Source organism: Leptopilina boulardi, unplaced genomic scaffold, assembly GCF_019393585.1.
Source record: "Leptopilina boulardi isolate dan_hultmark-lab unplaced genomic scaffold, ZJU_Lbou_2.1 LbouV2_341, whole genome shotgun sequence".
Classification (NCBI taxonomy): domain Eukaryota; kingdom Metazoa; phylum Arthropoda; class Insecta; order Hymenoptera; family Figitidae; genus Leptopilina; species Leptopilina boulardi.
The window spans coordinates 3360743-3432831 of NW_026137909.1; the positions used below are offsets into that span (position 1 = coordinate 3360743).

A 72089-nucleotide genomic window follows, 5' to 3' on the forward strand; every position below is an offset into this window, starting at 1 on the left:
CTCACTCACACTCGTGCGTTGCCATGGTAACCTGCAGGCAGGCAGGCAGCCAAAAAAGGTGTGAGTGCGCCATAATTCTTTGTAAAAGTAAATGTAATAAAAATGTTTTTAATCATATTTAAGTAAAATTCAATAATTTAAAACATTTTAAAAACTTTTCAAATTGTCATAAATCACACCAATTTACAGTGAAATTGCCAATCGTACGAAACATTTTTTTTTATTAATAGGTGTTTTTTAAGTAAGAAAAACATATTTTTGGATATTTTTTTCCTTCGTGCAATTTTGCTGAATCTAAAAAAACACATTTTCGAGGTGTGACGTTACTTAAATTCACCTATAGGAAAATTAGCTTGTCCAAAAAAATAATATACCATTGGAAAGGTATAATTAAACTACCTTTCGAACTTTCGTCGTACTGTAAAAACAAGAATTGATTGTTAAAGAATGTGTATTAAAAAGAAGTTTAAAGTTAGTGAATTTTTTAACTTCAGCTCCACATGTACATTTCTAATCTAGAGATATGTTTCGCCCTTCTATTAAGATTTTACATTCCCCATGCTTTTAATTAAAAGTTCGATTTTTCGAGAGTTTTCGATATATCCATTCGACCTTTTTATGTCATGTATTTTTTTAGAAAGGAATAAATTTGAAATCACTTATATTAAATTTACTCAGATCTTAATCACTTGAAATGCTTGTTGGCTTGAAGTAACAATAAAATGCGTGCATTATTAATCAAATTTGTTATGCATGTGAGCCAGTTACATGTGTATATTCCAAGATTTGTCAATAAATTTGTATTAGTATAAAGGTTAGGAGTGTTTGTTTACAAAGTAAATTTTTTATTTTAAATGCATAATAAAACGATATTTTGTACATATTATATTTAAAATATGTGAAGAACATATTTTAAATGGAAATCAACGCAAATCGTATAAAATAACAAGTATATGTAAACAAATATTCCTAACCTCACTAAAATGTATTTAATAGAAAATCCTGCAAATATTGCGATGCAACTGCATCAAATGTGTAACACATTTAATTAGTAGACTACATTAGACTATTTTTTCAAGCCAATAAGCATTTTAAGTGACTAAGATTTGAGTAAATTCAATAATAGTGACATCAAATTTATTTCTCCATAAGATTACAATGTGTCGTCTGCTTTCTTGTCCCTCCAGGCCAACGAAGTCTCACCTCGAAACGCTCTGACGTCACAAGTGACAGAGCCTAATTAGGGCCGTTTCCGAATTGGGATTTTTGTCGCATTTTTGATTTTGTTTTGTTTACAAAACAAAATCAAAAATCGCAATTCGGAAACGGCCTAGGTTTTGAAAATGAAAATGCAAAAATAACACACTGCTGCAGCAGTAGTTTGATTTGTGAAACATTTGGGACGTTCCATTTTAATGTTAATTTTTCAAATATAATGTGAACGCACCATAATGTAAACTTGTGATTTTATCCTTAAAGTGAGATCTACAAAGTTCACTGTGTCACTACCTAAACCTAATTTTAACCAAGAGAAAATCTTTTGAATGTTTGTTGATTTTTTAATCGTTATTTTTTTGTGTATACTGTTTTTTGTATAAAGTTATTTGAGAAGTTAAATAATTATTAGTTATTTGTAAATTGTAATTACATTCTCTTATGATAATTCACTATGTCACAACACGGTGCCGCTTTACAAACTTATAATCAAGAATTAGTCAAATGTAAGTAAAATTCTAACCTTCTTTTATATATTCGAAGTGACTATTTCGCCGACTAGCTGGCGAAATAAGAAGAATAGTTTATTTCGCCAGTTAGTAAAAATACATGGAAGGAAAAAAACTGGCGAAATAAAAGTAATAGTTTATTTCGCCAGCCAGAGAAGAATATGGTTTTAAAAAAACCGGCGAAATAAAAAAAACTGAATTATTTCGCCCGCTAGAGAAATAATACACTGTTATAACGAAACTGTCGAATTAAGAAAACTAAATTATTTCGCCAGTCAAATTAAAAAAGCATATTATAAGAAAAAGCAGGTAATAAATAAGTGAGTATTTTTTTTTCTTAATAAAAATTATTGAAATCCTTTATTTTTACAAAGATGGGGATATATGTAACCTAAACTTTATGATAATATACATATATATTATGTATATGTGAAAAGAGAATTTTCCAAAAATTCGTCGTCTGCTTGTGTTACAGCCTCTATAAATTAGGCGGGAATTTTTAAATTAATTATCTAAGTTTATAATTAATTTTTTTTTTAAATTGAAGAATAATATATATCATAGTGTTTTTACAATTATTCTAATTTTATTTGTTCGTAAAATATTTCATTTTTTATTAATTTTTATTAATTAATTAATATCTCAAAAACAAAAAATAAGGTATTCGCCAAATTTGGCACATGTCTTTGGCTCATATTAAGGAAGGTTCATGAATTTTTTCAATTTAAACGGAGGGAGTTCTTTATGTTTATTTTATAAACAATTTGCTTCCTCGTGGAGGAAGCTATGAATTTCTCTAATTCAATTAATTGATTTAAAACATTTCGAGTTAAAAACTGATTTAAATTCATTAAATTTTTTGAAAAATTAAGAAAATTGTAATTCATTTTGCGTGTATCATATACTTTATATATACGAATCGATTTGTTTCAATGCAAGGAATTAAATTATTTTATGTATTAAAAAAAAAATGCCACCTTTTTTTTGCCCCAAATTTTCAGGATTTATTGGTACACATATGTACTACATACCATAAAAATTTCACTTGGTACTTATTTTTTTGTTTCTTAGGAGAAAAAAAATATTTTCATTTTTTTGATTAAAAACTCTAAAAATCATCAAATTTAAAAGGTTTCTAACTGCTCCTTGATTCATTTTTTTACTTTTCAACATTATTTTCGAAAATTGCGCAAAAAAATAAAGAATGTTAATAATTTGCAAGAAAAATAACTTTGTTTTAAAAAAAAACGAAAAAAAAGATTTCAAAAAAATTTTTTTTTGCTCTATAAAACTACTTTTTATATTTCCTTTTAAAACGATTTGACAAACAAAAATGTACGTATAAAAAAAATATTTTTGAAACCTATTTGTTTCGTTTTTTTTCTCTAAAAAAATTAGATATTTTTAAAAATTATTAACATTCTTTATTTTTTACGCAATTTTCGAAAATAATTCGATCGATTGATTGGATTGTTGAAATTGTTTTTTTTTCTAAATATTGCTTTTAGAATTGATCAATACATAAAAAATCTAAAAAGCAATTTTGAAAAAAAAAATTTTTTTGAAATCTTTTTTTTCGTTTTTTTTTAAAACAAAGTTATTTTTCTTGCAAATTATTAACATTCTTTATTTTTTGCGCAATTTTCGAAAATAATGTTGAAAAGTAAAAAAAATGAATCAAGGAGCAGTTAGAAACCTTTTAAATTTGATGATTTTTAGAGTTTTTAATCAAAAAAATGAAAATATTTTTTTCTCCTAAGAAACAAAAAAATACCAAGTGAAATTTTTATGGTATGTAGTACATATGTGTACCAATAAATCCTGAAAATTTGGGGCAAAAAAAAGGTGGCATTTTTGAGAAAAAATTTTTTTTTGTTTTTTCGAAAAATTCCATTTTTATCCTTGTTTTTTAATATTTTTCATTCGGAGCAACATTTTTTAAAAGAGTAAAAAAAAAAATGAAAAAAATAAGCCCAGGAGCAACAAAAAAGGTTAAAAATTACGAAAGTTATGCTTTTTTTAAGCGAAAAATGCAAAAAAATTAATTTTCTTGAAAAAATCTTTAAAAAGTCGTAAAAACTACTCACAAAATCGAATCAAAATATAAAAAAACACGTATTTCTTTATTTTTCAAGTAAAATAACATACTTCATTCTGAAATTAATTCGCAATATATCATCGGACTGCCTGCATAATTTGACATGGATTCGGTTATAAATGAGCCTACTTAATTTTACCCAAATCCATTAAAACCTGTTAAGGACGTTCATCCACGGAAATGCAGACCTCTTGAAAAAAATAATTAATTAACATTTAAATAATTAAAATAATATTATTAATTGTACTTTCTGAAAGATGAGATATTAATTTTCAAGAAAAAAATTTAAAACTTGCAAAATTTATTTATTTATACAATTTGCATAGGATAACATTTTTTTGTTGTATCGCTTCTACAGAATTTTTTAAAAATGATTCGATTTCAATGAAATATGGCTTATTTTCTTCGGAAAATGATTCTCTACAACTTCACCGTGGGATTTTTTAAACAAGCAAGCCGTTTGGAAAATATGGCTATTTGTTTAAAAGAAAAATTTGAATTTTTTAAACAAATTTGTTTAAAAGAAAAATTTGAATTTTTTAAACAAATAGCCATATATTCCAAACGGCTTGCTTGTTTAAAAAATCTCACGGTGAAGTTGTAGAGAATAATTTTCCGAAGAAAATAAGCCATATTTCATTGAAATCGAATCATTTTTAAAAAATTCTGTAGAAGCGATACAACAAAAAAATGTTATCCTATGCAAATTGTATAAATAAATAAATTTTGCAGGTTTAAAATTTTTTTTCTTGAAAATTAATATCTCATCTTTCCGAAAGTACAATTAATAATATTATTTTAATTATTGAAATGTTAATTAATTATTTTTTTCTAGAGGTCTACATTTCCGTGGATGAACGTCCTTAAAGATATTGTGTTCACAAAAACGATCCACACATATATACATCCGGACAATTGATCAGGATCTCATATAACATGTTTTTATATAGAAGAAAATTTGTTTTTACCATTTTTAAAAATTTTATAAACGAAAAGATTACAAAGCTTCCTCCACGAGGAAGCAAAATTAAAAATAAAAAATTTTTTTTTCTAATAAATAAATTAAAAAATTTTAATTTTTCAAAATAAATTTTTTTTTAAACTTGAGTATTTTTTGAGCAAAAAACTTAATTTTACATGGAATTGCTGAAATAATAAAAATGCAAGGAATTTTTTTATATTTTTCTTTATTTATATTTTTGCAAACTGCAAAACCAGTTTTTGCAGTCTTTGGCTTTTTTTTTTAAATTCACACACACTTGGTGATACCATTCTAAGCATGCATGACACCGAATGCTTTTATTATCACAGGTGAGGCGCATGATTAAATCCCGAATTTGTTTTTTCGAATTTTTATTTTCTCGAAAATCGTTTTATCTAAAAGGAATTGAGTATAATTTTTTGAATTCGAATCGTCAGATTATATAATAAAAATACTTGCGAATTATTATTTGACAGAATTTTTTAACTTCGAAAGAACATTTTTCATAATTTTCAATTTACCAAATAATCATTTCTCATAATTATTATTGTAGCGAATAAGTATTTTTCATAATTTTTATTTTTCCCAAAAACCTGTTTATACTATTTTTGGTTTTACATAATTACCATTTTTTATAATTTTTTTTCCTTCCAATTACCATTTTGTATAATAAATATTTTTTCGAACAATTATTTGTTCTAAAATGTAATTTACCAAATTTATACTTTTTCTATTTTTAAAAGTAACGATTAGCTATTTTATATAATTTTCAATTTACCGATTTGCCATTTCACATAATTTCTAAATTTTCAAATTATTATTTTTCCGAATTTCAATTTTAACGAATTATTAATATTAGAATTATTTCTTTAGCAAATTACCATTTAACATAATTTTAATTTCCCCTAATATTTATTTATTCTAATCATTATTTTCTCGAATCGTTATATGCCATAATCAGAATTTTACCGAATCTTCATTTGCCCTAACATACTTCCGGTCAATTTCAGTACTGTAGTTTCCCATCTACATTAATTTCTGGAATTTATGGCCAGGCCATCGCTTGTCGGTATGGTAGGTTGCGTCACAAAAAGTGGCGCAAAAATTCCAGAAATTAATGTAGATGGGAAACTACAGTACTGAAATTGACCGGAAGTATGTTAGGGCAAATGAAGATTCGGTAAAATTCTGATTATGGCATATAACGATTCGAGAAAATAATGATTAGAATAAATAAATATTAGGGGAAATTAAAATTATGTTAAATGGTAATTTGCTAAAGAAATAATTCTAATATTAATAATTCGTTAAAATTGAAATTCGGAAAAATAATAATTTGAAAATTTAGAAATTATGTGAAATGGCAAATCGGTAAATTGAAAATTATATAAAATAGCTAATCGTTACTTTTAAAAATAGAAAAAGTATAAATTTGGTAAATTACATTTTAGAACAAATAATTGTTCGAAAAAATATTTATTATACAAAATGGTAATTGGAAGGAAAAAAAATTATAAAAAATGGTAATTATGTAAAACCAAAAATAGTATAAACAGGTTTTTGGGAAAAATAAAAATTATGAAAAATACTTATTCGCTACAATAATAATTATGAGAAATGATTATTCGGTAAATTGAAAATTATATAAAATAGCTAATCGTTGCTTTTAAAAATAGATAAAGTATAAATTTGGTCAATTACATTTTAGAACAAATAATTGTTCGAAAAAATATTTATTATACAAAATGGTAATTGGAAGGAAAAAAAATTATAAAAAAATGGTAATTATGTAAAATCAAAAATAGTATAAACAGGTTTTTGGAAAAATCATGAAAAATACTTATTCGCTACAATAATAATAATGAGAAATGATTATTCGGTGAATTGAAAATTATAAAAAATGTTCTTTCGAAGTTAAAAAATTCTGTCAAATAATAATTTGAAATTATTTTTATTATGTAATCTGACGATTCGAATTCAAAAAATTATAGTGAATTCTTTTTAGATAAAACGATTTTCCAGAAAATAAAAATTCGAAAAAACAAATTTGGGCTTTAATCATGCGCCTCGTTAAATTTTTTGTGCAGCTTTTTACTGTTTCCATTATATCTACGTTACAATTTTTGCACTTCCATAAAATTTCTTTTTTCTTTACATTAATGATTTTTTCTACTGACAGACAAGCATCTTTGGTAAAGTATTCTTGTATCAATTTAATATTACAGTCTTCATCCATTATAGCGCAACTTACGTTTTCAGGAATTACCTCTATAAATTGTTCTTCAATTTTATATCCCAAAAGGGATTTTTCTATTATATCTTCAGGGACAAAACATTTTAACATAAATGTTATTTTCTCTTCTAACAATCTTTTTTTAAACGGAACAATATCATTTTTTTTGGGAAGACCTATCGGTGTTGTTGTTGCTGAATGCCTTGATCTTCCTCTCATTTTTTGTATACTTGTGGCATCTTAATATTCTTTATTGTCTCTTTATCAAACATTTTTTCATTAATATTTTTTTCAGTATGTAAAACGTTATAATTTTGATCGATAGAGGACAAATTTATTACGTCGTATGAAATTTCGTAACCAAAATCATCCTTAGTTAGGAAAACTGCTTCGTTCTCTAGAAATGCAGCTTCTTCTAATGTCAAAAATACTTCCTTCTCCGCGAGCAAAGCTTCATTTTCCTGCTGCATCGCATAATTCTCCAAGAGTAATGCTTCATTTTCTTGTTCAATTTCATCGTCCTCTGGTAAGAGAAGCTTCATTTTCTTGTTCAATTTCATCGTCCTTTGGGAGTATTATATTGTTTACTAACTCAACAGGTTCATTCATCAGAATGCGCCTTTTAACCTATTAAAAAGTATTTACATTGTAACTTATAATTTAATACCACCAGACATATTAATAATTCCATGTAAATTACAATAATGCTTACCTCCTCAAAGAAGTTGATAAATTTATAAAATTTAGTCGTTGATAATTCAGAGATTAAAGAATTAATTTGCATTAACTCCGTTTTCCCAATCTTCAGCTTTTGGCCTTGGAGCAACGTTTTTCTTTTTTTCTTTATCAGAAATTTTGACGATTGGAAGATTTGCATTTTTTTCGCAATTTTCAAAAACTCTTTGATTTTGCACGTAATATTCTTGCGTCCATCTTACAAGACATAATTCTTTGTCAGCTAAAGAAATATCTAAATGTTCCCTGGCCGCAAAAATGTGTCTAGAAATTAAATTGTTTTTTGTAATTAGACAATAGTAGTGTAATTTATTAATTGATAAAAACTTATTGTATGGTGAAATTATAATTTTGTTCTATTTTATTTTTTATGCAATTACAAAAAAATGAATATAATATACCTGCAAGGCAGACCCATTGATAAATAATCATTGCAGGTACTAATTCTCGTAGGTTTTTGCGCGCTGAACACGAATCTGATATCCAAAATGGTCTATCACGTCAGGATTTTGAGTAATTCAAGGTCAAATGTCCCAAAAATGGTTATTCTGGTCACTTTTAGGAATTTTTTCTGGAAAAATAACATTTTTTCTTTTATTTTCGAAATTGTATTCTCAGCTTTAAAACTCATTTTTGAAAATGAATATACGATTATTTTTAAAGAAGTTATGAACATTTGAATTTATAACATTGCGTCATTTCTTAAGGCCAGGTCCAAGTCGAGTCAGCTGTTCTTTTGAAGTTTCAATGGAACAGCTGACACGACTTGGACCTGGCCTTACGATCATAAACTCTTAAACGTCAGACTTTTTTTGTTGAAATGATTGAGACGGAATAATTTATTATTAAGAGAAATATATTAAAATAAATAAATGATCAAAGTTATTAAAATTATTCCTCACCCAGCGCGACCGGGTTCAGAGTTGCTGGGGCTCTATTTGACAAAATAAAATAAAATAAAGATTTAATTGCACGCGGACGCCAGTTAATTTATTAATTAAAATTAACAAAAGACTTAGATCACAGGGAGGGAAGTTGGTGAACCCAAATACAAAATACAAAAATAAAATATTAAGCGACTTCCAGGAATATTGAGTTTATTACAAAGATAAAATAAAAGTACATTAATCACTTACTTGTGTGTGATCAAATATGATCAAATATCGACTCTTTCCAATTTTGTTCAACAATATATAATTTGGTTAATGTCGATCTTTAAATTCAATATAATTCCAATATTCGATCGGTCAAACAACTCAATACAATTTCTTATAATTTAACAAACAAGGAGATATACTCCAGCACACTAGACGTACGGACAAAGAGTGAGGAACGGACCCGACGATTTTCGGCAATGCGCCAATATATTGAACTATTGGCGCTTAGATCGATGTAAGGTCACAGGGGCGAGTTATTGACCTTTTTTTCCCTAACCCTTATCCTAAGATATTTGATCATTTATTTCTCAAAATAATGTCAAGAAATATTTTCCCGTCACATGATATATTTGTCATGTTCTGTATTTAAGGGTTTTTGGGGTCGCTGATTACGAATCCGAAGTCTGTTTTTCAAAATTTTAAATAGCGGATGACTTTTTTAAAAAAACTATCTTAATTCGCCTGAAAATCGTTACTTGGGGGTTTTTGGGGTCGCTGATTACGAATCCAGAGTCGGTTTTCAAAATTTTAAATGGCGGATCCAACGGGCAACGGAGATTGTCCGCTATCCGGCTAAGTCCCTGGATAACGGCTTTGATGCCGTCATGGCAGACCCACGTAGGAAACGTGTTACGATGCAGGGACTATAAACCCCATTATCAGCGGTACAAGAATTTAAAAAACTGACCATAGTTAAATCAATATGAAAATAAAGTCATGACGAAAATCGCATTTCTACAAAAAAAAGTCGAAGTCCGTTGTTTAAGAGTTAATGGTCAAAATGACTCAATGTTATAAATTCAAATGTTCACAACTTTTTTAAAAATAATCGTAAATTAATTTTCAAGAATGGGGTTTGAAGCTGAGAATACGAAGTATATGATAGCGCTTTCAAAAATAAAGGAAAAAATTTTTTTTTTCTCAAAAAATTCCTAAAAGTGGCCAAAATAGCCATTTTTGGACATTTGACCTTGAATTACCCAAAATCCTGACGTGATAAACCATTTTCAATATCAGATTCATGTTCAGCGCGCAAAAACCTACGAGAATTAGTACCACAGGTTCTTGTAACTAAAAAAAGTTCAAGTTTCGCAGGCCTGTGTTATTTTTAATATATTTCCATATTACTTTATGTTTACAGTAACCTTACAGTAATCACACGGGAAGCTTACAACAACCTTATCGTCTAAGCTTACCACAACCATACAATGTAAACTTACCACCCACGACCTTACTGTGTAAGCTTACCTTAGCTTTACTGCACTGAAAAAAGTTGGTGAACAGAGTTGTTTTCAGCATAGAACTGTTACGTAAAATAAAAGCAAGTCCTTCACTTTCACTTTTGTGTGAATCTTTCGTCTTTTTGAGCGAACGAATTGACTTTGCGTGATGCGACTTTTTGCCTACAGGTGTCAGTTGGGTGAACGAGTCACTCAAGATTGGCGGACATTTAGGACTTGAACTAAAGTGGCGCCGCTGATCAATGAGTGTCTTAACTGTAACGCCAAACCTTTTTCAGTGTGTGTAAGCTTACTGTAAGGCGGAAGTTTTAAGATGACATCAAGTTTATTGCAGGCTTACACGGTAATCTTACAAACCCTACAGATATCCTTATAGTAACCTCACAGCAAGAAGTTGTGCTATGTGGGTATTATTCTTCAATTTAGAAAAAATGAATTATAAAATTAGATAATTAATTTAAAAATTTCCGCCTGTTTATGTAGGCTGTGACACAAGCAGACGACGTATTTTTGGAAAATTCTCTTTTCTCATATACATAATATATATATTATCATAAAGTTGAGGTTACTGAGATCCACATCTCGTAAAAGTAAAGGATTTCAATAATTTTTATTAAGAAAAAAAATACTCACTTATTTATTACCTGCTTTTTCTTATAATATGCATTTTTAATTTGACTGGCGAAATAATTTAGTTTTCTCAAGAAGGCTAGAGACAGGAGGTCCAACTAGGGTAGTAGGGGTATGGGAATACTGAGTTACAGAACCGTCCCGTAGCAGGCATGTCCTTTAAAAATCATATAGGTCGCAGTGGACTTCTGCGCATACTAACACTTATGCACAAACATGTGTAATAAGAAACACACGAATGCATGGCGAATGCAAGCAGAATCAGCTGTCAAAATACAGTATAAATGTTTATGTTAAAAATATTGTTCTTATTAAATAAGTGTTTCAATTAAGACACAAAAAATGAGTTAAATTTATATTAGTAAAAAGATTTTGTTTTTGCTCTTCTTTTTTTGCCTCATTATATATGGTGGTATGCTTTTTGCATATTATGTGGGTCCGTGTGATGCAATAATAATTGATTACAGTTTTTGTTAAGCTATGTTTGTGTTCATTGCAACCGACAAAAGTTATCGTCTCTGAAAGAAGATTTTGAACGATATTTTGAAATGTATAGTAGTTCAATTGTTCTTCTTGAACTTCTTGCAGAATGGCGTGCTCTAGCGAACACAAGAGATTAAAAAGATTTGACAGAAGGAAAAACCAGTCAGATTAAAAAATGTGGTTTTCCGAAAAACACGTTTATAAATATTTTAAATCAATATCACTTTAAGTGATATATTTTGGGTATGTGAAAAATTGAAACAATAACATTATAAGCTATTATCAGACATATATATCTTAAAGTTGAAAAAAAATTTTTTATTGAAAAATATTTAAAAATGGCGATGCTGGAAAATTGTTTTTGATAACCTTTTTAAATTATGTTTAATGCTTAGGAGACTTCTCGGAATACGAAATAAAACATTTTTACTGGTATAAAACATTTTTTTTCTTATTGTAGAAGGCTCAATGTATTTTTTAATCAATATAAAATAAAAATTATTTTTTTGTAAAATCTAGAGTGGTCTATAACCCCTTAAATTTTCAAACATTTATTTATTGGAAATAATACTCACATCGAAAGCCTTGTTAACATGCATTTTTTGATAAAATTTAGGATCCAAATGATCCGGAGTGATCTTATGTGCGATTTTCAATCCTAAACTTTTGGCACCACCGTCGCTTTCAATAATAGCACGAAAGTGCTTCTTTTTGAAGATACCATCTGGAGTCTATGAAGAAAAATATAGGATAAATATTTTGTCATTATTGTACGGTATAAATGAATTTACATTAATTTTATTACCATTACTTCTTCAATGCCCATCAAAACATTTCGCAAATTTTTAACTAAATGAGAGAAATCGGAGACGAACCACAATTGACGCTTTTCTGAAGCGTCATCAGTTTCATCATCAGTTTCATCATCGGATTCGTTAATAGAATAGATGTGGTTGCAGCTTGTATCTAAGTCTTTTAGTCCAAAATGCTTCCACATTCCACGGTTCTATGTAGCCCCATCTGAGGTGACAACATCTACATAGAAACCGTGGTTCTCGAGCAAAACTATACATTCCGATATAAGGTGACTAAGAACTTCCCCGTTCGCTGCTCCTTTACTAAGAAAGGCAGCTACATTCTGCACCCACTTCCCTCGAAAAGGTTGAAAGAGGAACACTAAGGCATGATCTGCTTGCTCCTTTTTTTGATTCTCCGGGGTATAAGCTCCTAAATCAGTGAAGCCCAAAACGGATATATTTTCACTGTAAAAAGAAACGCCTTTACTTATTTGGATTTCATCGAGGACCAGTACTCCTAAATAGAAAAATTAAAATCACAGACACAGTATAAATTAAATTTCTTTAATAGGGTGGCGACTTTGTTTCAAAATTTGAAATGACTGCGGTCATTACCCAGTTCTTCTCGATCAAATTTGCATCATCAGATCTTTGAATTGATAAGAAATTTTTTTTATTTTCTAAACGACTTAACCAGAAACTTTATTTTGCTTGAATTTTAAAACTAACTGTTACGTATGAATTTCGTAACTTCTTATTAATAAATTATTAACATTATTAATAATTCATTAATACAATACTTGAAAAAGAGGACACATTATGCAACACAAACAAATAACACTTTATAAACATTATAAGAAATGCCTTTAGAATCTCTTAGAGATGTCCAAATAACTATATATTAAATATTAACTTTCAATTAATAACCTAAATTTTAAAGAAGACCTATTTAAAATTCATGATAAAATTGAGAAACTAAGTGAACTAATTTAATTCAAGAAACAAAGGATGGCGCAATAAACATTGCTGCATCCAAGGTATGTCCATTCAAACTGAACTGGAACACTACCCCAATATTGCAAGGTTGCAATAAAAAAAACATTGACAAGAATAAATTTGTTAAATAAAGATTCTTTTCCCCACCAAAAGTCAACTTAATAAAATCAGTTGACACACGAAGATCGAGGTCTTTCAAGTGTGGTCTCCGAGTGAGACAGGTGAAACAACCCGTTAGACCAGGGTTGTTTAGTCTTGGGTCAGTAGTTGTGAGTAGAGGAGATTGAGAGTGAGCTGAGTGTGGAGCTTGGAGTTTTTGAGAGTTTTGAGTTGGAGTTTAAGTCTCTGAGTTGAGAGACTTTTAGAAACAAACCTTTGGTTCGAGGTTGTTTCTGTTTTGAGTTTATTACTGAGTTTTAATTCGAGTTGTGATTTTTGAAGTGAGATTTTTTAAAGAGTATTAGAGTTTTGAGTATTTTAAAGAGATAAAGATTTATTTATTTTAAAGAGTATTTTAAAGAGATATTGAATAATTGTGGTTTTGAAAAAGAGAATTTAATTGTGAATTTGATTTAAAAGATACACGAATGAGTTTTTGAGAATCACTTAGTTTTGAAATTGAGAGTGAAAATTAAATAGTAAATGAGAAAATAAAGTTTATAGCATATGCTGAGTTTTGAGATTGTTTTAATAATTGTTTGAAAAAAGAGAATATAATATAACTAAAACAAATTGAAGAGTTAATTAAATACTTAAATTGAGATACGTCGATTATTTTGAAGGATATCAATCTGAGGAAATTCCAGAGGTAAATATACGTAAGAGTTCAGAGACTCTTAACATAACACACACAACATTATTACACGTACATTTATTCACACGTAAATTGTATTAGAATACAGAATACTGTAATATTGTATTATTTGAGTTGTTACACAATATATATTTATATATAACTATTTAAATATTTGTTTATTCTTTTATTTCAAATATTCCTAACCAATTGTTCTGATTAATATGGGATCTCAACCAACTCACTGAATAATAGTGAGGTAAGGAACGTGTGTTAAGGTACCTAGGTCTTTTAGAGTTTTAGAAAATATCAATCTTTGATTGATATTGAATAATTTTCTAATTTTCAAAATTCATCTTTAACACTAACCAAAAAATTTCTATTCTTACAAATAAATTTTTAAATTTTGTTTTTTTTCAGATTTCTCGCGTTCAATTCGCCACCCTGCGTATTATATAAAAAATTATATGTAACCTCTCCTATCTTCTGCTTTCCTTGCATCGCTTTTCTTTTTCAACATTGTAAAAACTGATTGATCGAATCCATAACGCGGTTTTAAGTTTTTTAAATAAGTTCTCAAAGTCGTGAGTGTCGGAAGTGGTAAAATCTTGTGATTTCTCAGATGAATGTATGCCTTCCGACTTTTTATACTTAACAGTACACATTCTAAAATCCATTCACGTGTATAACACATTCCTTTTTTATTATCCAGTTAACCATATTTAACAATTGTTTTAATAATTTCCTGTTGTGATTCAGGCAACTCTTTTATATCATTATCCAACGAGTTTTTATTTATTGAAGAGCAACGGGACATCAAATCATCAATTTGATCTTGCATACTCTCAATCTATAACAAAAATGAGAAAAAATTTAGATATTAAATATAAATAACTTTTGCATAAAGAAAAAAGTTTTACCCAAGAATCATATGTAATGTTTACCTTTTTAATAGCTCGCCTTAATTTTTGTATGTTATTTTTGCTCTCATTTTTCTGATTTTTATTTTGTTTAAGCAAATGGTTGGCAATACCCAATTCCTTACGTTTTTCTCGCTCGACTACTATTTTACAGTCTTTACATTTTTCACTTTTATAGAAAGGCTTTCGAATAAAAAATCCATTTTTACACATTCCGTGTAGAGCTCTTTCACAAAAATGTAAGGAAACTATTTTTATCATGCCCAAGCGCAATTCTTCTAAACATGACACTTTATTCAGAACGGGAAATTTTGCTGTGTGATTGTGAGCCATAATCTAAATAAATATTCATAAATTGTACAAAATGATAGATACAAGCGATTACATGTGAAATTAAGTCAATATTTTTAATTTAGCTAATTATTAGCAAATTAATATTTCACACATTTGAAATCGATTTCTTTTAAAATTTCTTCATTTATGCATACTCAAAAATATTACTCTACTGCAAAATTTTTTTAAATGAGCGTGATGAAAAATGACATTATTGACATTTAATTACACATGGAATACGTTTATTTATACATATTTAAGGGTCACATAAGAAAATTCAGTCAAATCCTTTTATTTTGACAGTCGACTATTTTATTATACTTATTTTGTCGACTTTTCATCTTAAATAATATCTAACTTTATAATATATTTATACGTACTTCAACAGTCATGTCTTCTGCTTTCACAAAAATGCTGCGTGTAACAATGCCTTGAAGATCTCCTGCATAAACAAATAATACTCCTTCAGAATTCTGCATTCCCCAAAACTTAGGGAAGTCTTCAATATTTCGAGCATCTCAATCTTTTATCAAATCTTCTTTAGTATATTGCAACGGCAACGAAGAAGAGACTGTTTCTTCAAAAGTGCTCTCAGAAGTAAATAGATTTGTTGAATTATCAACTTTACCATCCAAGAGTGGTAAAGTCATAACATGGTTTAGAATATTTACTCTTCGAGTGGACCTTGGACACAAATCTTGTTTTACACTTTTATTTTCCTTCTTATTAGTGAAGCTCAGTGCTTCGCCAGAATCTTTACAGCCCGCCTTTAAAAAATTTTCAACACAAATTACTAAGTGTAATATTCTTGAAACCATATATTACACTTATTTAAAATGAATTTATAATTTTCATTTCCAATTGCAAATTTATTACAGGATAACTGCACCAGTAAACGAGAGTACACTAATTGTAGAAAATTATAATTTTATTTTTTATATGAATTGTATATTATAGAATATTTAAAATATTTAAAAACAAAAATAACTTCTAAATAATCCTTACATTTTTAATTTCATATACTTACATAATGAAATTTTACATCAAAGGTATCTGATAATTCCATGTTTTTTTACTTTTTATTTCTTTATTACATTATTATTCATGGTACTGTCGATTATTCAAACAAAAAAAAATAAATATAAAATAGGTTAAGTGATTGATTATTATAAACATCAAACAAAGATGCAACGCAAATGTTTCAAAAGTTTTATAGGTTATTTTTTACTTAAAATTAAAAAACTTATATTTCAAGTTTATAACATGTTTCAAATAATCTGCAGAAAATTTTTTTTTTCAACCTATACTACTTATCGAAAAATGTACAATATGTTATTTTTATTATATTACTATTTTTTAAAGGATAAAATGTTAAAAATGTCATGTAGCCTCGACAATTAAATCCAAACGTCGAGAAATTTCATTAAATACATTTAAATTAATTTTTTATCTAACACACTACTTCAATTTATTCCATAAAAAAATAGAAATAATAAAAACTATTATTTCTTCGTTCAAATATACGAAATTTAAGTTTTGAAGTACATTATTTACTGCCTAGAAAAAAATGTCAAAGTCTGGATGTTGTCTAAAATCAACAACAATAATTATGTTACAGTTATCCTAACGCGTCTATTTTTTCTAATAAAAATGCTTTTCAGTGCACTTTGTTTATTTTCTTATTAATAATGGTAATTTAGATTTTTTAATAAAACCTGCTGCATAATTATATCGCAGCTTTTAACGTGTGTTTTTAATAATATTGCATTGAACTAACCTTAAAAATGGATGGAATACTGTCTTCCTTCAGTCTTAATAATTTTCGTGGTAAAACAACATCTTTTCCATCTTTTAATACTTCTATTAAGTTATCGTGAAAACAACTGCTAGGAAAGTGTATGTTACAAAGAAATAAATGTTTATTTTTGCTAATCGCTTTATTTAAATGACGTTCAATACTCTGTAACCATTTCCTTTTTAAATCCTAAAATATTACATTTATATCAATATTTAAATTTGAAGAATAATAATAAAAACAAAAGACCGCTTATGTAATAAATAATACGCATATATAATGTATAAAGTATACGTACCTCATCATTTGGGAATTGGAAAAACTGACGTCGATTTTCAGTGTCATTTTCATCAGTTTTATCATGGCAACTTTTTACACAACACTTTCTCGCCATTTTTTAAAAACTTTACGTTTTTAAAACTATTCATTAATATATATTATTCATTTTATTAACTACACTACTTTAAACTTAACCTTAAATTTCACTTGCCGGCGACGTGATAAACACGTGAAACACGGTTATAGAAAGATTCAATGTGTGAGTATGCGCAGAAGTCCACTGCGACCTATACAACTTTTAAAGGCAATGCCTCCTACAAGACGATTCTGTGACTCACCCCCTCTACCGTAGTTGGACCTCCTGTCTCTAGCCTTCTTGAGTTTTCTTAAGGAGGTTCATCCCAAAATCAATTTTCTACAGATTTTTTAAAAATTTTTAAGATGTATTATTGACATCACTTTACATGTGTTGTTCAAATTTTATTGAATTTTACCGTATCATTTTCAAGATAAAAATTTATAAAGTTTGAAGTTTTACATGGGAACAGTGAAAAAACATGAAAAATGACCATGTTTACATTAATTAAAAAAAACGGTTCTACAGATTTTTTTCAAAAACTAATATGTTTTAAATTATGAGTTTTAACAGTTTTTACAAAAATATGAAATTTTTTTACCGTTTGGTTGTGAAGTAAATGTTAATCAAAGTTAGCAACTTTTGAACTTATCCCATGTAAATAAGAGAAAGAAGAGGAGAAACGGCAAATTAACCTCTAAATTGGCCAGTGGAGCTCAACTTTTATGGACTATAGCTGTCAGTTTTAAACTTACGGAAAACCCCTAATAGAATGAGTACCGCTTGAAGGGATGAACCTCCTTAATTCGACACCCTATTGAAAATCCCTGTTCAAGAACTTGAACAAGAAAATTTACATGTTCAGCAGCTTAACTTGTACCTGTTCTGGTGAGAACATGTACAAGATCTTGTACAATTTCGGCACCAGAATTTGGAACAAGTTCTTGTATCAGAACTTGTACAAGATCGTGTACAAAAAATATGTTTAATATTTGTATATAGTAGCCTAGTAGTTTTACGTGCGAGATCTCCCTGTACAGGTATACCCACACGGACCCCATGGTCACGGAGTCAAGAGTTAATGCCTGACCAGTACCGATGACACAGAATTTCTTCCAGTCACCTGACAATTGACAATGAGACCGACCTAAGTCACGATTGCCACTCTTGGTGAGAGCCGGGACCTTTCCAATCCCTGGAAACTCTGCAGGTTTCCACCCGAGTTGAATTAATGCAACTCACACACCGAATGCGAAAGACGTGTGCACAACGTGCTAACGCACGCTAACCCCAAGCGATGTGGGCTGTAACCACTGCCACCACGAATCCATACCCAATGCCTGGCGGAGACTCGAAGGTCTCCTGGGCTCCAGACACGTCCCGTGGTACGATTCTACTCAGGTATAAGTACCACTTTCCAGTATCCGGGGAACCAGAGGCCATACTGGCGGTCGGTTACCGTTAAAATACGATAACATGCACCACACATATGCCAAGATCAACCGGAAGGTAGTGATTTTCGAAAAACTCGGAACTACTTCAGGTCATGGCAAGCGGCAACACGTGCCGAAGCCACTATCCTTTACCATTTTCCTATTGGAACATCACGATTGAACCATTCGGCATTTTAGGATGCTTATTGACCAATGTTACACAGGTTTGTTAATTGTTGGCAGCGGCGAGATTGATGCCAGAAAAACTCTGAAGCAAACCTCCTCAGACAATAACAGTTGCAAGTATACACCGAAAAAACAATATTCTAAAATTAAGTATTTCCCACTAACTTGAAGAATATCTCCCACTAAAATAGGTGCCAAGAATATATTCTAGATGTTAGAGGGGATTCACCTAGTGATCGAGTATAAGGTATTCTAATATTCAGTATAATCATTTGAGAGCTATAATGATGATAATATTCTTGAATGAAGAATAGAATATAGTAAATTTAAAAATAGAGTATTCTACTTATAAAAAATTGAAATATTGATATTTAATACGAAAATATACATTAAATAATTCTGGAAATAATGAAAAATATTTGGTGCAGATTAAAAAGATAATTTTTTACATTAAATTTTACATGATAAAATATGCTAAAGAGAAATATATGAGTTACCATCACCTCCTGTGCGAAGAAAGTAGGGGTTAAATGATACGTGTTCGTCATGTAACGCTAAAAACCACTAAAAAACAATTATATAATCTATAATACATTCTAAGGCACATTTTAACCTCTTCCATATTGACACTCGAAATAATATTTTTTTAATATTAATTTAACCCGAAACACTGAAAAAGTTTTACGCCGTACACGAGGACACCGGTATTTTCCAACTTGCTTCTGCGTTTTACGGTCGCGCAATCACACATGCGCATAACGCCTTTTCAAAGAATACTATATTCTAAGTTCTAAAATATATTCTTCTTTTAAGAATACCAACTATTATTGCAGATATAAGTGGGAGATATACTAAAAAATTTAGAATATTGTATACTTCATTTCAGAAATTTTTTTTTCGGTGTAATACAGACCACCGTCCTTTACCGTTACCATTACGGGAGTTCACTATCATCACCGTGGCTTTTGGGACGCATTCTCAATTATCCGACTCAGACGGATCGCATTGAGGACGGACGAACAAATATTTGACTTGCATGAACGCCTCTGCACTGCCAGCCCCTAGCTGGGACTCCGCTCTCGTTCCAGCAGGGGGTACCCTTTAGTCGCCTCTTACAACGCGCGGTAACCTTCAACGGCCCTATTCTCATGCCGGGGCCGCCACAGCGGAATATTTGTATACAAAAAAATGTTCGTGTTCTTGTACAGGTTCATTTATGTCTTCGTTTAGTAAAAATTAAAAACTTTAAAGGCTGCGCAGTAGTTTTCTTAGGAAGCTCTTGTACAGGGTTTTCAAAAGGGTAGTTTCATTATAACAGTGTATTATTTCTCTAGCACCGATGATATAGATCGGACGGTGAAGCACCTTGGCTTGCGATCACTGAGGTTAAGCACAGCTGAGTACGGTTAGTACTTAGATGGGTGACCGCCTCGGTGCTCGCTATAGCCCTGGTGTTTTCACTGTGATCGAGATATATCAAGCGGGAGGTTTGACGCCGAGGATGTGTTTGTACATTTATGATGATTATTATCCAAATATACATTCACAACTCGACTGTCAATAAACCGGCTGTGCTCGGGAGAGGTTTTCTGTAGTTTTCCTCTCCTCTGGCCAAAAGTCCAGGCAAATGCGAGTGCTTCTAATAAAAGTCGGTCTACAGCCGCAATTTTAAGAGTTTGTTACGTTCAAAGAGTTAAATAAAAGTTGTGAGTAAATTGTAAAGACCCCTAAGGGGTATACAATGAAATCAATTTAATTAATTATTATTTCTCTAGCGGGCGAAATAATTCAGTTTTTTTTATCGCTGTGTCAATTTATCACGCTAACGGGAGGAATAGTGGAGATAGACTATTAAGCCCGCTAGCGGGAGGAATGCAAGATTTTGGCTATTTAGCCCTCTTATTTTAAAAAGCCACCAAAATGAGAACTATTTAGTTTGCAGTAAATATATAAAATTTTTTTTTATGTTTCTTATTTATTTTTTCTAGAATAATAAAATATATTTTATTATATAAAATATATATTAAGTGCAATTAAAAATAAGGCAATCGTTAACATATTTAAATATATTAATGTGATTTAATACTGTTACGACAGGGAAGGTGAAGTTCAGGAATTTTAATTTATTTAATTTTAAGAAGATATTTTATTTAATACCTCTGTGGATCCTTACTCATTCAAAGGGAAAACCAACCCACACCGTGGAATAAAACAATTTTTTTTTTTTTTTTTTTTTTTTTTTTTTTTTTTTTTTTTTTTTTTTTTTTTTTTTTTTTTTTTTTTTTTTTTTTTCTAAATGGGCATCAATGATATAGACATTTATGTGGCAATTTCTGGGAGAGTCCCAAGTCTATCAACAACATTCTGATTTATCCCCTTTGTCAACTCGAGCATATCCTTTTGGAGGATTTCATGTTTCCCACCTGCATAGGTAACTGCAGCTGCTCGAACATCCAACTTCCTCTTATTATCTATAAACTCCTTAACCTTGCTTAGGAAGGATGTCATTTCTGTGTTCCTATTTGTAACTAGGAACTGCATGCTGGGGTTGTTGATTGATGCAATATACTTTGCTGCTGCAACATAGAAAGGGAAGTTTCGGCTATGAATAGGCTTTGTTTCCTCATGATCCCTCAAGAGTTTCACAAAACTCCTATCCTCTACAGGGAAGCTTTGGAGGTAAGCAAAGGCTCGAGACATAGCAGAAACCTCCGGCCCACTGAGTTCTGCAAATGAGAGGATTTCCTTGTTATGCTCGAAGATGTGGGTAGTAATCAACCAAATGTGGCTCATCTCTGCCCATTGGAGTAGTCCGAGAATCTTCATAAAATATGTTGAATACTTATTTGATCGTTGTGATGCTAAAGATCTATAGATGTTAAAGATCACCCGTCTAACGTTGGCATTACAGGTCATAAAAACATAGAGTCCAGTGCAAGCTGCTTGAGCAGGAATATCTAAGTCCTTCTCTGGGAATTTTACTCCACATGTAGGGCCCATAGCTCTCCATCTATTCTGAAACCAGCCAGTCCTGTTATTATCGTTGATGTTCTTCCCAATGACAATGAATATAGTCAGTGATACCACTACAACCCAATCACATAGATCATCCAAGTATGGGGTCTTATAAAGCTTCTTGAATGCCTCGACAGCAGGATCCGATGTTATTCTGAGTTCTTCGAAATCTCTGAAGGTGTGAATCACCAAGGATCGATGTGTGATCAACAACTCTGCTCTTAAACCACTCTGGTTGATAGTCCCAGAATCTACATATGACCCTAGCATAGTCATAAACGCTTCAAAGAGTCTAGAATAATCAGGGCTTCTCTCCGTTGCATAATCACTATTGTAGAATTCAGTTAGCCCTAACATCATCAATCTCGCTCTAATTTCCTTTGTCATTATGGTTCCTGCTTTCATCATGTAAAACTTGATCTCGGGAGCATATTCTTGAGGGAATCTCACTTCTGGCAAGACTAATTTCGATAAGTTTCCGACCAAGTTGGCATTTGACACTGCTGTTCTATTAGCCTCATGGAAAAACTTATGATGCTCAGATGGCATATATGAGACTTCATTTTCTCTCCTGATGGTGAGAGGAGGTGCTTGAGCATCGTCTGCCATGATCAATATGACTGTTCTTATATAGGGAAGACAAATCAGGATACTTTGTAGCAATATACACCTGTTTAAATACAATTAGGGAATTATGATTAATTGATATTATTCATAAAAACTTGACTTCGAATAAAACAATTTAATTTTAATTACTGCCTTTATTTATAACAATTTCCATTTCTCCGAATAATCTATTGAAAATAGTAAATATTTTTACTTACTATACCAATAAGAGTACAGCAATAGATGTCGATATCCTTGAAGAAGATTCTGTATTTTATTATTTTAATTTTTATAAAAGTACCGGAACTTATTAGATCACGGGCAAAATTAAGAAAACGCAAAGAGGACCGACCACGAATGAAGCTGGAGTCCGCAACGTTTTAAAAAACGAAAAATGTAAAAAATTAACTTTTCGCAATTACAACCGCTTAAAATACACTTTACTATAACAAAAACAAAATGTTAAATCATGAACCCCCAAATAAACCGGAATTTGGGGTAACTTGCCCCATGTCATCAGAAAAGTACCCTTAAATGGCCCAACTTTTCAAATTTTTTGGTTAAAATGGCTTCTCCTAACTATAAGACTAAAAGATATGTACACTAGAACCCCCCAGAGGGGGCGGAAAGCGTTCGTTTTGGGGTAAACTTGCCCCACGTCATCAGTAAAGTACCCTTAAATGGCCCAACTTTTCAAATTTTTTGGTTAAAATGGCTTCTCCTAACAATAAGACTAAAAGATATGTACACTAAAAACCCCCCAGAGGGGGCAGAAAGCGTTTGTTTTGAGGGTAACTTGCCCCACGTCATCAGTAAAGTACCCTTAAATGGCCCAATTTTTCAAATTTTTTGGTTAAAATGGCTTCTCCTAACTATAAGACTAAAAGATATGTACACTACAACCCCCCAGAGGGGGCGGAAAGCGTTCGTATTGGGGTTAACTTGCCCCACGTCATCAGTAAAGTACCCTTAAATGGCCCAACTTTTCAAATTTTTTGGTTAAAATGGCTTCTCCTAACCATAAGACTAAAAGATATGTACACTAGAACCCCCCCAATAGTTGGGGATGATAATAATCAGTAGCAGATATTAAAATCTTTGACCCGGTCACAAAAACTGAAACACTTCCGTAGAGTTTTCAAGATTAAGTAAATAAAATTTTGATATAGTATTGACAACAATCAGTCCTTTTTGGCCTAATAAATTAATTAAAAAACTTCTGTTTGCAATATATTCAATCAGCCCTTTTCAGGGCTAAAAAATAACATAATTTTTTTCTTGAAATATATACATTGAAATTCAGTTTGAATGAGTGGAATAAAACACGTACCAAAGATAAAAGTAGGGATTAATATAGAGTAAATTAACACTTTATTGAATAATTGTAAATTGGCTTTAAATACATGAAAACTTGAGAAAAATAACTTTAGACTGAAATTGACCTGAGGCGAACCGTACAATGTGCATACCGCAGGACCGAATTTGTACGACTACCCCCAAAATGCCGGTAGGTACTGCAAGTACCTGGCTTTTCCCTTTCCCTTAAATTTTGCTTTAACTTATTTCCTAAATCTGAAAATACAAAATTATCGTTGTAATTTCAACACTCTCCCTTAACGATAATCCTATAGCAAACTGTAAATTTGTAAAATTGAAAATTTAAACTATACGTCTGAAAACTGAACAAATTACTGAAATATCTTGAAAACTTCAATTATAAAAAATTAAGTTTAAATTGAATATAAATGCACTGAAAAATAACATATGAACTTATTGTCCTCTAAAATATTTTTATCTTCTTGAGTAGTGGTACAACGTTTTCTCCCTCGACCGCTCTTATTTGCATATTCACATGTCTGTTTGTACCTGTCGACCGTGTATTTTGCACCATTTTTTGAAACACCAACTTTCTCAGCTATTTCGGCAAAAGAAAATCCCTCACTACGTAGGGTACATATTTTTACCCTTAAATCATAATTTATTTCTATTTTTGGCATTTTTTTATTTAAAATAAAACTTTCAAATGTGAAGTTTGAACAAGTACTGCCTAATTTATCAATAAATTCTGTAAACTTTTGTTTGCAAAAGCTAAGATCTTAAAGATTATGTTGTAGGAGTTACAAATTTTTCCTTGCATTTTCCTAGATTATGCAGGGAATCAAAAACTGGGTACGAAATTGGGAAAATTAGACGTTTTTTTTCGAAATCTTTCCAGTGTTATAATCGCTCCAGAAATTCGAAAAAAAATTCTAGGTATATATTCAGAAGCAGAATTTTATCAGCTTTCAGGTGATCTAAGTTTCAAGTCTCTAGCTTTTCTCAAACTTAAAATATCTTAATTTAGGTGCGACATCAACATTTCATTCCGCGCACGTCAATCGTACCGACAATTTCCGACGGTAGTGTATTTTGTAAAATTGTTACTATATTTTTGCTCTGCTACATAATTTGCACGTATATTTTTCTTTTATTATTGGCATTGTCATTTTAATTCTTTTTTGTGTTCTTTCTTCAGTGTCAGATGATGCATCACCGTTTCTAATACAAGAGAGATGTACAGGTTGAAAGCAACGATTACATGTATAATGTTGGTTTTTTTTGTTATCTTTCAAGCAGTACCCACATTTTAATGCTTTTGGTTTAAAACTCGATAATATATCTAGAGCTAAAATTTTCCTGTAGTCGTTGGGATCAATTTTTTCGTCCATTTCAACGTTTCTGGCAATTGCGTCCATTATATACATCATGTAAATACCGCAATGATATGTATCATAAATATCTTGATAAGGTCTTTTTCCATGAAAATCGCCAATGGTCCATGTAATATTATTTAATTTAGCGAATTGTGATTCCGGTTTACAGTTTTTTATAAAGTTCGTAAATTCTTTTCGAACCCTTTCATGATCTGAACTGTTAAATAAGGGGTCAACTAAAATTAGACGTTTCTCTTCAATATTGGAAATTAATAGACGCCAATGTACTTGAAATACGTAAGGCATAAAAATAATATTCCGTATTGGTGTAGTCTTACTATATAATGATATTTGATTGACTTTTCTTCGCAATTCATTGTAATCTCCAATAGCTGTCCTTGTATCATCAGTTGGTAAATACGTGATATTTTGATTCCATTTTTCCCATCTAAATATTGCATAAGCATCTATAATTTGTCCGTTAACTAAATTGTTTTCTATTGCTAAACTTTGAAATTGTTTACATGTAATGTGTATCTCCGAACATGACGAAAACATCTCATTTGGAACCAAGCACTTTCCAATTTTGATGAAACTTGATTTTGATGTAGAGTAATATTCCACATTTCTAAGATAATCGTTCAAAAATGTATCATTGTCTGAATAATTATGTCTTATTTCTAGGCAATTACTTTCTTCGTATTTTTCTACATTATTAATTTTAGAACTATCATTTTCATTTTGTTGTAAATGATGATAAGAGTCAATCGTATTTTTTTTTTGACAACTTGTGTTATTAATATAAGGAAGCGCGATTATCATTGAATTATCATCGTGTGGAAAATTATCAATATTACCTTCTTCATCATTAGTCTTTAACACCTCTTGTTCTGTATCATTGTGGAACCTTTTTATTCTCTTGGCTCTTACACTATTTTGTTCACTTTTTATTGAATTTTTTTTAACTTGTGTTTTAGGAATCAATGTTTTTTTCTGATTATCATTTACTTGACAAAATTTTTTCTCTTCAAGAACTTTTTCTACAGTGCGGCGAATAACCGATCCTTCTAAATATGTTTTTTTAGATCGTCCTTCATTTTGTCCTCGTTTCCAAACGTCTCTAACAAAATGTTCTGAATCTGTTGTAGGATATTTTGATTTTGTCTTTCCTTTAATGTTCCTTTTGTCTTTAGCTGTAAAACCTAAATTTGCTTCAACAACTAAACGACCAGTATAATCTTTTAATCTTCTCACAGTCTGTCCAATGCTCATTTTCGTTTGTTTTTTTAATATATCGTACTTAATATTTTTATGATATGACTCTACGTAAGCATTACTTACACGCGAAATATTTGGATCAACTAAATTTAACATAAGACTACCACATATGGAAATAAACGGCATAAACTCTAGTGTTACATATTCTGCAAATTCTGGTGCATAATAGTCGTTAGTTACTTCCTCTATTATAACCTCTTCTGTTTGAAATTCTCTTTCCATTGTTACAAACTTCGTAAAATATTTTTTATAAAATTTTGATTGTACATATAGAGATTTATTCCTTTTATATAAGATCTCATATTGTTCGTCAGCTTCTAGTTGATTTTTTACTTCTTCAATAATGAGAACTTCGTCATTAATTTTTTCTAAATCTTCCATTTTTTCTGTCGTAGAAATGGCTGTAAGTTCTAATAATGATTGTTCTGCTTTTATTTGATCTTTTGTTAATAAAAGTCGTAACATATCGTCATATACAAAATCAACTTCTAAAAAGTTTCTTCCTAAGAGTATTAATCTAAAAATATCCACTAAAATGCTCTTTATATCTAAAAGATGAGAAAAATGTTTTTTAATTGTTTTTGAAACTCTACGGAGAGTATGAACTATGCATGATAATAATATTGTTTTCTCTGGAAAATGTTTTCCATCTTCTACGTATTCGTACGATGCGTTTAAATATGACAAAAAATCCATACCGTTTCATTCAATACTAATTGCATGCATTTCGGCCCACGACCAATCTACAACTATGGCATTAAAGAATGGCCATGAATATTTGTTAATTATCATAAAATGTTTATATTGTTTTAAAAATATACATATCGAATTGGTGTCAGCAGTTACTGTCAACATTTCCGCAGCAGGTATAACCGATACTACTGCTTTGTAAACAATGACATAATACATTATTTGACTACATTTTAAGCCCTTTGGTAATCTTGCAATTTTACCTGTGGCGTCCATGTGAGCAATCTTTGAACCTTTATCGTGTTTTATTATTTCTTGCTGTTCCACGGTGAACATAATAATTTTTAAGGGCCATTCAAGAATTCTAAAATATGGATCTGATAAACGACTTTCATTTATCCAAAATTGAGTGATGTCTGAAATGTCAGCACTATCTAATTTTTGTCGATTTTTTAAATTACCTTCTGAACTTATTTTCTGTAATGTTGACAAACTTGCTGAATGTTGAGGATTTCCATCATGCCAAATTTCTCTATCTATGTTGTTGACTATTTAGTTGATAATTTCTTGGTGTTCTGTAGGCCAAAATTTTTTTCAATTTTTCTCTATGTTTACCTCGAATTTGTTCGTATTTTGTATCATCTGTCTCATCATGTCTATCTGGCATTTCTTTATGACTCCTAATGGAAACATTGATAACTGCATCCGTTAAATTATAAGCTTCGAATTTGTAATGTTGAACATGCGTCATTTGGCACTTGCCGTAAAAAACAATAGTGTTTGCTGCTTTTTCATTGTGTCTATTGGAATAAAAGTTTAATGTACATGGACATTGATGATCTTCCATCAACATTAATTTACTCTTTGCTTTTAAATATTTTAAAGAAATTTCATTGTTATCATAATCTTTTATTATCTCTGCAGGAATTTCCAATTGACAAATTTCAATGTTATATTTAAGTCTTTTATTTTTTTCTTTTTGTGCATCTTCTCTTGATTTTTCTGAATCGCTTGTATCACTATCTTCACTATATATTGTAGAGTTATTCAGGTTTCTTTTTCTATTTTTCCTTATTTCACTTCAGTCCACTTTTTGCATCGTTTCATCAATCTGTTCAGAAACTATTTCTTCCTTTTTTAAAATTCTATCGTCTATCTATCGTCTATATTTCGGAAGAACTTCTTCACTCGATATAGGATATATTTCACTTTCGAATTTTTTTGATACTAAATTATTATTTTCCTCTTCTTCTGGTATTATTGGTTCAATTTCCATTAAATGGTTACTGAAATTGGAATGTTCATTCCGCTGGCCATTATTAATATTTTCAGAATTTTTTTTTATCTGTTTTAATTTCTCTCTTTCTCTTTCTTCTTGTAGAAACTGTTTATACCTTTCAGAGACACGCACTAAGTTTAGTAAAGAATTTTCTAAACTACCATCACTATCTTCAGAAAAATTCTTCCTTTCACTTAAGGACACGTTCAAATTTAAGTTTTGTTTTTTAAAAACTTTTTTTTTCTCGTTTTGTAATTTTTTATCACTTAACCTATTTTCTTCTGCACTTGATTCATTGTAACTAGAAATACTTATCACATCTATTGTATCTTCAGCATTGTCATCACAATCTTTACAATCGAATGTGTCATTAACTTCATTCTCATCATCATTATCATCATCGTGTTTCTCTTCATCATATTTTTCTCTTCTTTTCTTTGCCTCAGAAGCTTTAAAATCTTTTAATGTAATAATGTTTGCATTTTCTTCTTCACTGAAATTATATACCTTTATATCCTTTACAATGTCATCAGTGTTGTTATATGTTTTATCGTTTATTTGAGAAGAAGTAATTTTATTTGAATTAACTGTTTTTTCTAAAGTTGTTAAAGAAATGTTATTTTTTTGGTTAAGTTCCTTAATTTTCTCTTGAGCTTCACTATCATTTTTTGTGATAATAACTTCATTATTTTCATCATTACAATTGCGTACCATTTTCTTCTTGTTGGTATTTATTATTTCATTAGATGTTATATCAACATGTAAGTTTACATTTAATTTATTTGCTTCCTGAGTAACTGCAGAATTTGTAGTAGTTATTCCTTTTTCTTTCTTACTATATGTATCTACAAAACGCAAAACTTCAAAATGTCCACTATCCATTTTACCGGAAAATAAAATCATGATGCACTCATCTGAATTATCAAAATCAATAGTTCCCATAACTTTGTAAATATTGTATTCTTCCAAGAAAACAACTACTCTAACTCCGTACAAAATTGTAAATATAATTATCTCAAAGTCAGTTCCAAATCTACCTGATTGACTCATAAAATGAAAATAATCTGATTCTGATTTAAATTCAAAAATACCCGTTTCACTTACAAAAGAAGAATGCATACCAATGCACATATCTTTATAATCACTCCAATTGTCAACAACAAAATTAACAATTTCTTTTCTTATTATTTCATGTTTTTTTGTGTACCAAACATAGCGTAACTAAAACTACGAAATAAACAGTTACCATCTCTAATTATTTTTATTTTTTGCATCTTTTCTTTCTCAATTATTTGTTTTTCAAGTATTGCAGAATTAAAGTCATTTATTGATTGTTTTGTGGCTAATGTTAAATTGATAGAACAATCACTATCAGAATTTGGATCGCATGCAGAAGTAAAATCATATTTATTTTCTTTATTTCTTGTCAATACATTGTTATAATTATCAATACACTTTTTTGTACTTGACATTACTATTGCTTCGTTTACATAAACATTATCTACACTTAAATCTTGTTCATTTTGTAAATCATTAATTTTAAAACTATAATTTGCATCATTTGAATGTTCCAATTTTAAAGATTGATCAACAACATCAGCAATAGTAATATCTGGCACCTTATTTTCCAAACTTATATTACTAACCTTTTCTACTGTTGCTTTTGCTGCATTATATATTTCGTCCCAATTGTATTTAAAACTTACATCTTTTTTTTTCTCATTTAAAATTATTTTTACTGCAGTTTTGAAAGCTGAATCGTTTTTCCACATTGATTTGATTTTCCATTCCCTTTTTGAATTCGATGAACGTTTTAAATCGGAAGCGACCTTTGAGAAAAAAGAAATGTTAACATTCAATTTTTAAAAAAGTTAAATTAGATGTTAAAGATACTGATGAAAATTTATAATTAATAAATGACAAATATTTTTGATTCTTTAAGATCATGTGACTTTTATGATTTCACACGTAATGAAACTGAAACTGTCACCCAGTTATAAACTACAAGTAAATTTTTGAAAAAATTTATGTTGGTAATAACTTTTAATCAAATAAATGAAACAAATGAAAGCGTTTGATACTTCCTACGTAAATTACGCAAATCCTTAGGTTATAATTTAAAAACAAAAGAATGCAATTTAATAAAATTCAAACCACTCCATCAAACATTGCAAAGAATTATATGATTAATAATAATAAAATAATATTAATAAGAATATTTAATTATTTAATTATTAATAATAAAAACAATAATAATTAAAAATATTAATAACATTATAATTAATAGTAATAAATATTACAATTAATATTAACAACAATAAAAAAGAATCCTCTCTCATACAGAGATGAATTACATAAGTACAGTAAAAAAATGTAATTTATATAGAAAAAGAAAAACTTATTTGTTAAATTTTACATTAAACTAAATTAAATTATTTCATAAGAATTTAAAATCTATGCAAGAGAAAATACGTAATCATAAATTATAAAAAAAAATTAATCAACTACTCATACGAAGAACTACTCAAGCAAAAAAAAATGTTCTTAAAAAAAATAAATTTCATTACCTCATTTCACTTACATATAACTAACTATAAAAATTTCATTAAAAATGTTAATTGTTATTAAAAATCAATTTTTTACTTCATTTTTGACGTTAACTTTTTTAAAACAGTATTTATCAATTTTAATTTGTCACGACAAAATCGAAACCTTCTTGAATACACCTTATAGTCAAAGCGACAAATTCCCCAAGTAAAATTTGAATTAAAAAAGTTAATTGATATTAAAAATCACATTTTCAATTTCGTTTTCGACTTAAAATTTTTTTAATCAATATTTATCAGTTTTAATTTATCACGACAAAATCGAAACCAAATTAAATAAACCTAATACTCAAAGCGACAATATATAATGCAATTTATTGTTTCAAATTCATAGAATTCATACATTAGAGATCCTTATACGTAGCCGTAGATAATAAAAGGCAAATTAAAATACATTAGTAGCATATAAAGAGCAAGACAAAATAATATAAATAAAAATAGATAGGCAGATTCAGTCTTTCACTTAAGGGCGGATCGGGATCGCAATGCAGACACCACAAAACTTACAAACGATCGTAGTTTCTTTTTTTCTTTTGAGGTCATCAGGTCCACCCAAAAATGTCCGTCGGAGAAATTCAACTTGGTTTCTTTAAATGACTCATTTCTTAATCCCGTGTAAAAAGGGCATATCGCCATAATGTGAAACATTGTTTCCTCTTCTTTTAAATTACAAATCGAACAGATTTGAGTAGGATCAATTAAGAAATTTTCTTTTTTATACCTAATTCTGTGGCTTCTATTTGGGGCCAATCTGATCTGACTTACTACCCGAACTGTGGACATCTCCAATCCAGCATTCAAATACAAAGGAGTCTCTCCCCCGAATTTGTCGCTCAAAGATTAAAAATTAAAAACCAAAATTTTACTAAAAAATTCGATAAAGGCCTGAAAAATCGATATAGTTAAGAATAATTTTTTTAAATTCAATTTTTTTTTGGAAACTAAATTTTTTTTGAAAAATGACTTGCCTACCTTGTTACGGCAAAAAAACGGCAAATTTCTGTACAGAAGAATTTTGTGAATCTTTGTAAACAACGGAGTTAGAATGGGTGCTTCGCTAACTTTATGTAAACTTAGCAAAGCACCCTATTTTAAAAAAAATTGAAGAGCGACAAAATTTTTTTTTCACAACTAATTAGCGACTAAAAAGCGGCAAATTTTGGTCTATATAAGAGTTTTGGTTTTTGAAGTTGTTTCGCTAAGTTTATGTACGTACTAATTTGTTTAAAAATTACCGTAACTACGAAAAACTAGTATGGATCAATTAGAAAGGTACCCACGAGGAATTGAATTAAATTTTTAAATTTGAATTGATTTCACTAAAAATTTTATACGTAACATTTGGAGATTCAAATATTTTGCTTGATATTTAAAAAAGTAGATATTATTTTAGAAAAATTTTATTACTTCAAATTTTTTTTTAAATTTACGGTAATTTCAAGATTTATAAAGAGAAAAAAATGAAAGTACTATCAGGGTATCTTGCAGTCAGGGAAGTCATGGAAAAGTCAAGTAATGTAATTAAAAGTCAGGGAACTTTTTAAAATTTTTCCAAAAATGAATATTTTATGAATTTTTAAAATTAAAAAAATTAATATTTCGCTGCAAGAAAAAGTTTATAATGCTAATAAATAAAATGTTTTTCATTATCTTAAAATACTTTAAATTTGATATTTTTTATTTTTTTATATTAAATATTTATTAGAGAAAATTTGGAAAAAGGTTAAGAAAAAGTTAGAGAATTTCAGAGAATTTTTTTTGGTACTTCTTGCTGGACACCCTGACTATTCAAAAGGTATTTAAGGAAGTTAAGACCGCTGGACATCCTAGTATAGTTTGCATATATTTTCTAAAATATAAAATTGGATTTTAAAAATAATAATATATTTTCAAAAGTTTCAAAATTTAGTTTTAATTGGGTATAAACAAATATTATAATACATATTGCATTTTATTTCATAAGAAGATTTTTTTCTAAAAATAATATTTTGTTGATTTAAACGATTTTCTCATCAGAGAAACTATAAAGTATATTTAAAAAAATTTTAATATTTAAAAAAGTCTGGATATAGAACTTTATATTTTGAAATTCAACAATTTCATTCGTTTGAATATTGTATAAACTTGAATTGAATTTGTAAATTTCGAAACTGTTCTCACTTCTGAAAAAATTAATATTATACCACATAAAAGCATCCAATGTTTTACTTACCGTTTATTGTTCCTGATTTTTTATCTTTTGTAATTTGGTGATTTTCAAAATCCCATCCACAACTTTCTTTTGTAATATCAAATATTACATCAGAAAGCCAATCTTGCCACAAACCGGGTTTTAGGCGATAATAAACTCTGTTACAAATTTTTCCCTTTTCGTTACATGCATATAGTTTTTCAACAATAAATTTTTCGAATTCTTCCTTTACACCAAAAACTTTGAACTTGACAACATCTTTTTCAGTCACTGAATCTTGATCAGTAACATACTCTTCTTCAAATGTATTTTCCGTTTGTGACACGTTGTTAATTAAAGAGATTTTTTTATTATTTAAATTTATCTGATTTATAAAATCTTTCTTGAACATTTTAGAGTATAATGTTCTTGCTGAAATAATATTATTTAAGTCCTTCGACAATAATGTCCAGTCAGCATGGCTTTTCCCACATACTTGGCCATTATCGGAATAATTCCTCTTTCCGACGTAAAAAAACCTCAATAATTTCTATGTCCTCAATAATTTTTTTTCTACCACGACTACACATTTTCGAAACTATGCACCACTATTACTATTTTGAAAAAAAACGTAACAGGTATGGTAGTGAATACTCTCACAAATTGGAATATCTGCAAGGGGTTATATTAAAAGTGCGCATGCTTAAAAACTAACCTTCAATAGAAATAGGCGCGCTTATTTAAAACGTCATTGAAATTTTTTCATCAGAATTAATATTTTTTTAAGAAATTAAAAAATTTCAAAAAAATAATAATTTTTCAAAATTAAAAAAAATTTTAAATTGAAAAAAATTGAAAAAAATTTTAAACTTTAAAAAAATGAAAACAAATTTACTTGAAAAAATTTAAATTCCAAAAAACTAAAAAAAATTTTAAAGTGAAAATTTTAAAAATATTTTAAAATAAAGAAATTAAAAATTTGTTAAAATAAAGCACAAAATGATAAAAAGTTCGAAGTTTTTTTTTCTGTTTGAGTTTACCATCTATTTAGTGCTCATGTCTTCTGTATATAATTTTAAACTTCGCGCACTTTTCCAACACACTCTATCGAGACAAAGCATAAATACTACATAGATAGTATACTTGAATGGAAAAAAATTGTACTTATGATTATTCTGAGGATTTGGAGATTCGATAAAATAAAAATTCTAACTTTTGGCGTATCGATCAAATAGACATTGAAATAAACATTCGAATTTCTGAAAATTCGATTAAATGGATATTCTAACATTTAAATATTCAATTAAATAAACAATCGAACTTTTATAGATTCGAGGTTATTGTTCTTCAAATTTTTGACAATCGATTGAATAAATATTCTAATATTTGAAAATTCAAGTTTTCTTGAAAATCAAAGGTTATTAGACTTTTTTAAATTCGATTAAATAATTTTTCGAAGTTTTAAAAATTCGAGTTACACAATTCGAAATAAACAAAATTATAAAATGAAAAAAAATTTAAATAATTTTGGACGTTTATCCAGAAATGCAGACCTTCAGAAAAAAATTTATAATTGTAATATAAAAAATAGAATTATTATTATATTTTTTGAAAAAAAAATAATCAATTTTTAAGAAAAAATTGAATACTTTTAATTGAGAATTTTATTTGTTACAATACTTTCCATTAGAAAGCAATGGATCAAAAATTAAATAAATGAAATTTGAACAATTGAAATCAAGGTGGATTAAAATTAAGAGAATTATAAATTTTTCATCATTTTACAATAATAAACGTTTATAACCAATACAAATGTTCAACAAAAATTAGAATTGATTTAAATTTGAAGGAATTATAATTTAAATCAAATTTAATTCAAATTACACAAATTCAGATTATTTATGTCTCGGGTTCATAGAAGTAACATGGTCTCATTTTTGTTACATTTTAAAATGAGACCATGTAAAATGACAGACGTAGCGTCGTCAACAAGTCCAATTTTTGTTGCGTCTCTCATTTTGAGACTAGGTTTTTTAGTGTTAACTTTATTGGATATGAAATAAATGATTCAGTAAGACAGGTTGAAAAAAAATGTTTAAGGTTGTAATCAAAATAGTTCATTTCTGACTTATGAATATTATTCACAAGGTTTTCCTCGTTTACTTTAGAATAAATTATTCGAATTCACTATTTTCAGAAAACATTCTTTAATCCCTTTACTGTCAGCGACACATACGCTGTGTCGTGATCATCTTACACAAAATAAATTAAATTTTCTATTTAAATTATGAAATAAATTCTTTTATATAATTTTTCACACACTACAGATATCAATGATGTTTGGTTAATTAATAATTAAATAATTATTTTTAACTAATAAACAATTTAAAAACAAGTAAAAATTACGAAATTTTTTTTTAATTCAGAGACCCTAAAAACTCTCAAAATACTAAGTTTCATAAAAATTTGTCGACCAGAATTTGTTGGACATTTGGGGACAACAGTATCAATTTTTTATCTAACATTGAAGGGGTTAAAATTGTGTCAAAGGTGAATATTTATAAAATTCTTGAGTCCAATAAGGTAAAGAAAGTTTTGAGTCACAAATATTCTCAATATTCGAATTCACAAAAATTTCAAAGAGAAACTTGACTTGAATAAATGTTATATAGTTGAAAATTGAAATTAAATAGGTGGTAAATTAATGGAATAGGTAAAGAAAAAGATAAAATTTAAAGAAGCTAAATAATTAAATTAAGAATGAATAATAATTAATTATTCATTTTAATAAGAAATTTATCACAAAAGTATGTTTAAATAGAAATTCTAGTTAAACTGACAATAAACTCAACAAAAATTGTTTAACCAGATTTTCTAATACTTTTAACCAGAAAAATTAGTAAGGGCATATTTAACATTTTATGCTAGTTAGAATAACTAGAATTTTGGTAATTTATCCATACTTTTTTTAAGTGTGGTATGGGTTACCATAGCAACAACCAAAGGCTTAAAATACTTGTTAAAACCAAAAGTAATTATTACAGGTTGTAGAAAAAATCTAAAAATAACAATTCTTTCTAAAGTGTATCAACAATATTCCCGACATTTTACAGAACTCTTTCGCAAATGGCTGTAACCACTATATAATAGCCCTGAAAGTTCGTGTGAAATTCACATAATTTATTTTTTCAAATATATATATATGAGGCATTCCACGTCAATGGAAGACCCCCCCTGTCCAAAATTGGTTTTAACGTAAAAAGCTTTATTATAGCTTAAAATTTAGCTTATTTTGTCTACTTTTAAATGCAAAGTGGCGATTTTTAAAATTCAAAATGGCGGATCCAATATGGCCGCCAAAAAGAAAAAAAACGAAAAAAAAGTAATCAAAAACTCTTAAAACTTGTCACTTGGGGGTTTTCAGGGTCGCTGAATACGAATCTGATGTCAGTTTTCAAAAATTCAAAATGGCGGATCCAATATGGAGGACGATTTTGGAAAAATCTGCGATTTACTTGAATATGGCGGACTTGGAGTTAAAAATTAACTGAATTCGCTTGAAAATTGTTACTCGGGTGTTTTCGGGGTCGCTGAATACGAATCTGATGTCAGTTTTCAAAAATTCAAAATGGCGGATCCAATATGGCGGACATGAAAACTAAAAATTGGTTGAATTTTTTTGAAAATCGATACTCGGGGGTTTTTGGGGTCGCTGAATACGAATCTGATGTCAGTTTTCAAAAATTCAAAATGGCGGTTCCAATATGGCGGACATAAAGTTGAAAATTGACTGAATTCGCTTGAAAATCGTTACTCGGGGGTTTTCGGGGTCGCTAAATACGAATCCGACGTCAGTTTTTTAAATTTCAAAATGGCAGATCCAATATGGCGGACGAAAAAATAAAAAGTCAACGCATTCGCTTAAAACTCGTTACTCGGGGGTTTTCGGGGTCGCTGATTACGAATCTGATGTCAGTTTTTAACAAATCAAAATAGCGGATCCAATATGGCGGACATGAAGTTGAAAATTTACTGAATTCGCTTGAAAATCAGTACCGGGGGTTTTCGGGGTCGCTGATTACGAATCTGATGTCAGTTTTTAAAAAACATAATGGCGGATTCAATATGGTGGAGATGAAGTTGAAAATTGACTGAATTCGCTTGAAAATCGTTACTCGGGGGTTTTCAGGGTCGCTGAATAAAAAAATAAGAACAAAAAAATAAAAATTAATTTTTGAAAAACTGACATCAGATTCGTATTCAGCAACCCTGAAAACCCCCGAGTGTCAATTTTCAAAGAAATTCAGCCAATTTTTAATTTTTATGTCCACCATATTGGATCCGCCATTTTGAATTTTTGAAAACTGACATCAGATTCGTATTCAGCGACCCCAAAAACCCCCGAGTATCGATTTTCAAAAAAATTCAGCCAATTTTTAGTTTTCATGTCCGCCATATTGGATCCGCCATTTTGAATTTTTGAAAACTGACATCAGATTCGTATTCAGCGACCCCGAAAACCCTCGAGTAACAATTTTCAAGCGAATTCAGTTAATTTTTAATTTTTATGTCCTCCATATTGGATCCGCCATTTTGAATTTTTGAAAACTGACATCAGATTCGTATTCAGCGACCCCAAAAACCCCCGAGTATCGATTTTCAAAAAAATTCAACCAATTTTTAGTTTTCATGTCCGCCATATTGGATCCGCCATTTTGAATTTTTGAAAACTGACATCAGATTCGTATTCAGCGACCCCGAAAACCCCCGAGTAACGATTTTCAAGCGAATTCAGTCAATTTTCAACTTTATGTCCGCCATATTGGAACCGCCATTTTGAATTTTTGAAAACTGACATCAGATTCGTATTCAGCGACCCCAAAAACCCCCGAGTATCGATTTTCAAAAAAATTCAACCAATTTTTAGTTTTCATGTCCGCCATATTGGATCCGCCATTTTGAATTTTTGAAAACTGACATCAGATTCGTATTCAGCGACCCCGAAAACACCCGAGTAACAATTTTCAAGCGAATTCAGTTAATTTTTAACTCCAAGTCCGCCATATTCAAGTAAATCGCAGATTTTTCCAAAATCGTCCTCCATATTGGATCCGCCATTTTGAATTTTTGAAAACTGACATCAGATTCGTATTCAGCGACCCTGAAAACCCCCAAGTGACAAGTTTTAAGAGTTTTTGATTACTTTTTTTTCGTTTTTATTCTTTTTGGCGGCCATATTGGATCCGCCATTTTGAATTTTAAAAATCGCCACTTTGCATTTAAAAGTAGACAAAATAAGCTAAATTTTAAGCTATAATAAAGCTTTTTACGTTAAAACCAATTTTGGACAGGGGGGGTCTTCCATTGACGTGGAATGCCTCATATATATATTTTTTTTTATTTTTATATACCTGGAAATACCAAGAATATTTTGCAAAAAGTTTTAGAGTTGGCCTTATGATCCTTTTTTGTTTAAAAACTCTTTTTTCTATTCTTGTTTTTTTATTTTACAAAATAAAAAGTTTTTTGTCACCTAGCATCTTTCAATTTATCCATAGAGAATCAATATAAAATGGGATAAAAATTTTCCGACACATCACTTTCACAGAATTTTTTAAAAACGATTCGATTTCAATGTAATATGGTTTATTTTTTTCAGAAAATGATTCTCTACAAGATAATCGTTAGTATTTCCAAACAACGAAGTTTTGAACACCCAATGTAGTTCCATTTAAGAGCCCTAAATTAGCCCTAAATTCCTAAGTATTTTGTTTTTCATATAATTAAGTTTGAACTACTCTGGGGTAGTTTTTAAAGTTTATGCATTACTTTTGAACACCTAATGTAGTTCCTTTTAAGATCCCTAAATTAGCCCTAAATTCCTAAGTATTTTTTTTCATATAATTAAGTTTGAACTACTCTGGTGTAGTTTTTAAAGTTTATGCATTACTTTTGAACACCCAATGTAGTTCCATTTAAGATCCCTAAATTAGCCCTAAATTCCTAAGTATTTTTTTTCAAAAAATTGATTTTGAACTACTCTGGGGTAGTTTTTAAAGTTTATGCATTACTTTTGAACACCCAATGTAGTTCCATTTAAGAGCCCTAAATTAGCCCTAAATTCCTAAGTATTTTTTTTTTTAAATTAAGTTTGAATTACTTTGGGGTAGTTTTTAAAGTTGGTGTATCATTTTTGAATAACCAATCTAATTATATTTTAGAGCCCTAAATTCCTAAGTATTTATTTTTTCAAAAAATTGAGTTTGAACTACTCTGGGGTAGTTTTTAAAGTTTATGCATCACTTTTGAACACCCAATGTAGTTCCATTTAAGAGCCCTAAATTAGCCCTAAATTCCTAAGTATTTATTTTTTCATATAATTAAGTTTGAACTACTCTGGGGTTGTTTTTAAAGTTTATGCATTACTTTTGAAAACCCAATGTAGTTCCATTTAAGATCCCTAAATTAGCCCTAAATTCCTAAGTATTTATTTTTTCATATAATTAAGTTTGAACTACTCTGGGGTAGTTTTTAAAGTTTATGCATCACTTTTGCACACCTAATGTAGTTCCATTTAAAAGCCCTAAATTAGCCCTAAATTCATAACTTTTTCACTTGTAATACTAGAAAAAATTTCTTGAACGTTTTTTTCTCAGGAAATATTGAAGTTTAAGAAAAAAAAATTCAAATTTTTTAATTTATTTATGTAAAAAGATAAAATTTGTTTTTAATATTTAAACTTATTATCGGGCTCCGTTTAAGCTGAAAAAATTCATGAACGTTCCTTAATATGAGCCAAAGACATATTCCAAATTTGGCGAACACCTTATTTTTTGTTTTCGAGATATTAGGGGAGAGAGCCCCAAGATGGATATTTGATATAAAATTTTCGTATAAGTATATATCGCCTCATGAAGCTGAAGTACGCAACGTTTATGATAAACGATTTTTAAAGAAATAATTTTTTAAAATGAAAAATTCTATAATTTTTTGCCTAAAAAATATTTCTGGTAGTTTTCATTAATCAAAAAATTATTTAAAAAAATATTTTTTAGGCAAGAAATTGCAGAATTTTTTATTTTAAAAATTATTTCTTTAAAAGTCGTTTATAATAAACGATTTTTAAAGAAATAATTTTTTAAAATGAAAAATTCTATAATTTTTTGCCTAATAAATATTTCTGGTAGTTTTCATTAATCAAAAAATTATTTAAAAAGATATTTTTTAGGCAAGAAATTGCAGAATTTTTTATTTTAAAAATTATTTCTTTAAAAGTCGTTTATACGTTGCGTACTTCAGCTTCGTATCGCCTCGTGATTTTTTTTACTGATTTAGTTTATTTAGATGAAGTTTTTTATAAAAACACGGATCGGAAAGAATTATTTTTCTTCCTGTAATACATATCACGTGGATTTTACGTTTTGAAAAGTTTTGTAACAGTTTTTATTTCAGTTGGTAAAATTATCTAAATTTTTTATTTCGAATAGGTGCATATCGTAATAACCTCATATATTTATCGTATAATAGTATTCTAAAATGATTCCGTTGACACTGTGTTTGGAAATAATGTTTAATTGCCTCAAAAAAATGGGGTCATTGGTCCTCAGATGGACATCACACCTTAATTTTATTTATATTCAATGTTACAGTTTCTTAATAATGCTCTAAGCCTCATAATTAAATTTTTTCTTTTTCTACTTCGAAATTGTGTTGTTATCAATAGAGAATTGAAATCTGTCAGAGAGAAGTGCACCCAAAGTGAGTCAAAAATTGCGGACCCTGGTACGAATGTCCGAGTTGTGACTCAGACAATTCAGCTTAAAGATGGATTTATTGTTAATTTCTTTTAATTAATTATAAAATAACTAATCTCTTATTAAATAAATTATAAATTAAATAAATTGGATTGGATAAATTAAATAAATTAATTTAATTAAATTATTGTCGTTAAAATTAATTTTCTCACAATATTATTTAATTTTTAACATTTAAATAATGTTAGAACTTTTAAAAAATATTATAAAGAAACAGAAAATTGGTTTAAAAATCCTTACTCGATATTTTATTTTTATTTTACCCGTTTTTTAATGCATTTTATGAAGGTGTCCATCTTGGGGCCACTTTTTTTCAAATCGAAATTTACAACAATTTGAAAAAATTCTTTAAAAAATAAAAATTATATATTTAATTCTTCCATATGTATATTGTATGTATATTATTTTTATTTATTTATTTTATTATTTTATTTATTTTTTTATTTATTTTTTTTATTCCATATGTATATTATTCCATATGTATATGTATATGTATATTCTTCCATGTATATATATTGTATTATTTTAAATCGATTTTTGGAAGACAGGTGAATAAGACACATTCACATATGTAATGACAACGTTTCGGAGGCACAGTTCGCCACCATCCTCAGGTCACTTTATTACAATCTAAACAAATTCAATACATACGGAATAAACCAAAAAACTAATTTAAATTATTTAAAACTAATATCTACCTAATTAAAAGAAATAATTTTCTTCTTTCTAATTTTCTTTAAAAAATGTTTGTTTTCAAATTAAAATTTGTTCTTTATGGCCAAAGGATACCTTATTTATTGTACTTTCATACGGTATGCACCATTTTTAAATATCCTGAAACGTTTGGATTCTAGAGCACAAAATCAAAACTATGTCCATCTTGGGGCCCTCTCCCCTAATTAATTAATTAACAAAAATTAAAAAAAAATGAAATATTTTACAAACAAATAAAATTAGAATAATTTTAAGAACACCATTTTAATGCTTATCAAAATCCGCATCTAACGAGCCCTATATGACCTATTTCAGATAAACGGGTTTTAATTTATAACAAATAAAAAAATTATTTAAATAATTAATAACACCTGAAAAAGTGAAGATAAACAGATAATTCTTTTTTTGTTTGGCAGATCATTTAATTATGTGTCAAATAAGACCATTTAAGGGTACTTTACTGATGACGTGGGGCAAGTTAACCCCAAAACGAACGCTTTCCGCCTCCTCTGGGGGGTTCTAGTGTACATATCTTTTAGTCTTATGGTTAGGAGAAGCCATTTTAACCAAAAAATTTGAAAAGTTGGGCCATTTAAGGGTACTTTACTGATGACGTGGGGCAAGTTACCTCCAATTTCAGGTTTGTTTGGGGGTTCATGATTTAACATTTTGTTTTTGTTATAGTAAAGTGTATTTTAAGCGGTTGTCATTGCGAAAAGTTAATTTTTTACATTTTTAATTTTTCGTTTTTTTAAACGTTGCGGACTTCAGCTTCATGACCACGAGCACTTCAGTGGTTCTTAAAGGGTTGACAAAGTCCAGCAAGAACTTGAAAAGGGGCCCGTAAACAGAGACCTCGTTATTTTATCTTACTCTTTCGAGTTTAAAAGATTACTGACTTTAAGGTGACACTCGAGGGCATCAAGGATTGAAATTTGCCAAAATCATATCCCTACTTTGTAGTTTTCTCCCTTCCAAAAATAGAATTTCCTCCAATCACAATTAGCAATGGAAAAGAGGAGGAAAATCATGTAGAGGGTGGAGTTTAGGTCCCAAAATGACTCATTACTGTGAGTCTAAGTTTATTACCGAGCATCTGCGTTACAGACCTCGGTCTTGTTATTTTTTTTTAGAGTTTCGGGTGCACCTTTTTTATGATAGAGTTTACCGCAATAAACTCTAGTAGATGGAAAATTGATAAATGCAAAATAAACGAGGACCCAGCTTAAGAAAGGCTCCAATTCAAAAGAAGTGACAAGATGGTCCATTCTCTAAATCGTCTCTTGGAGTAATAAAGTTTATAATACGTAAATTCCCAAATTCTTAATAATCTTCTTCTAGGATTTTAAGTTTAGGGTTACATTTATGATTTAGAATTGTTGACTATACAATGGTAAAATATCGTTATATTAGGAGAAATATGGAATTATTATTTAAATATTGGTAAAAATATAAAATAAATACAATTAAACTATTAACATATAACTTATATTAAACAATTTGTCATTTTATTCATTCATACGGTGAGCTCACACAATCAACATAGTCACACATGTTTATATATAATCATTATAAAATAATTATATATCATCATTGGTTTCCCTTTCTCAAATTTTAATAAAAACAAAGGTCGAACCGACACGTCCGGACGTAACAATACAAAGTTTATTTGCTCCAAAATGAATTGTTCTCGTAGGGTTGTTTATTTAAAATATATTATATTATTTAATTTAATTAATTATTTAATTAAAGTTGTAAAAAAACAATTTTTTGCTTAAACCAAATTTATTGTAAGAAAACTGTTTAACTACAGGTATATTTATTTTTTAATAAATTATTAGAAAATAGTTTATGAAATTGTTTTTTATTGAAACTTTAAATTTCCAAATAAAAATTAATTTTTGAAATACAATTAATATGCTTGTATTTTATAAATACGTATGGGTCATTTCACGGGAAATTTCCATTCTTACACTTTTTAACATATTATAAAAAATGTAAATTATAAATTTTTAGAAACCCTCTTTATGAGATAAGTTTAATATGTGTATCACATTTAAATCCAAATATCGTGTAGGATCGATCTTGCTAATGTATTCTAATAATTTACAGGTGTTTCATTTAATATCCACGTGTCTTTATATTTGATGTTCGATGTTCAATATTTTTGAGATTTTGAAATAACAAATTGTAATTGAAGAGAATGCATAATGCATCGAAACGTTGTACATTAATTTTTCAATAAACAGCAAATATAATAACCGTTTAATAGGCATCGTAAAAAATTTTTTCAATTAAAAAATTGTTTTTTTACCACAACTTTAATTAAATAATTAATTAAATTAAATAATATAATATATTTTAAATAAACAACCCTACGAAAACTATTCATTTTGAAGCAAATAAACTTTGTATTAAATCACATTAATATATTTAAATATGTAAACGATTGCCTTATTTTTAATTGCACTTAATATATATTTTATATAATAAAATATATTTTATTATTCTAGAATAAATAAATAAGAAAAATAAAAAATATTTTAAATACTTACTCTGCAAACTAAATAGATCTTATTTTGGTGACTTTTTAAAATAAGCGGGCTAATTAGCCAAAATCTTGCATTCCTCCCGCTAGCGGGCTAAATAATCTATCTCCACTATTCCTCCCGTTAGCGTGCTAAATTGACAGAGTGTTTTTTTATTTCGAAACTTTTTTCAACCATATTCTTATCTGGCTGGCGAAATAAACTATTACTCTTATTTCGCCAGTCTTTTTCTGCCATGTATTTCTACTAACTGGCGAAATAGCGACTTCGTTATATATATTACATATAAACTAATTACACGGGAAATTTTTATTCAAAATTTGTTTTTGCCCGAAACATTTGTTGTCGAAATTTATATGAGAAATAAAAAATATGTATTTTTTTTTATTTGATAAAAATGGAAGAAGTTATGATTTTTGAAAATTTAACGGCATCAAAGGTAATGTATTTTAAAATTTTTTTTAAATTTATTGTACTAATGAATAAAAAATTATGCTGTATATTATTATGTATAATAATATATTATTATGTATTTTTTTCTCGAAAAAAAGTGAAACTTGGGGAAATTGTTGTCCTACCAGATAGTAAAATATCCCCAAAAATTTTTTTTGACTCTTGAAATTTTGGGGCAGATAGAGGGGGGGTCAATTTTATCAGTTTTCCCTGACACCGCCTACTATTTGAATTTTTTTCTGTCTATAAATGCAATAAAAAAACTCTTGGCAGGTATGTTTTTTGAAGGTTTTTTCATGCTCTTTCCAATGGTGAATTTTGTTTTACAAAATTTTTGAATTTTGACCTTGATTTTCTATAATTAAACATAAATTTTCTATTTTCACTAAAATCGGTGCGTTTTTTTTTAAATAAATAATTGCAAACGAAAGCTGAGGTTTTTTTCGATCTGTATATAAATTTTCATAATGCCAATTTTTTTGTTTTCGAGATATTAAATGTCAAAGATTTTATGTCGGCGCGCGTCGAGGCGCTTAAAAAAACGCACTGATTTTAGGGAAAATAGCAAATTCATGTTTAATTATAGAAAATCAAGGTAAAAATTCAAAAATTTTGAAAAACGAAATTCACCATTGGAAAGAGCATGAAAAAACCTTCAATTTTTTTACAAAGAAAATTTGACCTATATGTTTTTGCAAGGTTTTTTCCTGCTCTTTCGAATGGTGCAACATTTTTTTTAAAAAATTTAAAATGTGACCCTTTTTTTGAAAATCAAAAATTTTTTTGACTTTTTTTAAGTTCGGTGTCTTTTTTTTTATTAATTTTTTTTTAAGTTAAAAATGTGTATTTTTACCATAAAAAATATTGATATGTCCTTTTTTGTTATTTTCGAGATATTAATTAATTAATTAATTAATGTTAATAAAAAATGAAATATTTTACAAATAAATAAAGTTATTGCAATTCTGAAGGTACCAATTGAGGGGCTGATAGTAAAAATGGTTTAAAATAACATTGGGAGCAAAAGTGGGATAAGTGACTTGGGAGCAAAAACGGGTTAAAATTATTCGTGTAATTTATTGATAAATTCATTATATTATCGATTAAAAAATATTAACAATAGGAAAAAATGCATATTTTATTATAATTAATATTTTTTAATCGATAATATAATGAATTTATCAATAAATTACACGAATCATTTTAACCCGTTTTTGCTCCCAAGTCACTTATCCCACTTTTGCTCCCAATGTTATTTTAAATCATTTTTACTATCAGCCCAGGGGCGGATCCAGAAGCAAATTTTGGGGGGGGGGCGATTCGAAAATTGAAACCTTATAGAAGTGTGGGTATAAAAAAAGAGAAAATTAGTTTAGATAATGTGTTAAACTTTTATAATTTTCAAGAAGCTTTGGGGGGGGCGATCGCCCCTTTCGCCCCACCGTGGATCCGCGCCTGTATCAGCCTCTCAATTGAAAACTGACGTAATTCCGCATCCAACGAGCCCTATTATGAACTATTTTGGATTAAAGGATTCTTTATAAACAATTGCAATGTTAGACAATTGTTTATTAACAATCAACTAATCCAAAATACTTCATGTTGGGCTCGTTGGATGCGGAATTATATCAACTTTCATTTAGTAACGTCAGAATTACGATAACTTTATTTGTATATAAAATATTTAGTTTTTTCCCGTGTGGAAAATTGGCAATGGCCCCGTGAGGGGCACTCGTGGATTGTCCTCGTGCCGCATGGAAACCATAGGGGCAATCCACGTGGAGCCCTCAAAGACGTGACATGCTTTCCCTCATGGGTACCCTCATGGAAAATCCTCGTGGATTCCATATGGATTTTCCATATGGTGCCCTCACGGATTCCATTAGGGGCCATTTTAAATATTCTTATCGTTTCCTATACTTTTATTATTATTATTTGTATAATTCATGCAATATTACATAAAAAAGTATTACGAGGTTGTAATTCGTTTATTAAAATTTATTATATTTTATTTATAAATAACGTAGTTAAATGTTGTCTTAAAAATGAAAAACAATAATAAATTTTTTTCGCATTATTAAATGTTGTCTTAAAAATGAAAAAAAATTATAAATTTTTTTCGCATTATAGGAACATTTTTTGCTTATTAGCTAGTAAAAGTGATTTTTAAAAACAGTTTTCAAATTTTCGAAATTTAATTTTGTCCTTCATAAGCTGCTTCTTCGCCTGTTGTAAGTCGTTTCGATTGTCTCAATTGACGACCACCAAACCAAGCTTTTGAGCCCCGAATGACAAATCCCAATTCGTGGGAGTAAAATTTTTCTGTAACTGGTTGTCTTGTTGTTCTATCCATGTGAGAAATTTTCAGTATTTCTATTTTAAAAATAAAATTAAATTAATAATATAAAATATAAAATTGAAATTCTAAATATGACTAACAATATTTTTCTAACTTGCCGAATAAGCAATTGTAGACATTTTTCGTGTTAAAAAGAGTTTTGTTGGGTGTCTGTATAGACACAGTAAATGTTTTCAACAGTTCAGCCGAAAAAAAACGTTTAAAAATGTTTGTTAAAGTTTTTCTCACATTCCGATCAACATCGAAGTACGAGATTAAACATTTTTTCTGAAATTTAAATAAAAAAAGGTTTATTATAAACATAATTAAAAACTCTGAAATAATTGTATATATTATGATATTTTAAAACTACTTACAAACTCTTCTCGGTATAAAAGTTCATTTTTTAGTTTCTCATCAAACTCATCGAAATCTTGATTACTTTCAAACGGTAGTAGAAGTTCATATTTCGAAATGAAATCGGTAACTGATAAAAAATTCTCTGTATTTCTTTCATTTTCAATCAGAAGTCTGTCCATTTTTTTCTCCACTCGATTTAAATCCACTGTAATACGATCTAATCTACGTACAACAAGTTCTGAAAAATATATTGAATAAATAACGTGGCTAATTATTCAAATAATGAAAGAAAAAATCAAAATTTAAAAAAAAGTTACCACAAAAGTTTGATTTTAAATTCACTGGTTCACGGAAATCAGAATGTGACTTGTCACTTTTCCTTGGCGTTTCATGATTACCAGTTTTATCATTGACAGTCAAACTATCTTTTTGAACCAATTTTTCCTGGGGCTGTTTTGGTCTGGGTGGTTTTGTCGCAGATTTTGAATGCATCGATTCACGCAAATCAGAATGTGACTTATTTTTCCTCAGGATTTCGTGATTACCAGCTTTTTCAATGGCAGTCAAACTATCTTTTTGAACCAGTTTTTCGTTGAACTCTTGCGGTCTGGATGAGTTTGTCGCATTGTTCAGTAAAGAGTTTTTGGCAGGACCGTTATTATCCGTATTTAAATTTTCACTTGAAATTCTGTTTTGCTCTTCAAAACCAGCGATAGTTTGCATCTCTACTGATTGTTGTGACTGGGACATTTTTGACGCCTTATTTCGATTTTTAACAGAATCCTTATTATTATTTGTAATTAAAGTCTTTCTTAAACTCTCATTTTCTTCACCAGAACTAGAGAGATTTCGTACATCTCTTAATTGTTTTCGCTGAGATATTTTTGACGCATTATTCCGGTTTTTAGCAGAATCCTTATCATTTAAAGTCGGCCTTAAACCTTGTTTTTCCTCATCAGGATCGGAGAGACCACCAACTTCTTCTAAAACTTTTCTTGTTTCTTGACTGACAAGTAACACTACCCAAGTGCCAATCGCCGATTGACTTGAGTCTTTGCGCATATTTTAGAGGAGCTAAAAATATTTGATACGTACATTTTTATATCGGCAATGAAGATGTTTTAAGGGTTGAAAACAGGGGTTGAAAAGTCATATTTTGAGTGGCAAAATATACATATCATGATCATTAAAGAAAGTTTAATTAAAATCATTATTTCATTATTTAAAAAATGTTTGACACTTTTTTCTTGATTTCCTAAAAGATACTGCTCGGTAGAAATTACCGTTATAAACCTTTTTGAATGGGGTGAGTGAAACCTTTAACCCTTTAAGAACCAAATATACAAAATTTTTGCATGATTTCACAACCAATTTTTCAAAGTGATTTGAATCGCTTGAAACTTGTTACTCGGGGGTTTTCGGGGTCGCTGATTACGAATTCGATGTCAGTTTTTCAAAATTCAAAATGGCGGATCCAATATGGCGGAAGACATTTTGAAAATCAACTGCAATTTGATTGAAACTTGTTACTCGGGGGTTTTCGGGGTCGCTGATTACGAATATTTTGCAATTTTGAAAATTGGTTTTAGAATCCTAATTAGGAACCTTAAAAATCCACAGATACTTTATTTTTTATCTATTCTACATGAGTTTCGTTACGAAATTTTAATCACCCCTTTCCCAATTTTTCGCCCAGCATATTAAATCCAACATTTTCAATTTTCCAATTTTTAATCGAATTCGTAATCAGCGACCCCGAAAACCCCCGAGTAACAAGTTTGAATCAAATTGCAGTTGATTTTCAAAATGTCTTCCGCCATATTGGATCCGCCATTTTGAATTTTGAAAAACTGACATCGAATTCGTAATCAGCGACCCCGAAAACCCCCGAGTAACAAGTTTCAATCAAATTGCAGTTGATTTTCAAAATGTCTTCCGCCATATTGGATCCGCCATTTTGAATTTTGAAAAACTGACATCGAATTCGTAATCAGCGACTCCGAAAACCCCCGAGTAACAAGTTTCAAGCGATTCAAATCACTTTGAAAAATTGGTTGTGAAATCATGCAAAAATTTTGTATATTTGGTTCTTAAAGGGTTAAAGGTTTCACTCACCCCATTCAAAAAGGTTTATAACGGTAATTTCTACCGAGCAGTATTTTTTAGGAAATCAAGAAAGAAGTGTCAAACATTTTTTAAATAATGAAATAATGATTTTAATTAAACTTTCTTTAATGATCATGATATGTATATTTTGCCACTCAAAATATGACTTTTCAACCCCTGTTTTCAACCCTTAAAACATCTTCATTGCCGATATAATAATGTACGTATCAAATATTTTTAGCTCCTCTAAAAAATGCGCAAAGACTCAAGTCAATCGGCGATTGGCACTTGGGTAGTGTTACTTGTGAGTTTTAATGCATGAGATAATATTCTCTTTTGATTTCTTGAAGCCTTCTTCTCAGGTTCTTCAGAATCCTGCGTAAACGCATTGTCATTTTCCCCCACTACTTCTAGATTAATCTTTGCTTCTTTGAAAGTGCCTATTAAATAAAATATTGATAGAAAAAATTTAAAAATGAACAAATTAAAAGTTTAAAATAGTAATATCGGAAAACTGTATATTGTGATGCGCCGCCAAGAAAGCGACCTAAGAAGCAAATCATTTGAAGGTTATGATTGCATCAGTTTTACATTGATTAAACTTTTTTTTTACTTGTGTAACAGTAAAATCAGTTTTTATTAAATATTTTGGATGTAATGAAGACTTAAACATTAATGATTTATATTGAGAATTGATCTTCTTTGTACATTTTTATTTTAAAAAATTACAAACTTAATTACATTACATAACATTTTGGCTTTTTATGTCACTTTCTTTCCAACGTGTCAAGTATATTTTATCTAAACCCAGAATTTTTAAATTTCTGTATTTCATTTGGTGTATTTTCAGAAACAACAGTAAATTAATTTACTTTAACATTTTTACAATATAATATCAAAAAGGAAAGAAATTTAAAAATGACGAATATATAATTATTAATGAAGGAAAGGAACGACGAAGACTCTTTCAGGTCTTTTTTCTTCAAATGATAATTTTAGTTTTACTAGTTTACTTTTTACTAAAGCCAACGGAACAGTTTTCACTTGATTTGAATGCTCGTCTTTTAGCTCCCACATGTTCATGTATTTACCCGAATTAAATGGATATATAAACACAGGCTTGATTTTTTCCCAGATGTGACCCTCAATTTTAATACCTTCTGGACTCTCAAATATCGAATTGATCGTTAAAACGGAATCATCTTCTAGAACGATGGCATTATTTGGTGCAGAATTAGTTAAAATATTTTCTTTATATCTTATTTTTAAAATGGATCCTCTTTTTTTAGTAAAAACTTCGCAGCTAACGGGAACCGTCGCTTTCTTAAAAAAAAAGTTACGCTCAGAAAGACGTCTACATATTTGCTGTAACGGACGATAAGGAGTACGTACGAGATTTTTTAATTTGCACAAAAAATTCTCGAAAGAAAAGGCACTGATTTCAGTTAAATTACAATTCATAAAATCAACATCATCACTTAAATGAATCAAACAATGCGCATTTTAATTTTGAGATTTTTGACCATAAAGTTCTTTCAACGCTGTGAAAAAAGTTCTCAAATATTGTTTTGCCTGCTTTTTATATTGATGGCATAAAATACGAGAGCATAATAATCTACACGCAGCATGTAAAAGCAGAAAGTGATTGTATAAATCTACTCGCAATATTTTTTTCATAATAATTGGGCCACAATAAAGCAAGAAAAACCTGTATTCAACTGCTTTCCATTTTTTAACATGTTTCGTAGATCTTGCCTTCCTCTGAAATTCTGAAGGTATTTGGGAATATAAAACATTCATACGTCTCGATAATTCGTCCCTGGATGATACCCGCAATCGGAAACTCAAATCGCCAGCCAACCAATATTCTAACAATCTTTTCATAATGCCTAAACAACAAAGGTGCATAAAGTCTAATACGAAAAAGAAAATCATATTAATATGGGGCAATATTGTCTCCAATAACGATGGTCCATGATGGTGTCCAGTTTGCCGTCGATTTCTAAACGAAGCATCACTTCGTTCTCTTGCATCAACAGAAGAATATGTCATAGTGCGCTCAACGGATTCTCCTTCAACTTCACATCTCTCACAGCCATTTTTTGCAACATGATTTACTACATTTTTAATATGTGTTCTTGTCGGGAAATCGCATACAAAACCCATTACACGAACATCAAAGTGTTTGTTAGAAATATTAATTCCATCTTTGTGAAAATTATTAATTTCTCTAACCAATTGCTCTTGGTTTTGATCTCGATCAGGTTTGGATTTACCATAAAATAAAGAAATTGGAAATACGTCATAGACGTCGGGTTTAAAAAAAATTTTTCCTGAAGTAACCCATAAACTTCTGGCGCCAGATTTAGTTAAGGGTACACCATCGAAACTAATAAGTATTTCAATTACATCCGTATCATGAATATCAGTATTAACGCAGTTTCGAAGAGCATTTTCAATGCCAAAATATACAAATTCGCCATCTTTACTCATTGCATCCTTCACAATTATTACATTAGATAATACAATGTAGTAATACAATGATGGTACCTTGTACAATCTTTCTTTTTACTATCCATTTCTCTCAGTGTAATGTTTATTTCAAGTGCTTTAAAATGTTATTTAATCCATTCTGAACTAAACATTTTTTGTATAAAAAAAAATTTTTTTTTAACTTAGACAAATTTTTAAGCAGGGCAATCGCAAGGGTAAAGATCAGGAACCTTGCTGGTGCCCTCGTGTATTTCCATACCTTTGTACTTAGAATTTTTAAACAACATCACCTAATGTTTATTTCAAATGCTTTAAAATGTTATTTAATGCATTCTAAACTAAACTCCTTTTGTACAAAAAAAATTTTTTTTTTGAACTTAGAACAATTTTTGAGCAGGGCACCGTGAGGGCAAATAGCAAGGGCCCTGCTGGAGCCTTCGTGTATTTCCATAACTTTGTACATAGATTTTTAAAAAATACACATTTTTAACTTTCAAAAAATAAATAAATAAAATAAAGACCGAACTTAAAAAAAAGTCATCAAAATTTTTGATTTACAAAGTTACAGCCTGATATAACTAAAAAAACTAAAAATTTTTGTTTTTTATATTCTAAAAGCTGATAAAATTCTGAAAGAAATGGCACGTTGGCAAAGAGGATATATTAATTTTTCAATTAGATGTCTATAAGAGAAACCCAATTTTCAATGTTTTTACTATTTTTTTTATTTTTCTGTCCAAAATAATTATTTTTCAACGTTCATGAACTCATTGAAATGGTATTTTGTTATAAAATTCAAATTATTCAAAACAATTCATATCTGGAATTTTTTAAAAAATGGTTTGGAAAACCTATAAAAGTCATGGAATTTTAAAATCAATCTTTCGTGGCAACATTTATTATTATACATTGTTTTTTTAATAAATATTATAATTAATAAATAATAAATAAATATTAAATGATAATATCTAATGATTATTAAAAAATGATTTTAACAATAAACAATTATTATCTATTATCTATATTAATAAAATCAGACTTTTGTCTGTACATTGCTCCAAATTAATTTTTTCTTGCATAGTTTATCATTTTAAGTAGTAAAGATAACAAATATGCCATAAATAAAAATTCTGTCTGTCTATCTGTCTGTCTGTCTGTCGTCAATATTTTGTACCGGCACAACTTTAAAACGGCTCAACCGATTGAGGTGAAACTTGGCAGTGTATTCAGTCTTAACGTAACTTAAAATCTTAGCCATATTTGATTAAAAAATATTAACATGAACGAAAGTTATGACATTTTTTCAAAAAATTTAAAAAAATCAAAAAAATGCAAATTTTTTATTTTTTGTCAGATTGATTTGAAACTATTTGTACCTAATTTTTTCACATAAATACAATCAATTTTTTTATTAAATTAAGTAAATAGTCTGAATTTAAAAGTCTAAATCAAATTTTTGAATTTCCAATTTTTTTAATAACATTGTAATATAAGAATTCGTTATGTTCAACTTTTTATAAGTAAAACAATAATGTTTTTAGTCTGTTGGGTATTAAACGCAATCTTAGCTGCACACCAATGAAAAATATTAATTTAAACAAAAATATGACACTTTCAAAAACTTTAAAAAATTTAACATTTTTTATTTTTTGATAATTCTTTACTAAACGTTCTTTATTTAAAATTTTGTGACCAATTAAGTATGCTTTTAACAAGAAATTTTAAGAATTTTAATTTAAGAATTTTATCAGAATTTTAAAATTAATAATTGCAAATCTGAATATGAAATCAGATATTGTAAAAATAAAAAATCGAAAATTACTTTTTTACTCTTTGAAATTAACAATTATTATGTTTAAATTATTATTATTATTATTATTATTATTATTATTATTATTATTATTATTATTATAGATACAAATTATTTTTAAATATAATAAAACTAAATAAACTAAATAAACTTAAATATAATATAATAAATATAATAAAATTAAATTATTTTCATAATTACATCCAACTATACGTGTTCTCCTCTATTAAAATATCTTTTTATAAATTTTTAATTATTATTTATTCAATTCAATTTAATTTTTTCACTGCTTTTAATAAAATTAAAATAATTTAAAATTGTATTTAATTTTATAGTATTGAAAATAAAAATTATTTTAATCAATACAATTAAAATTAAAATTTTAAAAAACTTTAAAAATTATTTTAATCAATACAATTAAAATTAAAATTTTAAAAAACTTTAAAAATTTTAATTTAAATTGTATTGATTAAAATAATTTTTATTTTCAATACTAAAAAATTAAATACAATTTTAAATTATTTTAATTTTATTAAAAGCAGTGAAAAAATTAAATTGAATTGAATAAATAATAATTAAAAATTTATAAAAAGATATTTTAATACAGGAGAACACGTATAGTTGGATGTAATTATAAATTTCAAAATTTATTAAATCTAAATATTATAACCGTCGAAGACGGGTGCGACAGCTAGTAATAAATATTATAATTGCTTTTTTTGTAGGCTTGGAAGACATGAAATCGCGTCGACTAGAATTACAAGTACAAATTGAAGCCGAAGAGGATGAAAAAAATAATTTGCAGCGTGAGATTGAGAAAATGTCTTACAAATTAACGCGCATAAATGATAGTCTTGCCAAAAGAACAGCAGTTCGAAATGAATACGATCGAACAATTGCCGAAACGGAAACCGCCTATGTAAAGGTATGTTTATTTATTTTTAAATTTAAAACACTTAACAAAAAAATTATTAAATTAAAAACTCAATTTATTTGATTTATAATTTTTATTTGGTTCATATAAATATTTGACAATTAAGTAATTGCGCAGTTCACATTTTAAATTCATATTAAACTAAATTATTTTGTTGTATTAAATTTTTTGATTGTTTTCTACTAAACACATTTTAATAAATGTTTTTTTTCTCAATATGAATTTGAAACAAGTCTCAAAAATAGAATTTGAAATAATAAATTGTAGAAAAATTTTATTCAATCTTTAAATAACGACTGTTTCTATTGCAGATTCTCGAAAGCTCGCAACTTTTATTGAATATGCTAAAAAGAGAGGCAACAAGTTTAGACCAATCTCTTGTAAAAGCAAATATGGAAAAACAATGTCGACAATAAAAAAAAATAATGTTAGGTTTTGATAAAGTAAATATTTATTAAAATATTTTGTATATAATTATATAACTGACGCTAAAGATCAATAATTTCGATCGATTAGAAAAAATTGTATATATATAAATCATACATATGTCATGTTAAAAATATTTTTCTTATTTACATGACAAAAAACAAAATGAAAGATTTTTCCAAATATTGGAATTCTACGTATGCATAAATAAGAATTATTATTTTTTTTTTTTTGAAAATAATTCTCTTATCATTGTGAAGTGAAATGTCGCTATAATTGAAACTATGATACCTCTCATTATTATTTGTAAAGACTGATTCCACTAATGGAATATTGTATAAATGAGAAAGTATTAATTAAAATAGAATGTAATATTTTGTAAAATATAGTTAAATAGACTTTAAAAATTTTTTTAAATAAGTTGCGTTTGAAAGAAATTAAAAATGTGATCTTTCAATATAGTGACACAATTAAAGCAATCTTTTTTATTTTTACTACATTCTTATTTTTGTAGACCTACTACAAAACCATACCCTTTGGCTGGACTAATCCTCACACTACGGAAGTGCCGTCAAGATTTAAACGTCGTAGGTGAAGGTCTATTTATTCTTCGTTCGTGCAAGAGTCTTCTTGGACTCCTCAAGGGCCGTCCTTAAGACCCCGCATCCTCCGCTGCCTGGGATATAGCTAATGTTCGCCTTATCACCATACTTTTCTCTACATAAGAAGTAGCTTGGGCTTCTACTGCAGTTTGCAAACTTATGATCGACTTCACCGGACTTGAAGCACGCAGTCCATCAGTCCGCTTCCTTACAAACTCTTCCTATGTAGACGTATGCCAGGCACCTAACGATCATTACCCTTCTTTTGATTGGGCAACACATAAATCCAATCCTTATGCGTCCCACCTTCTCCAGCCTGTCCGCCTCCTCTGGGTCGGTGACTACAACCGCGAGCTTCATTACTGGTTGGTTGGGTCCTAGGATCGTCACCTTCCTGGCTTCTGGAGCACTTCCCCATGCTTCCAATCACTTTGGTGACCTCAGCAGTGAATGCCTCCTTATTCGAGTCGCCTCCAATTTTTATCAGAAGATCTCCCTTTCTAGTAGGCCTAGCGTCCACAACTTGCGTGTGGTTTTGTCTTCGTCTCACTAACAAGATCCTGCGGAGAGTCTTAAATCCGTCTTTAATAGTTATGTTGACATTCTTCTGAACTTCGGAAGACTTTATCATATTAGCGATCTCCTCTTCGATCTTCAATTGTCTCGTTGTTTAAGTTAGACGGAGTCACACTTTTTCCGCTGCTGATACTCGAAACGCTTGAAGCGCTTCTTCTGTGTGCCTCCATGGTCCATTCTCCTTGTGGCATTGAATGCTGCAGCACCCAAGGTGTCTAATACTACTGTCCTCACTGGATTTCGACGCTGGAAGCCAACTTACTCACTTCCAACTGTGCCGGCACTGGGGTATTTCACATATATTTTTTTCCTTACTTTACATCTTGGTGTTTGGAAGTCGTCCTTTAGTGAAAAGCCCCACCACAACGACAAGGTCTACCAAGAATTTACAAGACTCTTGGTAGCAGACAACCATCGGCAGGATTAAAGGTTCAAATTAAAGCTTATTCAATTTAGCGGGCCACCAGGTTGCATTTTTTCAAAAAAATTTTTGTTTGGGTAAGTCCGAGAGAGATGAAACACGTTTTTTCCAACCTTTGGAATTTTAAAAGAAATTAACATCGCAATCTAATTCAAGTGTAATAATTTAAATTGATTGCTTCTATATAATCTTGTTTAAATTATTTACTAATTATAATTATTTTGGATAATTGACGTAAAATGTTTTTTTTAGGTAAGGTAATATAAATAAACGTAGGAAAATTATTTTTTTGGCTATTTTTAACTGTTAAAAAATTATTAATGATATCACGACTTTTCCATTTTATTGAGATCAAATATGTTCCATCTCTCCCGATTTTCCGAGAAATGTAAAAGGCTCGGAAAAATAAATTTTGTTTATTTTAATCAGAGATTTTTGTGTAACAAAGTAATATCAATAGGGTAAATGTGGGTATTACCGCGATTTTGACGAATACCAGAGTTTTATTAAAAAAGTAAAAACATATTTTACAAGATATGTGTGTTATTTTTTTTTAAATTGATCATTGAGTATACTTTGTGTTAATAAAAAATTAATAATGTCATATATGGTATATTTTATTAAATAAATGACATTTTAAAAATTAATGCAAGTGCATACATTACCGCGATAACAAAACCTTTATGATTGATGATTTTTGTATAAAGATTTTTTTTGATCTAGAAATTACTGCTTTCTTTGGCCTTCTTTTGGTATTTCCCATATTTTTGTTGCTTATATTTAAATTACATTAAAAACTTAAAACTTTTTACATTTTTGTTATATGACAGTGAGTAAATCAGGTTATGTGTCGACAATTTATAGGTTAGGTGTACAGGCATGTTTGCATGAGAAAGGAGTCGCAGCATTTGACGCGCCTTTTAAAAACGTGTGCAATGTGCATATTACCGTATTACAAATATAAAAAAGAAAAAAAGTCGGATATTTATTAGCTAAGGTGTTTTAATAAAAAAAACGTTACTTTATCGAATAAAAAAGGAATAACAAAATTTGGAGCATAAATATCAGTATAAAAGACGTTTTTGGACAGTCAAAAATGTGTTAATACTTGGAATTTTTTCAAAAATCAATTAATAAATATAATATTCACATAATAATTATTATTTGTCAATTAAAAAATTATTTTTATTTAACTATTTTTGTCAATTAAATCACTTTTATTTTATTTATATGATAAACAGTACAAATATAAAAAGAAACAATATAAAATAATCAAAGCAGTTAGAACCTAATCTCCGTGTACTTCAGACAAAAAATTGAATAATTATTTTTTAAATTTAATAATGTTCATAAAGATTGTAACGATCATACCTATTTAAGTTGAAAAAAGTGATACAAAATTGTTAAAGAAATAATTGTTTATAAAAAAGAGAAAAGACATATGTTTGTTTTCATTTTAAAAATTTTTTTACGTTAGCAGTTAGAGCCATCTTTTGGGAATTTTACATAATATAGAAACGCAAATCGATAAACTGACTTTTCTGTGCTCAACGGTATCAAAATTGTGAATCTTGGAATTATCAACGGTAGGTAAATTGATTTTGTCAAAAATTTTCAACTCCTGATAAGCAATAAAATGTAATTTAGTAAAAGTTTATTAACTAGATGTCCCTCATACATCGAAACAGAGGTGTCCTCTTACAGAAGAAGCAAAAGTAAACTTGAATTCAAATTGAAACACGATTCAACAATCAGTTAGATATATAATTATTGTAAATTCTTCTTTTCTTTTATTCTTTATTTTTAATATAGTTTCCTTTCATTTCCGAAATTTTGTAAAGGATAATAATTTCCTTTTTTAAAAATTTATTTTAATTAGTGTACATCGACTTTTATTAGCTACTAATAATTAATTATCCCTTAAACGAGAATTAATTTAATTTAATGACAACGTTTCGTAATATTATAATTGAGGGATAGAAATACTTCAAGTTTGAGGAAGTATTATTTTGTAAGTATATAATAATGTATGCTTCTTTGAAGGGCAGTATGATAAGAATAATAGTTGATGATGGTTGTGTTGGAAGATAGAGGAGTTGATAATGCCATTAAATCTTGAAGATATAAAAATTCCAGTTAGGAACATTAAGGTTGTATTAACGTTAAAGAAAAAAAAAGTTGCACTGAAAAACAAATGCCTCAGGATAGTATGAGGATTTTTTTATAAATTGAAATGCAGAGAGTAGAGAAAAAGTCTGCTTAACGCCTCCCGTTCTATCTCCAAGGGACTGGGAATTCAATTAAAATAGTAGCTAATTACTACATCCTGAAATCCCTTAAATAAGTTTCCTTCATGAAGTTCCAAACAAGCTTTTTTCACTGTTGATCATATTTTTTTTATATAGAAATTATTAAAAACAATTTATTCAATACCATTATTTTTTAATAAATCAACTAATGTATTCATAAATTTAAATCACGATAAGTATTAAAAGGATAGGAACTTCAAAATATAAATCTTTAATTATATTATTTAATTTAGCTTTATGGAAATTGTACATAAAATAATTTATAAAATGTTCGAATCGAGTTGGTAGTAATTATTTATTTCCGGAAATCTGTTCAGAATCCTTCTGAGTTAACAGCAAACAGAGAGAACCATTGCAACAATATCCAGACAAAGAAGTGAGTTCAACAATAAAGGTAAAGGAATATCTTATGTCTCTCTTCTTGGGTAGAAAAGAGATAAACCTTTACAAGGTTTTATATGGATCCCTTTTACTTTATGTCTTGCCAAAAGAAGAAGAAAAACTGATCTTCTACATAAAGAGAAACATGACTATATCATAGCTGGTGGTTTACAGTCAGGTTCAGAAAAATTCTTTCTATGATGAATATCTACTATATATTTGATTCATTTAATTCTCTACAACACTAGACAAGAAAAGTTTTCAATTTTGAAAAAAATTCAAAACCTTTCGGTGAATTATACATATATTTAGGGAACGTTATCTCCAGGTTTCAGTAGACGTTCTCTTGATAAGTTTTCCTCAAGATATACTGGTGATGCTTCTATCCTGTATTAGAATGGTTCACACCCCCCTTTTTAACGTTCAACTGAGAGAGAAGGACTCAACTTTGGCTTCCAAAATTAGGGTGAAAAATATATAGCACGACAATAAAATTTTACCTATTCTCTTACGAAAATTCAGTATAAAAGGACTACATTTTCACGGAGAGACCAGTTCTGAAATCTTCTTCATACGTATAACATCAAGCTCATTTTTGGTACCAGTCGACGTCTTCTAGTTCAAGTGCTTAATTTTCTTATACGAAAGTTAAAAGCAAGTGTCAAAACCCTCTACATTAAACGAGGATCTTTACTTCTCATTATATTGGGCAATTATCCATTCTTCCTTCATTTGGAAGCGACTCATTATTGGGAGTTTCATCACGCCTAATAGAACTCCGGACCTGCGGTTATACCTAGGCCCGTCAACCTTCCTGACGTCATAAACTCACGGTGGTACCAGCTCTTTTCCTGTGACAACAAAGGACACAGCAGTGGTCCTTTTTCTTTCAACACACCTAGTACTGAATTTTAAGGTAAGTGTTTTATATTCTTACTCCTAACTTTTCTGAACTTGTCGTTTATTTGTAGTAACCCTAGCATTCCTTATTTCAGTTGAATGCTGAACTCTTTTTCCTGGATTGGTTGGTTTGAGATTCCCTCTCTCTCATAAGAACGAACTGTTGTAACTAAAAATACTTGTCTAAATAAATTGTAACCTAATTATAAAATTAATCACTATTCTCTTTCTTTCCTGTACCGTTAGTTCAGAGCCATCTGCTCTATAAATGAAACAGGAATTCACTGAATCACCGAGCGGCCATAAATAAAATAAAATATTATTTCGTTAGTTATTTCTCTATTTGGGACGTAACACTTCCCTTGAGATTCCTTAAGATTCCCATCAGATTTTGCAAAATGAAACTTTTATACAATATTTAATAGAGAAAAAATATTGAATAATCACAGTGACTCAAGTTATCTGACACTACTCGATATTTTATTTAAAGTAATATTTAATTCAACTTAATTATATGATTGAATTGTTAATCAAATTTATTCATTTTGCAGAATTTGATTAATTCAAGATTATGAATGATACGGCATTAATGTTTCCTCATTTCAATAAGGCGGTCGTAATAATTAAAACATTCTTTTCTTTTAATTAATTTGAATTCATTTAAAATAGTATTTATTTATGATATTAGAAACTTTATAGTCTCGTAACTAATTGCATTAATTTTAATTATACTTACATTTAATTTCCGATATTTCTTATTAATTGTCTTAATGTCGGGAATCGATTGAATTTGGAGTCTTGGCAAATTTACAAGGATATAGAATTATCGGCTAATATTTAATAGAAAGTAAAAAAATAAAATAGCTGCACATTCTAAATATCTGAACCATATGTTCGAACCGGTTTGAACCAAGTCTCAAATTAATATTTTTTTTAGGACCTAATTTAAAAACTCCGTCAACTCTTTCACTTTTATGATGTTCTCATATACCTTCATTTGGTTTGTCTTGGAAACTCAAAATAGATGATCTTCCAAATAATGGAGAACTAAATACAATACCAATTAATTCCAATGCATAATCACAATAACTTAATAGTGTCGAGAATTAAAATATATGATGTGAATTTGCTTGCGTTTTGATTGAGTAAAGATTCAAAGAGTTGTCTTCTCCTACGTGTGATTTCCCACCTGATTATATTCTTATGACGTCAGGTGTCATCAATCATCATTGATTAATTAAATTCAAAGATTTAAATAACCACAAGATTTTTAGGCGTGGGCCCATGTATCATAAACACATTCAATTCAATTATCAATTGTAAGATAACGGTTTTGGGAAACGGAAGCGATGGAAGAAATCCTAGACCAAGGAATGATTAAGATTAGGCCGCTGCATAGATTTTAGGATTACGTATTGGCTATGGTTAAACTAGTCAGACCGCGAAGATCGTGGGTATGGGAATAGGCAAGGTTGCACGTAGGTACGTGAAAGATTTAGTATCAGCGGCGAGCGAGGTGGTAGGTTTATACTAATGTCTTAGCAAAGTGGGTGTTACATGACCTGGAATTAGTATAATGTATGTCGGGTAAAGGGGGTCTTCGCAAGGAGGTGCCAGCCGCACGCCATACGATAATATTCCTCCGACCGTGGAGAATTCTCGCTCTTCCACCACCCCAATCTCTAATTCTTGTTGTCTCCCCTCCACCACGTTGAGAACGCTGCTCCGAGTAAGTCGTTGGTCTCGAAAACAATGCAGACCACGTAGCCCTACCGACCCAAGGAATCAAATAGCACCTGAATACTAAACATTAAGTACTTAACCCCCTCACTATTGAATCGATTCAAACCCTCGTTTTCCCTCTTTTAAAGCCATTACCAACGTTCGCTTTATCGAGTTCACTAATTGAAATAAATACAAGAGAGATAATAAATAACTTTCTAATGAGACAAGGGTATTGAGAGATCTCATATTTTTTTCAACCCTTTGTATCGTTGCAAATAAATTGATACAATTAACATTTTTTCACGAACTGCAAAGTCCATGCAGGTTTTGTTATATAAATCTTTTTTTATTTCAAAAAAAAAACTTGGAGGATTTACTTAATTTTTCCCATCAATCAATCAATTGTAAGAAGAAGTATTTATCGTGTCTCTTTATTCTTAAAATTTTACACATAGTGTCGACAAATTGTTATTATATAGATAATTGTTTTATTAAACCTCTGACTAATTATCGATTTGCGTTCCTGGAGGTCGATTATTTAATTCCATTTCAACTTCCTCTGTATCTAATTTTCATTCCCACTTTCACTTCCAATTTCACTTTTTCTCATTTCCACTCCCCTTTCCACTCCTACTTTTCATTTCCACTTACACTTTTTCTAATTTCTACTTCAATTTCCACTTCTACTTTTCTCATTTCCACTCCCACTTCCATTTCTACTCTTCCTAATTTTTATTTCCACTTCAATTTTCACTTCCACTCCCATTTCCACTTTTTCTAATTTTCATTCCAACTTCCATTTTCACTTCCACTTTACATCATTTAACCTTCCACTAATCCTTATTTTAACTTCCACTTTTCTAATTTTTATTCCCACTTTCACTTTTTCTAGTTTATATTTCAATTTCCACTTCCATTTTTCTTTTTTCCACTCCCATTTCTAATTTTTCTAATTATTATTCCCTCATCAAATTTCACTTCCACTCCCATTTCTTCTAATTGTCATTCCCACTTCCATTTTCACTTCCACTCCCATATCCACTTTTTCTAATTTTCATTCATGTCAATAAAGTTAGCAGAGCAAAATCAGCAGACATTAACCGGACTATATGGAGATTTTAAGGCTTTTTAATGGCTATTTAAGTGCCCTATTCCCAATTTAAATGCTCCAATAGGTTTCGAGAAAACACATGTACTGCTAAACCTAAAAAAAGTTAGCAGACCATCACATCTAAAATACATAAAACCCAATAAATTCACTGTTTTAAGTAAAGATTATTTAAAGGCTATTTAAAGGCTCCACAAAAAAATTATAACCAACTAGTTTAAGCCCTTAATAAGGGTTGAAGCACGAGAACTTCACAAATTTTGCAAATTTTGGACAGTATAATGCATTTATTTGCTCTCCTTCGTTTAAAAACTGTTCAATATTGAAATTATCTTTCATCCACTCTGACCATTTATTGTCGCAGCACGTTTCTGGCTCATCGTCGAATACGCAGTCTTCATCTTTGTCTTCAATTTCGTCTTCGATTTTTTTTTGAATATCATTAATAATGTCAGCAAGAGGACATTGTCCTGTAACTAACTCGGTTAAAATTTTTTTTTCAGAATCGCACATTTTTAAATCGCTTGGACCTCCTTCTGTCTCGCTTGTTGAGACAATTAGTGAAGCGGAAATTATTTTTTTGACTGATTCCAGATTTCGAGATAAAATAATTTTTCCAGTAACAGCCATGTAAAATTTTTTTACAAGCCAGTGCTTCGGCTGCAGTAGTTTGGCATAAATATGTAAGACATGAGCGACGTCTGTCCTCTTACGTAGCAAATGGGCAACTTGTCATTTAAAAATACGTCGCAATATTCTTCGATTGTGAGGTACCCTGTAAAAGTCCTCACTATTGCGGTTTGTAAAGCCCTTGCTGCATCTGAAACAGTCTCTTTTGGCGATGGTATGCCAGATCTACTCCACTGAGTCATCCAATTTTGAATTGTTCCCGTGTCCTGAGCTTCTGATATCATTTGGTTTACAGTAAATTGACTTGCAGAACAGTTAATGACAATTAAATATAAAAATATGTGGGGACCTAAAGTTCCATCGTCTTTTTTTAGCCTGGAAACAAGTTTTCCTGCCGAGTCAATTTTAATACTGGCAATTTCATTGGATGCGTATTTTTTATAAACTATGCTTTGATAGTTTGACCAATACATCACATAAAACGGATCATAACCTATAAACCGAATCGCTAATTTTGACTCCGCATCGCCTATCCTTTTCATTTTTGATATAGCAATAATGGGATTTTTATCCAGTTGCAATGATTGCATATATTCATGTTTTGCTACATTTAAGACAGATGCTTTGGGTATAATGGGGGCTTCTTTTTCACCATGAATCATGAGTTTTGATGCTTCATCTATTCTATATGCAGTGCAGGGCAAAACCGGGTATATTCAAATAATACATTACACTGAGCAAATTTAAATTTTATCTCAAAAGAATCGACATGTATGTCTTGAGATCGATCATTAACTTTCGAGAAATCAATTTTTTACCATATCCATGAATAAACAATGAAAAACAAATAAAAATATTTAAAATTTCGTTTTAAAAAATTCAACTGCTGTTATTTATTATTAATATAATATATTTTGATTAAATTTATTGAATAATAATTATTTTCTATAATGTAAGTGATATATAATAATAATTGAATAAAAAGTTAAAGAATATTCCATGATTTATATATTTTTTTGATAGTACCCGGTTTTGCCTCACCATCGGGGCAAAACCGGGTACTTTGCATTTTTTTGAAAAACTTAGTTTAAATTGATCAAAACATTTTTTTTCATGCCGTCGATCTTATTTTCTCATTCTCTAATGTTCAAGGAAGAATTTTTAACGAGATTTGAACTAATTTGTTTGATAGATTCTTTGTAAACCGAGAATTACAAAAAGGTACTCGGTTTTGTCCCACTCTCCCCTATGTATTAAAATAAGCAAGAGAAAAAATTTTTCTTGATTTTAAATTTCCTCGAAAATCTATTGTTATGTAGGATTTAAATGAAATGTGTTTTCACATTACGTAATAAGATTAGAAAAATAATAAGATAGGGTTTTTCGTTTCTTTTATAAACTTTATATGATTCAAGAAAATATTTTTATTCCCTTAATTAAGAATCAGTTAAACTGTTTTACAATTTTGTTATTATTTTAAGTTCATTTATCAACGTTTAGCAATGAAATAGTTTATTTTATTTTTTCAAATTAAATATATAATTTTTTGATATTAAACCAATAATTAATATTATTGCAACCTTAGAGAAAATTTTTAGTCATTTTTTCCACTATAACTTTAGTTTAAAAAAATTAATTAAATAATAATGTTTTACTAACAATTATTAAACGAATTTTTACTAACTTAAATTTAGAGAGTTCAGTTAATATTTATTTTTCAATAGTATTATTTTAAACTGAATAAATAAATATCCACACGTGTAGTAGAAAAAGTTCTTCTTAAGGATATTAAACATTTTTGTTAATTAGGCTTATATATTATTTTTTTAAAATCGTACATAAAATTTATTTTGCCTAGAATTTAAATAAATTTTTGTCAATAATAATTTAAAAAATACGAAATAAAAGCACATTTAAAATTATACTTTAAAAATTTTTAAGAATTCAAATCATTATTTTCTTACCATGTATTGACCGTGAACACATATCATTGCTTATATGATGCCATTTGTAATTAAATCCGCAATGCATTCGGGTGTGATTCCATATTCTTTCAGAAATTTCTTTTTGCCATAAACCTGGAGAGAGTTTCTTTACTTTTCGTTTATTGTAGACCTTATCCACAACTAAATTATTAAAAGTGTCCCTGCTCATCGAAATTGTACACTTTGATGTTTCATTCGAATCGTCTACGATACTCGAATTAACTGAACTAGAAGTTTCGTTTAGATTAATTGGAGGGTCACTAGATTTAATATGTACTTCCCTATTATTTAATAAATCTCGAATTCCAAATTTATTGTCACAAACGAACGAATACAGGGAAGCAGAACTTTTTTTTCCTTCCAATTCTTCTGAAATTGTCTTCCAAATAGAATTAACTTTACTAATTATTTTAGCATTTTCTTGTAATATAATGTCTTTATATTTAAACAATACATTGACAACAATACTACTGTCTATTTTTGGTATTCTACCACGTTTAATCATTTTACATTTCTTTATTACAAATTTTAACTACCATTAAAGCAGAACTTTCAAGCTAACTACCGGTAACAGATAGATGGTTGATACCAATTTCAGAGGGTTATCAACAGTCGTGCGACCAGAGGTGCCAACTACCGTCAACAAATGCAATTGCGCTTGCGCCGCTATTATCCTCTCATTGGTAAGAAATAGCGCGCTTATATGAAATGCTTTAATATAATAAAATGTTTAGAATACAATAAAAAAATTATGAGTGTCAAATTTTTTGTTTTTATGTTTAATAAAAATGTGTTCTAATCAACATTAATCTTTTAGAAATTATTTTTAATTTAATTTTCAGTAAGAATAATTTTGTTAACTGTTAAATGGGTCTCTTATTATACAAATCAACCTTAAATTAAGATAGGTTAATTACCTAAATAATTATCAAGGAAATTTATTTAATTTAAATTTATAAATAATATTAGTATTATAATTATTAAAAAAAAACATAAACTTACATTGTCAAGAAATTTAAAATCATTCACACTTATTGTTTTTATGTTTAGTTGTAAAGTTTTTTTTAATCCTAATCAATTTGTATCAATTATATTTTAATATTATTTTTATTATTGATAATATTTATTATTATTATTTTTTTATTTTTTTTTCTGATTAAGCATAAATATTTTAAAAGACTTAACAATGCAAGTATATGTTTATTTATTATCGTTATTACTAACATTATTTATAAATTTTATTTACATATATTTCCTGGATAATTAATTAACCTATATTTTAATATAAAAGTTAATTTTTATAAAAAGGACATTTAAACTGCTGACAAAAATTATTCTTACTGGAAATTAATTTCAAAATAAATTCTAAAAATTAATGTTCATTAGAAATTATGAAATTTTCTATTTTGCTGAAATTATAATATTCTATAGTATTAAGGAATAATAATTGTGCTAAGCTATCTTTTATAAATCTTGAAACAAAAACAGTGTAAACAAAAAAAAATATTAATCAATTATATTTTATAATCCGATTTTTTGAGAAAATAATTTTAAAAAGTTTTAATTTATGCACTGAGAAAAATATTTAGTCAGAGCAACCAAAACAAAAAAATTTTGTTAGTATTTAAGCAAACAAACTATTTGTTTGAGTCAACCAAAAAATTTGGTTGAGTGTTTTTTGTTGGCATAACAAAAATGTTTGGTTAGCTCAACCAAATTTTTTTAGTTAGGTCAACAAAAATGTTTGGTTGATCAAACTTGGGATCGAACCTCTGTTTTAAAACTAAAGGTCGGGATCTCTGACCACTGGACTCACCCATCCTTGTGAGAGATTTAAACTAATTTGTTCTCTTAAGTTATGAGCTGAGAGCGAATCAAATTATTTGGTTGTCGCAACCAAATTTTGGTTAGGACAACAAACGATCGTTATTCTTATTTTTTTAAAAAAAACTCGTATTTAATTCTTTCAGGGTTTAAAAATTAATTATATTTTTCCTCAAACTACTTACATCAAGAAAGTAAATCATTTATTTGTATTTTTTAAACTCATTTTATTTTCAATTGCAACAATTTTTTTTATTAACGTGTCTGTTAAGAAGCTAAAGTTTTTTTTCTTACGTAGGAAATTATTTTTCTATTCGGGAATTTCTTCTTTAAATAACTAAAATAAAAAATTATATATTTTTCCTTTTTTTGACAAAAAGTAATTTAAGGTAGTACACGCGCGATCGCACTTTCTATAGAATTCAATGAAATTTAAAATCTTAACAGTTAATAACGAGATCTACATACTCCTAAAGTTTTAAACAAATTAACCGTTTCTGAAACGAGATATACATGTTAAAAGTTTGATACTTTAACATTGTTAGCCTATATAGAGTGCATATAAATGGCACATTTCTTTCAATAACTTTTAAAATGTTCTATAGATTTTTTTAAAAATCTGGTATATTATAATTGAATATTTGAAGAATTTAAAACAAAAAAAAATGAAAAATAATTACTGTTTCATTTAAAAGAAATAAGATTTCAAAAAATAAAAAAATCACTAATTTTGAGGTTAATGCATGGTAAGTTTAGGGGAATCACTACTAACACATGCATGTGTTCGTATCTGTACACAGGCTAACGATGTATTTAGTACAGTCATGTAAAACAATCTTAAGCAACATACTATAGTTACCCTGTACTTTGTATGCTTACTATTGAACTTAATTTTTGACAGTGACTGCTGCAAGTATACTACCTTAAGACAGAAATTTAGTTTGTTAACCTACATTTCTTTAAGACTTTGACTTTTCGTTTTGTCACCGTATGTAAGAGAATATTTGAAAACAGAAACAAAGGAATCGCAAATGTATTTAAGCCATTGCGCGTTGCCTACAGTTTATTGAATTTAATTGTCCTTTGTCACATTCTATTTTAATGAAAAAAGAAACATTTTAAGCCCTTCTGCTACTTGAAATCATTTCTTTATTTTCGTATGTATTTTTGAGCAACCCTAGATACTCTAAAATGAGAAATGATTTTTGTCTAAAATTTTAAGGAATAATAGATTTGAGTGAGAGAAACCCTGTTGAAAATTCCTATGTGAGAACACATATGGGATCCCATCCAGGATCTCTTGTGAGTTCTTATGTGGGTTCCCATACAGGTTCACACATAAGATCCTGTATGAAAAGGTTCCTGGGATGAACTTGCGTGAGATCAAGCGCACGATCTTATGTCTCTGTAAAAGCAATAACACAGGATCCCATGAGGTTTCCTGTGTAGGTTCCTATATGAACAACACGATAAATAGGAACACACATGGGATCTTATCCGAGATCTTGTATGAGTTCTTACATAGGTTCTCACATATAAGAAGATTAATAGCATATATATAAAAGCATTCTATAAAATCTTATTAAGCTGCTATTAATCTTCTTATATGTGAGAACCTATGTAAGAACTCATACAAGATCTCGGATAAGATCCCATGTGTGTTCCTATTTATCGTGTTGTTCATATAGGAACCTACACAGGAAACCTCATGGGATCCTGTGTTATTGCTTTTACAGAGACATAAGATCGTGCGCTTGATCTCACGCAAGTTCATCCCAGGAACCTTTTCATACAGGATCTTATGTGTGAACCTGTATGGGAACCCACATAAGAACTCACAAGAGATCCTGGATGGGATCCCATATGTGTTCTCACATAGGAATTTTCAACAGGGAATCTTGCTGTCAGTACTCCAGGAGACAAAAAAATATAGCTTCGTTTAAAAATTTTAATTTAAGTGGGTCAAAATTGGGGGTGATGCCTTCCCTTACAATTGAAATAGTTATTTTGCGCTCTTGAAACCTTATCTCTGCGGTAATCACTTAATGTGCGACCGCCTCAAGTACAAGAAATAACACACTTTCTATGCAGGTAGAACAAAAACAAATTTTTGAATAATTATAATGGCAATAAATCTTTAATATTTCCAAAAAAGTAGGTTACCTACTTAATGGAAAACCCGAAAGTCGTCTGCTTCATTGCATCCACCATTTTGAATTTTAAAAAACTAACAACTGATTCGTAGTCAACGACCCCAGAAACCTAAGAGTAACCAATAAAGCAGAACTACGATTTTTGTCAAAAGCGTCACGCGACACTTGTGGCCAAGTTTAGTCATAACAACTATAAACGTCAAAGTTGTGAGAGCCTTTAATCAGCCTTTAATTATTCTGCTATGAAAATTAGGATTTTTTCGAATTTAAGTAAAATGTTATCGTTCCGCTGAGTAGAACCACTAGTTTAGCCCTTAATTAGGGCTCAGAGTGGTTTGTTGGATTTTGTTATAGGATCGTTTAATAAGCCTTTAATTATTTAAACTTAAAAATCTGGATTTTTGAGGTTTTGAATGATTTGATAGTGTTTTGATGTGAAGTTCTCGTGCTTCAACCCTTATTAAGGGCTTAAACTAGTTGGTTATAATTTTTTTGTGGAGCCTTTAAATAGCCTTTAAATAATCTTTACTTAAAACAGTGAATTTATTGGGTTTTATATATTTTAGATGTGATGGTCTGCTAACTTTTTTTAGGTTTAGCAGAACATGTGTTTTCTCGAACCCTATGGGAGCATTTAAATTGGGAATAGGGCACTTAAATAGCCTTTAAAAAGCCTTAAAATCTCCTTATAGTCCAGTTAGTGTCTGCTGATTTCGCTCTGCTAACTTTATTGACATTTTTCATTCCCAATTCCATTTTTACTTCCACTTTACATCATTTAAAATTCCACTTATTCTTATTTCCACTTCGCCTTTTTCTAATTTCTACTTCAGTTTCTACTTCTACTTTTCTTATTTCCACTCCCACTTCAATTTCTACTTTTTCTAATTATTATTCTTACTTTAAATTTGACTTCCACTTCCATTTCCACTTTTTCTAATTTTCATTCCCATTTCTATTTTCACTTCCACTTTATCTCATTTCCACACCCACTACTACATTGTTACATCCTAAGATGTACAAAGCAAAGAATTTAAATTAATTGTTTTAAGTCAGGAACACGTTGTCCTCTAACTTGGGAATAGTTTTGGATTTGAATCTTCTTTTAGAAAAATAAGGAAATTAGAATTATAGGGATTAAATTTTGTTTGAGGTTTAGTTCCATTTAAAGAGGTTTATTCGTTTTGAGGTTTTTACATATGTTTTTACAATTATATTTCATTTAAAAAGACAAAAGTAAATAGTACTTAAGTAAGAAATTCATTTAACGTAGTTTGTGTTAGAGTGTTATGTGTCTTGTGTATGAATTTTTCTATGAATTTATGAACTAATCAATCGTGTAAGACAAACTAAACAAACAAGTGCGAAAACCGAAATCAATGACAAACATACTGATGGTAACTAAGACATATACATCGAGTAAATTAGCAGAGATGAATCATGGTTTATATGAAAATTACAAAAATTCCACTTATAGAGGTACAGTTATCAAAAGTTCCATTTATAGAGGGAACGTTCCACTTATAGAGGTAACTTTAAGAGAAAGTTCCACTTATAGAGGTAAGTTTAAGAGAAAGTTCCACTTACAGAGGTAACTTTAAGAGAAAGTTCCACTTATAGAGGGAACGTTCCACTTATAGAGGTAACTTTAAGAGAAAGTTCCACTTATAGAGGCCATTTTTCAAAATTTCAGTTCCACTTATAGTGGTAGCGTTTTCCCACTTACACAGGTTTTTTTCAATATTTTGCATTGCTTGTGCAGGGACCGTAAAAAATGTTCCTCTTAAAGAGGAATTCCACTTATCCAGGGACCACTTATCCAGGTTCGACTGTATTTCACTTACTTGTTTTATTGATTGTTGTTTTACAGTGTTATGTTGAATATCAGCTTTTCCTTTCCTTGAATATATTCTTTTTTATATTAATATTAATTTGCAAATATTTTATAAATAAAATTCTTTAAAATTGAGATTTTTTAGCAATGATAATACTGGATACACTTCCACTTTCAATTTCTCTCATTTCCACTACCACTTCCATTTCTACTTTTTCTAATTTTCATTTCTACTTCCATTTTCACTTCCGCTTTACATCATGTAAACTCCCACTTTTTCTTATTTCCACTTCCACTTTTATAATTTTCAATCCCACTTTCACTTCAACTTCCAATTTCTCTCATTTCCACTCCCACTTCCATTTCCACTTTTTCTAATTTTTATTTCCACTTTCATTTCCACTTCCACTTTTTCT

At 29.1% G+C, this 72089-nt stretch overlaps 1 protein-coding gene across 1 annotated transcript; it reads left to right on the forward strand.

The window, feature by feature from the left end:
- The first annotated feature begins 1501 nt into the window (after nt 1-1501).
- On the forward strand, nt 1502-55719 carry LOC127285735 (microtubule nucleation factor SSNA1-like). The gene is made up of 3 exons (XM_051311875.1): nt 1502-1721; nt 54591-54790; nt 55111-55719. The coding sequence occupies exons 1-3, from the start codon at nt 1670-1672 to the stop codon at nt 55213-55215; spliced, it is 357 nt and encodes a 118-aa protein (XP_051167832.1). The 5' UTR covers nt 1502-1669; the 3' UTR covers nt 55216-55719.
- Nucleotides 55720-72089: the final 16370 nt, after the last annotated feature.

Coding starts and splice junctions, on each gene's coding strand:
- LOC127285735 (XM_051311875.1), top strand. CDS start 1,670: ATGTCACAACACGGTGCCGCTTTACAAACTTATAATCAAGAATTAGTC. Junction 1,722..54,590: donor TAATCAAGAATTAGTCAAAT/GTAAGTAAAATT, acceptor CTTTTTTTGTAG/GCTTGGAAGACATGAAATCG. Junction 54,791..55,110: donor CGGAAACCGCCTATGTAAAG/GTATGTTTATTT, acceptor TTTCTATTGCAG/ATTCTCGAAAGCTCGCAACT.